Source organism: Pinus tabuliformis, chromosome 6 (genome assembly GCF_031772625.1).
Source record: "Pinus tabuliformis cultivar Carrire ecotype Pingquan chromosome 6, CPIR1, whole genome shotgun sequence".
In the NCBI taxonomy this organism is placed as follows: domain Eukaryota; kingdom Viridiplantae; phylum Streptophyta; class Pinopsida; order Pinales; family Pinaceae; genus Pinus; species Pinus tabuliformis.
This window is the reverse complement of record NC_142292.1, coordinates 2050393244-2050465332: the sequence shown is the minus strand read 5'-3', so window position 1 is coordinate 2050465332 and position 72089 is coordinate 2050393244.

Here is a 72089-nt window from a genome sequence, read left to right as displayed (position 1 = left end):
AGGAGGGCATAGGTGCTGGTTTCCTGTTGATTACCCCTAGAGGTAACATGATGCCATTTTATTTTAAATTAGACTTTGAAGCAACTAAAAATGTGGCAGAGTATGAATCCTTAATAATTTCTCTTCAAATAACAAAGAAAATGGGGGTTCAGTCTATCTCTGTTTTTGGAAATTCATAATTGATTATAAAGTAGATCAAAAATCACTGTCAAGCAAAACAACCTAGACTCGGGGCATATAGAAATGATGTTTGGGATATAGTTGAGAATTTCTTTGATGCTTTCAATATACAGTTCGTTCCAAGAGATGGGAATAGGTTAGCAGACTCATTGGCTATTGCAGCTAGCACTTCCAGGCCTCCTATAAATCCAAAACTGAGGTATGAGGTTGAAATGAAGTATAGACCATCTGTTCCAAATAACATAAAGCACTGGCAGGTTTTTAAGGATGACCAACAAATAAAGGAGTTCTTAATGATGATTGAAAACTTTCAAGGCACTGAAATTGATCAAGATGGGGATGAAGTAACAAAAAATACAGAAGTAAGTGATTATAAAAAGTCCATAGCTAATCAGAAGATCATTCAATTGAAGGATAATGTGTTGCCAAGAGGACTTGTCCCACTTGAAAGACTTTTTAGTTCTAATGATGTGATAGTTGGTTCAAAAAAGTTTCTCAGGATGAACAGGTCCAAGATTGCAACATTGGGACCCAGAAGGAGCCCAAGCTAGTCAAATTGTTTAAGGGAGTTCCATTTAATAATAAAGAAAGGTATATTGAACTTCTTAAGAAGTACACTGAATTTTTTTCTTGCTCATATGATGATCTCAAGACATATGATATGCACATAATTTAGCACAAGATTCCCCTGAAAGAAGGGATTAAACCCTTTAAGCAAAAACTTAGGAAGATCAATCCTTTGATTTTGCCATTAATTGAAAACTTTTGGATGCCAAGATAATAGTTCAACTCTGATACTCTAATTGGGTGGCCAATTTAGTACTAGTAAGGAAGAAAAATGGTGAAATAAGGTTATGTGTGGATTTTAGGAATTTGAACAAAGCCTCCTTAAAGGACAACTATCCATTACCTAAAGTGGACCATGTGTTGCAAAAGGTAACTGGATCATTTAGAATGTCAAGGGTTTATGGTTTTTCAGGGTATAATCAGGTGGTTGCTGATAAGGAGGATCAAAATAAGACTGTGTGTACAACCTGTTAGCACTCGAATTTGCCTCAGGCTGAGGAAGGCAGAATCCAAGGCAACATCAAACCACTTAGCCTCATAGCTAGCCCTACGAGAACAGGAGAGGGCTCTCTCCGAGTCTATCTCGGCAAAAGGTTTTCAAAGGGCTGAGATGACCAATAAAGAACACTGATTTTAGGCTAGTAAACTGATAGGGAAAGTTTGATTTCAAATTTTTAGGGTTTTTTTGGAAACCTAAGCACAACAGTTTTGGGTGCGGGGATGAGACACAGTTTTTGCAGAGGTCTTTTTGGGGCAAGGTAGGAGATTGTCCTGATGCCTTTGAAGGAAGTGAATGGATAGGTATGACTGGTGAGGAGCTAAGGAGAGCAAGAAACCATCACGAGTTCTCCTTAAACAGATGAAAACATAGATATTAAGCAAACTTAAAGGCAGAGCATAGAAACCATGAATTCTACCTTAACACTTCATTTACTTAATTTGCAGAAGAGAAGAGTAGGAAAATGATACACATAACAAACTTACAAGTACATGAGAGAAACACACCATCAACACAAATCACCACAGGAATCCCAAATAGTGCTGCAAAACCCTGGTCTTTCCTTTGCCAAAATTGCAGAGATACAAAGAGTAATACAGTCTAAGCTTATCCCTCAAGAGTCCAACCTCTCCAACCCCTGAAAATGACTAAGAAAATACATAATATAGGCAAGTCAACCCATTCCCTTGCCTCTAGGGGTCGAGCTCATCATCCTAGGAGCTGTTTCAACCAATTCTAAACTGAGCACTACAATCTAGGCAATCAAAACAACTTGCCTCTATAAGTTAGGAAACCAATTCATTCATTAATTTTTTGCTATTTTATGAATGAATCTTCTAGAATAGGTAACAAAGTGTCATGTCAACATAAAATTACATTAATTACATCAAGGAGGGTGAAAAATCCCACCAAAAGTCAAAACTGGTCAAATGCTGCGTTTTCCTGAGCTGAAGATGAAAAATTGAGAAAATGTCCTGATGCGTAGCGCGCCATTTCTCAACGCGTAGCGCGCCTTTGAGCCCAGTTTTGGGGCACTTCCCGGCATCCAAATGAGGCACAAGTGGGCTTTTTGGAAAGGTCTAGATGTCTACTCTCCCGCCCAAGTATAATTTATCAATTTGGTGGCCATTTGACCCTCCAAAAATGAAAGCTCCCAAGACTGCTTCCGGTGTTTCCAAAAAGTGGCAGAAGGTCATTTTTTGCTTGTTTTTTGACCTTTTGGGGGCTCAAATCTCCATGAAATGTCTTGGCACTAGCTGAGAAAGTGTAATTTGTCATGCCAAATCCAAAAATTCTGAGTTTTTGTGAAATGGACCTCCCCAACTTAAGGGTAGCGCGCGGCGCGCTACGCGTTGAGCCAAAACCCTGATGTGTAGCATGCCTGAGCCCTACGCGTATCACGACTTTAAGATGCTTTTTGGAGGCCTTCCTAGTGTCCAAATTGGGCACAGGATAGCTTGTTGGAAAGGCCGTTGAGTCGAATTTCCAAAAAGCCTAGAATTTTTCAATTTGGAGTTCATTTGCCCTGTCAAAAATCAAATCTCCCAAGACTGGTCAAAATGTGCCAAATGAGGCTGCGTCAAGGCAGAGTGCTGTTGCAATCAACGTTTGAATGCCTTCCGCAACTCCAAAGTGAGCTCATGATAGCTCATTGGAAAGCTCGTGGTGTCTAGTTATCATTTGACTCATCATGAAAGTCATTTGGCCAACCAAGGTAGGGGAAAACGTGATTTTCCCAAGGTCACTTTAGAGGTGCATTCGATTCTCCTGAGGCAACGATATTTTTAACATTTCTCTAAAACCATGACACCTGTGTAAAAAGTGAAGGAGGTTTTTCTTCCTTGGAATGTTTTGGACAAAAACGTCTCTCATTGTTCCAAAATTCATCTTTTATTACTCTGAAACATCTTTTGAGTGAAACTTATCCCGATGTGTGAAACACGGAACTTTGTGGAAATGAAGCGCAATGAAGAGGATAAGGGGCTTCTAAATTCTTGGGAAAATTTTTGGAAGTAGGGAGGGATGTTAGGAAGTAGGGAAAAGTGGAATCTTAGAGATTGAGTGAGGGGAAGGGGTCCAAAAGGGCAAAACACAGGCCTAGCCTAGAAAATTGCCAAGTTGTGGCAAGAAACTAGGGTTTTGTGGAAAAATGAGGAATTTGGGGAATCTCAGTGATGGGAAGTGTTTAATTAGGTACATTAAGGATAGGGGAAGGTGTATGAACATCAGGATACAAATTTTTTCGATAATTTGACCATCCAAGAGAAATTACCTCCAAAACCCTAGGAGAGGGAAATGGACCTTACCAAGGCACAACTGAAGCATGAACAAGGTGTAAAATGACTCATTAGACACTAACATGATAATGAAAACCCTATGAATGATGATAGACTCAGCTGAATGATGACATGGACCGACATTTGGACAACTTTAGAAGGAGTGAAAGAAAACCCTAGATCTAATGCCTAGTGACCAAATTTTCCTTGAAGACTCTTTGAAATGACAAAATTTGACCTTGACACTCTGAGACCACTTTGTAAGAGCATATTTGATCACTGGAGGAAGGCTGGCAAGACTGACACTAACATTGGCTCCAATGGGGATGGTAGCTCCTTGGAGGTGCCAAGAACGGCAGATCTTTGGGATAGAAGACCAGCGCCTTATCCATTGGGCAATGGAGTCAAAAACTCAAACTAAAATGCATGACTGAAAACCAACACAAACTAACTTAATAATAAGACTGAAAATTGACTCACAAAGGACTCATGACTCAACTAAAAACTGACTTGATACTTAAACACAATCGACCAATTGAAAATGATGCTCAAAGTGGAGCTTATTCATCAAAACCTACTCTAACAGTTTCATTCATCACCTGATCAAGTGAAATGAAACAACCAATGCAACCAAGTAAGTATTCCATCTGCTGTTCGAATTTTCTGAAAGTGCTCACTTATGAACAACAATAGAGAACTAATGAACGGCAACTCCCATGATAACTTAGAAACAAATCCGTTGAATGATATGAATTCTCTATCCGCCTTTAAAAACACTGCATAAGGATCTTGAAATTCAAACACATTGGAACTTAGCTCATCCAATGGATTACTTCTCTTCTCCTCATACCATGAATGCAAACTTTGATCTGAGCCTTGTGACGAGACCTCTACTGAAAATGAGAAAGAAACCGGCTGCCGGATCAAATTCATATCAGCACATATTTCAAGCTCACATGTAGTCAATGGAGAAAGACTTTGACTGCAAACCTCATCCAGAACATCAGCTATTGGATCATGAAAAACTTGAAAAGACTGTTGTAATGTATCCATTGGAAATGTATGACATCCTTCTAGCTGTTCATCTTTTTCTTGAGAGATTTTACGAAGATTCTGCCTTATAAACTGAAATGCTTCGAAACAAAAGGGTATAGAATCTTCCTGCATCATCAAATCATGTATTTCGTCTTCCACAACTTCATCTGTAATCTGCCCTTCAATTTCATTTGGTGGCTGAAAATCTGATGCTACAGGCTGCTCAAGATTTTTGTTATCTGTCTCATCCTCAACATTAACATTGAGAGATTGTTGATTTGTTATAGGCTGTTCATTTGAAGATTTACTATGCAATCTACCCTTCAAAAACTGAAATGATTCAAAACAGAATGGTACGGAGTCACCTTGAATCATTAAATCATGTGTGTGCACTTCCAAGTCTTCAGCTGCAACTTGACAATCAATGGCTTTCGGGGGTTGCAAATCTGAATATGAGAAGTCTTGAATAGAATTTTCATTGCTCTCAAGATGATTCAAATCAAGACTTGTTGACATTTGATTTCTGATTGCATGCAAGTTGTCTCTGATGAACTGATATGAATCAAAGCAAAAAGGCAAAGATCCTTCACTTACTTCAAACTTTGCTGCACTTTCCTCGTCAATGTCATATCTGATATGCATCATTTGATCATTGTACTCGAGCTGCTGTAAGTGAACCTCTTCCTCCCATAAACTTGCTGCTGATTTGTCTGCAAGATTAGCTTCTGTTTGGAGAACATAATCATCATCATACTGATCAAACTGAGGTAAATCATCAGTGTAAAACATATCATCAAGCATGCAGGTCATATCAATAGATCTTTCTTCTCCAAGGTGATCTACAAAACAATCATTATCAGATCTATGACAACTAGGATAAGAAACAAAATGTTTTGGATTAGCGACTTGTTCTTCTTCAATCAGCGAGACATGAGCTTGAACATCATAAACATTTCTTGCGGTGACCTTCTCCATCATCTTTTCCACTACACTTACCAAAATGTCAAGCTTAACCTCTAGATATGTTGATTCGGCCGGATCTATGTTTTTCATCTCTTCTTCTTTCAACCTTGCCCTTTGGATCAACAGATGAGCCTCTACATTTACTGCATTGTTTTGCATCTCGTGAAGTGTTGCAATATCCCTTTCTCTCAGCTGAAACTCCATCTCCGGATCAAAGGCACCCGGATACTGCAAGAGAGTAGATCTAGGAGAAGGTCTTATATCAACTGGCATTGAATAATAAACTTGATTAAATCTGGCAGAAAATTGTTGTACTGTCTCCCCTGGTAGTCTTTTTAGCTGGTTATACTCTTCTACAATTAAGAAAAGGTTCTGCCCGATCATCCACCTGTCAAGAAAGACTTTGACGAACTGCCAAAAATCCGAGATGCTTGCATCAGGCAAGGTTTTGAACCAACTCTTCACTTTGCCTTGCAAAGAAAGAGCAAAAAGCCTTATACTGACATCTTCTTCATCAACTTCAAAAAGGTATAGAAAATTCTCAACATTCTGCACATGTTGCTCAACGTTGACATTCTTACTTTCACCATCGAACCTCGGCAAGTATAGATCATAGTTTTTGGGGAAAGCATGGAGAACAGAAGGTAAAAAAAGAGGTTTATACCGATTTGGAATTTTACAAGGTGTAGGGGTATGTACAAGAGGTATAGAATTAGTCTTGGTCTCTTGAGGTTCATCAATTTGAAGATGGTCATCACAAAATTCGGGAAAAGGATCTTGATCAAGCTCAAAGGCATGCAAATCTTTGGTATTCACAATCTTCAAATGGAAAGAATCAACTGCAGGTCGAGGATCTCTTCTCAAATACAATATGCTTTGCAAAGCCTTCTTGACATTCCTGGGAAAAGAGAAGAAATAATTTATGACAAAGAACAAAATGTCTTGGATGAAATTCCAACTTGAATACCTAATCTTTCCATGTTGTCCTTTCATGTTTTTGCTGGTCGGGATCATCCTCCAGTGGAGTCTTTGGATCTGATCTCGAAACTGATTTAGAGTCGCCAGGTGAATGATTTCAACCTTGCCAATGTCTGATCGTTGTCCACCATCAACAATCAGATCTGAACTTGATACATGTACTGGGGTAATTAACAAGTTAGATGTCACGTTTACAAGCTAGACCAGAGATTGACTGAAGCAGCGTTTATCTACTTCCGCTAATGCAAAGAAAAAGCGTTTCGAAGGCTACCTGGCATAACTTCAGGCTCCGTCTGTAGCTTATAAAACAAATGAAATCAACAAGTAAACCATTTTTTCTTCCCCAGTATGGTCGCCAATATGTTAGCGCTCGAATTTGCCTTAGGTTGAGGAAGGCAGAATCCAAGGCAACATCAAACCACTTAGCCTCGTAGCTAGCCCTACGAGAACAGGAGAGGGCTCTCTCCGAGTCTATCACGAAAAAAGGTTTTCAAAGGGCTGAGATGACCAATAAAGAACATTGATTTTAGGCTAGTAAACTGATAGGGAAAGTTTGATTTCAAATTTTTAGGGTTATTTTGGAAACCTGAGCACAACAATTTTGGGTGCGGGGATGAGACACAGTTTTTGCAGAGGTCTTTTTGGGGCAAGGTAGGAGATTGTCTTGATGCCTTTGAAGGAAGTGAATGGATAGTTATGACTGGTGAGGAGCTAAGGAGTGAAAGAAACCATCAGGAGTTCTCCTTAAACAGATGAAAACATAGATATTAAGCAAACTTAAAGGCAGAGCATAGAAACCATGAATTCTACCTTAACACTTCATTTACTTAATTTGCAGAAGAGAAGAGTAGGAAAATGATACACATAGAAAACTTACAAGTACATGAGAGAAATACACCATCAACAAAAATCACCACAGGAATCCCAAATAGTGCTGCAAAACCCTGGTCTTTCCTTTGCCAAAATTGCAGAGATACAAAGAGTAATACAGTCTAAGCTTATCCCTCAAGAGTCCAACCCCTAAAAATGACTAAGAAAATACATAATATAGGCAATTCAACCCATTCCCTTGCCTCTAGGGGTCGAGCTCATCATCCTAGGAGCTGTTTCAACCAATTCTAAACTGAGCACTACAATCTAGGCAATCAAAACAACTTGCCTCTATAAGTTAGGAAACCAATTCATTCATTCATTTTTTGCTAGTTTATGAATGAATCTTCTAGAATAGGTAAAAAAGTGTCATGTCAACATAAAATTACATTAATTACGTCAAGGAGGGTGAAAAATCCCACCCAAAAGTCAAAACTGGTCAAATGCTGCGTTTTCCTGAGCTGAAGATGAAAAATTGAGAAAATGTCCTGATGCGTAGCGCGCCATTTCTCAACGCGTAGCACGCCTTTGAGCCCAGTTGTGGGGCACTTCCCGGCATCCAAATGAGGCACAAATGGGCTTTTTGGAAAGGTCTAGATGTCTACTCTCCAGCCCAAGTGGAATTTCTCAATTTGGTGGCCATTTGACCCTCCAAAAATGCAATATCCCAAGACTGCTTCCTGTGTGTCCAAAAAGTGGCAGAAGGTCATTTGTTGCTTGTTTTTTGACCTTTTGGGGGCTCAAATCTCCATGAAATGTCTTAGAAGTGGCTGAGAAAGTGTAATTTGTCAGTAAAAATCCAAAAATGCTGAGTTTTTTTGAAATGGACCCCCCCAAGTTAAGGGTAGAGCGCGGCGCGCTACGCGTTGAGCCAAAACCCTGATGCGTAGCGCGCCTGAGCCCTACGCGTTGCACGACTTTCAGATGATTTTTAGAGGCCTTCCGGGTGTCCAAATTGGGTGCAGGATAGCTCGTTGGAAAGGTATTTGAGTCTACATTCCAAAAAACTAAAATTTTTCAATTTGGAGTTCATTTTCCTTGCCAAAAATAAAATCTCCCAAGACTGGTCAAAATGTGCCAAATGAGGCTGCCTCAAGGCAGAGTGTTGTTGTAGTCAACTTTTGAATGTCTTCCTCAACTCCAAATTGAGCTCATGATAGCTCATTGGAAATCTATTTGTGTGTAGTTATCATTTTATGCATCTGGAAAGTCATTTGGCCAACCAAGCTAGGAGAAAACGTGATTTTCCCAAGGTCACTTCAGAGGTGCATTCGATTCTCCTGAGGCAACGATATTTTTGACATTTATCTAAAACCATGACACCTGTATAAAACGTGAAGGAGGTGTTTCTTCCTTGGAATGTTTTGGACAAAAATCTCTCTCATTTTTCCAAAATTCATCTTTGATTGATCTGAAACATCTTTTGAGTGAAACTTATCCCGATGTGTGAAACAAGGAACTTTGTGGAAATGATGCGCAATGAAGAGGAAGGGGCTTCTAAATTCTTGGGAAAATTTTTGGAAGTAGGGAAGGATGTTAGGAAGTAGGGGGAAGTAGAATATCAGAGATTGAGCAAGGGGAAGGGGTCGAAAAGGGAAACACACAGGCCTAGCCTAGAAAATTGCCAAGTTGTGGCAAGAAACTAGGGTTTTGTGGAAAAATGAGGAATTTGGGGAATCTCAGTGATGGGAAGTGTTTAATAAGGTACATTAAGGATAGGGGAAGGTGTATGAACATCAGGATACAAATGTTTTCAATAATTTGACCATCCAAGAGAAATTACCTCCAAAACCCTAGGAGAGGGAAATGGACCTTACCAAGGCACAACTGAAGCATGAACAAGGTGTAAAATGACTCATTAGACACTGACATGATAATTAAAACCCTATGAATGATGATAGACTCAGTTGAATGATGACATGGACCTACATTTGGACAACTTTAGAAGGAGTGAAAGCAAACCCTAGATCTAATGCCTAGTGACCAAATTTTCCTTGAAGACTCTTTGAAATGACAAAATTTGACCTTGACACTCTGAAACCACTTTGTAAGAGCATATTTGATCACTGGAGGAAGGTTGGAAAGACTGACACTAACACAACCCATTAGGGAACCTTCATGTATGCTTAGATGCCCTTTGGGCTGATGAATGTTGGTGCAACGTTCCAGAGAGCTATGGATATTGCATTTGTGGGTGATACATTTTTGGTGATATACTTGGATGATATCACTATCTTCTCCAAGTCAGATGAGGACCATTTGGAACATTTGAAAAAGACTTTTTAGAAGTGCAGGGGATATGGCCTATCTTTGAATCCTAAGAAGTCTATTTTTTCTCTAGAAGAAGGCAAGCTATTGGGACACATTGTTTCACGAGAGGGAGTAAAAATAGGTCTAGCAAGAGTATAGGTTGTAAAAAAGATACCTCTACCCAGAAGTAAGAAAGATATTCGAAAAAATTTGGTGAAAATAATTTTTCTAAGGAGATTTGTGTCAAACTATGCTGAAATTGTGAAAGAGATTACTAATATGTTGAAAAATTAGAATGAAGTACATTGGACTAAAGAAGCTAAAGAGTCATTTTCAAGAATCAAAGAAGCACTACAAGCAACTCCAGTTTTGATTAGTCCTGATTATCAAAAGCCCTTTCAAATATTCTCATTTGCATCACCTAGTTCAATAGTTGTTGTTTTTCTACAGAAAAATGATGAAGGTAAAGAGCAGCCAGTTGCTTTCTTTAGTAAGGTACCCAGGGATGTTGAACTCAAATACAATATTCTTGAGAATTAGGTGTACGCCTTAGTGAAGGCCTTAAAAGCTTTTCGAACTTATGTGTTACAGTCACAATTTATTTTTTATGTGCCAAATGCTGCAGTGAAGGATGTCCTAGTCCAGAGTGATGTGGAGGGTAAAAGAGGAAAATGGATAGCTAAGATCCAAGAATATGACCTACACATAAAGCCAACCAAACTAGTGAAAGGATAGGGGTTGGCAAAGATGTTGGCTGAGTCAAAATTTCAAGCTTTAGGAATCAAATTACTAACACCTATAAATGAGGAAACGAGTAAAGAAAATGAAGACAAGTCAAAGCTAGGTATGAAAATCCGATACAAATTTCTATGCTCAAATTGGTATAAGCACATAGTTCACTATTTATGTTTTATTTCTTGCCCTTAGTCATTAGATAGAGAAAGATATAGAGCATTAAAAGTCAAGGCTCAACCATATGTGATTGTAGAGGGTAGATTGTATTGGAAAGATCCTGCTAGAATTTTGTTGTTATGTTTGACAGAAGATAAGTCTACAAAGATAATTAAGGATTATCATGAAAGGTTGTGAGGAGGCCATTACAGTTGGAAAGTCACCCCACATAAAATTCTCCAGGCAGGCTTTTACTGGCCTACCTTATTTAGTGATATATATAGGTTTGTCAGAAGCTGTTAAAAGTGTCAATTTTTCACTGAGAAGAAGAACCTTTGCCATTGATTCCAGTCTTCATAGAACAACCATTCAGGAAATGGTGGTTAGACTTCGTTGGAGAAATTAATCCCCCTTCAAGTAGATAGTATAAATGGATTCTTACAGCAACTAATTATTTTACCAAGTGGGTAGAATCTATACCTACATGAAAGGTAAATGACCAAGTGGTGATGAAGTTTTTAGAAGAAAACATTTTTAGTCGATTTGGTTGCCTTGTTAAAATCATAACTGATAATGCTCAATTGTTCATTTCAGTAAGTTTTGTTGCTTTTTGTCAGAAATATAATGTTATTCTATCTCATTCAGCAACTTATCACCCTCAAGGGAATGGATTAGCTGAACCCACCAATAAAACATTGGTGAAAATTATTAAAAGGACCATTGAAGAGAATCAGAAGGACTGGGATTTAAAATTGAAGTTTTCTCTTTGGGCCATCCGAGTGACTATAAAAAGGTCTATAGGCAAATCACCTTTTGAGCTAGTGTATGGAACACAAGCTTTGTTTCCTAGTCAGCTTGTGAAACCTGTGATTGTAATGATTCAGGAAGCAAAGGAAGAACCCACTGCTTAGTGAGAAGGATGCATAAGGTAATGGAGTTGAATGCAATCAAAGATAAGATGAGGGATAATTTGGTTATGTATCAATAAAAAATGAAAGTTATTATGAAATAAAAGCTAAAGAAATTGATTTTAAAGCTAGAGACCTAGTGCTAAGGTGGGATACCGTGAGAGAAGACAAGGTGTTGAGGGACTAAGTTCCCTAGGGTTTTGGGTCAACACCCAGGCAGAGCGGGGGTTATCTACAGTAAAAGACAAGCATTCCACACAGACATGATACTTAAATAAGCAAACTACGCGAAGAGAGGTGCACCTGGGTGTCCTTCGTTCGGGTAGATCCAGCCAGGGTCCAAACCCTCTTGGAGTTCCTCTCGATCCTTGAACCTGCAAAAAAACAAATTCAAAGAAGCATAGCAATATATGGACAAAGTATCATATAGAAATCAACTTCATAACTTATTGAAAGATGATTAGTTATACATGGAAACAATTATTCATATGTAAACCATAACAATAACATCATATGCATAAATAAGATTGATTTCAGGAACAAGAAAAATGTTTTTTTATTGTAGATAACTAAAATAGAACAAGGAATGATATCACCTGAATCTTCCTCTTGTTGGCTCCAAGCGGAATCGTCCTCCGGGTCTGTCCAATCCCAAGTCTTCAAAAGGCTCCTTCCATGACTCACACAAGGATATCTCAACTAGTGAAATGACATCATGACTCAAGGAAACAAGGATTTCCTATAGTGGGGGAAGTGCTGGAAGCACAAGGATCTTCAAACTTGATCAGGGATAATCTCAGTGGAGTAATTCTCTCTCTTCTCTCCTCCCTTAGGCCTTCCCATTGAAGCCTTTTTATACTTCTCCCAAAGTAGTTTTTTAGTTGGGAATTCGTTAGGAACAGTTGGGTGCGGGCACTAATAGGTAATCAACAAGTAAAACCTGTGATATCCACCCAAAATTAGCGAGATTTAATTGTTTTAAGTGTTTTAAGACATATACATGGGTTGGGTATACACTCACCTGCATACACACGCGTTTAGCTCAAGGAAATGTCACGTACAGGGAGTAAAACACTGTTTTTTAAGTATTTGGACCAAGTCTGGAAAGAGGGGTTGCCCTAGGCCATAAATACAACATCACAAATATCAAGAGTGAGATTTGGAGCTATAACAAATTCCTCCTAATATATGAGGTCAGAAGGGGTACATGATGGCCAAAATATATTAAGTACATGGAAAGGAAACCTGTCGAAAACTGAGAAGGACTTCACCAGATTTCAGCCTGCCAAGCCACAAAAGGAGATCAGAAAGAAACACTGTCTAAGGTATGCATACCCATGCTCAGAGAAAGTAGAGCATGTTTGCATATCAAGTACAAGTAGATCCACTATGTATACAAGTATCAGGAACTGAAAGTACATAATGGATCATCTGATCACGATCGAACAAGTACATATATGAATATCACATATAAGATGATGATCAATGAAGCTGAAAGATAGAGCTAACCACTAATCTCAAAAACTGATCCCAATAGTAACAAGTGAACATGATGGAATAAGATGGTATTGCATCACAACTCGGATGCCAGCATATAAGATGTCACTGTGAAGGACTGCAACATATAATGTGGAATGGTATCAACTAGCAGTAACAGGAGCAACTGACAAGTGAACCAAAGAATGCTGATGCAACCCGAGGTATTCACTGATCACCATGGTACATTTCTACTGAATGGGAATAAATGATCTGAAGTCGACCATGTGAGAAATCATTTGATTGCCAGTCATTGATGTATACCGTTAACAAATGCGAGACTTCTCACCAATAATGATAATGAGAGTCAAGGTACCCAGTGCAATCTAACAAGTGTGAATAAATGAGTTGTAGTCGAACACCTGTAAGAATCTATCGATCAGGAGACAATGATGGTTTCCCACTGTCGATAGCGAAGGATCTGCCACTGATGACTGCAAACCCAAAGGTACTACCAAATGGACTCTAGACCTTTTCCCCAGAGCAATGAGTCATAGTTGATAGGGAACGATCTGATAGAAGGATGGCATTAAGTCATCCTTCATCAATCTAGCGTGAGTGTAACCTACAAGCCAATAATGTGGAAGGAATCAGATGAAAAAGATGTAGTAACCCAACCGAAGAACGTTTCCGGCATACACAAAATGTAGCTAGCACATGACTGAAACCCTCTAAACCAACCAATAATGAAAGCTAACACAGAGGCAAGGTATCCACCAATAGGGTCAAATGGAAACCAAGGTACTGCACAGATCCCAATGTGTGATAATGTAAGCTGGCTTTGAACACAAGGAAAACCACTCAGTCAAATACCCATGATATTGATTGATGTTGAGCACAAGGTGACCTATCAATAATGAAAATAGGGCCAAGGTGCAGCTCTAGGCCTGTCCTCAAAGCAAGATGTCGTTGTCGATAAGGACAAGGCCCGCTAGCAAGAAGTCAATGGGGACCTTCTCAAACCGGCACGAGTAAAGGACCGATATAACTGATGTGATGATAGAGAAGACACTAACAACCAGGGATGGCTGACTGAAAAATGAGTCAAGAGACACCGTAGAGGGGCCGATTTAGGCTTACTTCCCTTAAAAAAAGCCATGACTCAAATGATGACTTTGTGGCAGCATATGATAACTTTGTATAAGCTCGTCACACAGGAGGCATGAATGAACTCTCCATATGATTGGAAAAGATAACCAATCGGAGGAGGACTGACTCCATAACAAGGTTACCGCATACCTAAGCCAAGCTAAATTTCACCCAAATGGAGGAGACACTTTGTTTTAGTGCTTTGTTCAAGGGCGACATGACTCTAGCTGCCAACAATAAATGGAAATATTGTCCCATTCCCACTCTTTTTTGGAATATATAATTTTTTTGTCTTTTTCATTAAGATTGAAGAAGAATAAAAGAATTCTATAATACAGTGGAAAGAACGAGTGTCGATGAAGCGGATGATCTAGTTCCTACGATTGGAACAATCCTATGCTCAATGCAGGGAGGTGAAAACTGGTCAAAGACACTCAAAGGTATGTTCCCTCCACAGGTCATAGTGTGTCAAGTTGCAGAAGTTAAGGGATTGCAAGTTTGATTTTAGAAATGACTTGGTCAAAAGTTGGCTTAAACACGAGTCCAAGTGAAGCCGAATAAAGGCCAAAAGGTGCAAATAGTCAATATGCAATGCAATAGTACAACTAAACATGAAAGAGCCTCTAGGGTATAAGGCCAGAATGAAGCAAAGAAGAAAAGAGGAATGAGTCTTCAATGCACAAGCCATGGTGGGACTAAAGAGGACTCCCGAGCCTAAGGACAATGAATTAGCATGGGTGCCAAGTGACAACAAGGTACTATCTACGACACCCATGATAAGGTAGTCTCTACCACACAATTCATGATACTTCTAAGAAATAAGAAGGTTATGCACCATAACTTGGTGGGGTCGATCCTAAGGCCAAAATGGGAAAGGAAACTGATAAGTGCAAAATGTAAGTGAAAACCTAACTTACATGCCAGTTTCAAGAACCAATACCTGTTAGAACAGATCAACCATAAACTTCCAAAGGAGAAATCTTCCAAGTTCTGTAAACATAAATAGGAACACTAGAAAAGAATTTAATACATCCCACATATAAACTTCATATAAAATCCTATGTTATAGAATTCAAAACTTGAAAATGCGTACCTTATATATACAATATGGTACAGGGAACCATGCAACCTTGTGGCTTATGCATAATAGTTCTTCTGGACAAACCACTTACAGGGCTCAGGCCAAGGACTCCTTTGGTAGTCAAAACTCATGGCTTCAAAGAGTTCCTCCTATGAAGGAAAATCAAGTTATGATAAATCATGAGAACTACAAGGATTAAAAGAGAGAATTAATGGGTCCCATGTCCCTATAGGAAGAATCTCTTGGCAACTGTTGAGACCAAGTCCCAAGAAGGAGGATAATAAGTCAAAGGATCCTTCTCAGCAGTGATTGAACATTAAGGATTCAATTCCACATAATTCACTCGTGGTGGGGTACAGTCTACTTGAACACTTGGAACAAACCGAGGGGTATTATGTAGTAAAGTCGAATTAGGGTGGTGATTATCAGATGCAAGTTGATCAATAGTGACAATATTCCCTTTATGAGGAAAGCACATCACTCGAAAGAGTGAAGACACCACTGCAATCATAACATAGACATAATCATGCCCAAGTAGCATATTAAAGTCTAAAGGGCTATCAACCACCATCATATCGATTAAGACAATCTTCCCACCTAAAGTAATAGGCAATTGAGGAAGAACACCCATAGATTCACCAGGTCTTCTATCATAGGCTAACAACTAACCCTGAGCTGTTAACGACTTTGGGGAACCCAAATATTTCCAAGTCAAAGAGGATATAATACTTGCAGAGGATCCTTCATCCACCATACATCGATAGACATTTGTGGAATTAACTCTGAACTTTATTTGGAAAGGTGTAGCGGAAGGAAGACGAGGCTTAATAAGACTATCCCAATCAAAGGAGACACTCCTAGAACTTGGAGGGAGAACATTCGAAGAAACCGGAATGCCCCCTATACCAGAAGACTCTATACTAGAGATCAAGCAAACTCTTTTATTAGGAACTTCACCCCCAAAAAGAGGAGTGTAATCAGCCATAGATTGCACTGGCTCTACCACATTATCTACTAATGGTGGATGAGACTGATGAGAAACCATATCAGATCCAGGAGTAGAAGAACATTCAGACTCGGACCATATCCTTTGTACCTCTAGAATACCAGGGCATAAATGAGTAAGATGGTCTCCCTTGCATATCTTATAAGGGAACTTTGGTTTAAAACTTCTACGTCTAGGTTTCTTATCAATATCCATTCCACTGACATGACTAGCAGTGGTTTGCGAAGAGTCCTAAACATGACTTGCAGAGGTCGGTAACTCTTTTCTAGTATGACTTGCAGTGACTAGACTAGTGCCTCCAGCATGACTTGCAACGGCTGAAGGCTCATCTTCAACATGACTTGCAGAGGTTGATGATGAATTGCTAGTTTGACTCACAATGATTAGACTTGTGCCCCCAGATGACTTGTAGCGGCTGAAGGCTCATCTTCGATATGACTTGCAGAGGTTGATGATGAATGGATAGAATTATTCTTCTTCTTCCTCTTCCTCTTTCTCCTATTTTTAGATTTCTTATTACAAGAAGGAGGAGAAAAAGGAATCTTAGATTTCTGTTTGAAAGAAGATGAACAATTAACATCCATGTGATGCCCCTGAAATAAAGCATTCATCTGAGAAGCTTCAAGAGCATTTGGAACATTCAGAGTGGACTACAACCAAACAGGTAGTCCAACATTCAATCCAGGAATATTCAAAGTGGCCATCAAGGGAGTAACAACATTTCCAAAGAAAGGAAAAGCATAATGATCCCTTTTTGGGAGGATACCTTGGTTGGTTTCTACAGGAATATTGGCCATATCTAACTGTTTCATAGACCCTTCCCTTACAGGAATGTACAAATGACTTTTCAAGGAGGATATACACACAATCAAGACCTTTGCCCTCGAGGAGGCAACTCCACAACTTTAGAAAGAACGACCAGAAGCCTTTCAAGATCGGCAGAGTGGTAAGTCAGTCACTCAAAATACAAAGTCCAAAAAGTGACTAGAAAAAAATGCCTAAGGCCAACTATATAGAAGGAGCAAAGAGCACTCAACTATAAAGTCCCTAAAGATACAACCAATCAAGCAACTTCCAAGTATTTCTGCTCCGGGTGATTAGGACCGAACACCAAAATACAAGAAAGTGAAGTAGGGGCCTTCCGAAGATAGTTTGGGATAATGACAACCCAGGCCTACCAGCGAAGGTATCAGAGGAAGCTACGCTGACCTCCAAACAACAGCCTGTGTCAGTGCAAGCCCCCGAGCTTTGCAAGGGTGCCCTCCAGAAGAACTGTTGAGAGTGATACAATGTCAACCTCAGGTGCCAAGGGATTCCCTTCCACAGCCACCTATGTAGATCCCTAGGATAGGCAACTAAAGTTACCAACTCGTGTCAGAAGCCAGGCGGAACAGCCTTGAGGTAAGATCCGACAAGTAGGAGAGGGGGTATCTCTCTTCCTTATCTTCAAAAACCCTCATGCTTAACTCCCAGACCTAGAGATTTCCTGATCTCCCTAACGCTATTGGATTTGCACTCGTTATTCAGACTTCTATGTTTGACAGTTTAAAGTGGCCTTGGAGTGTTTTCTCTCCACTCACCTAATCCAAGGCCCTAAATATCCTCAAAATTGTTGGTGTGTCTAAGTTGACAATATAAAAAAGTTATAGTATATTTTATTTAGCGCTTGTTTTTAAATCGGTTGTTCTTAAGTCACAGGAATAAATGGAAGTGAAACTTGTGGTGTTTGTCAATGAAAAATAAATTAATAAAAACCAAACTATATGCAAATGCACTTGTTTCGTTCTTCGATGAAAAGAAATTTCTACTAGGTTCTAAGGAACTTCTAATAAAGCAATAAATTTCTCTTTTCTTTTCTTTCAACAAGCTTCACACTCACAAAAACTAACAAAACTATTGAATTCCCTAAAAGATGCACAAACTATCCTAATGCAATGAGTATATGCTGATGCAAAAACTTAAGATTACTCTAAAGCAAAGAATGAAAGCAAATTGTTTATTGCTTCTAATTAGCCACCTTAGATGTTTAGATAGAATATAAGTTCCTAATGCTCATTTTTGTCCAAACACTAAAAGCAAATCTTAAGACAAACAAAATGCACTTTCACTCACAAAAGAAACCAAATCAAAACAAGGCAAAATAAAGCAAAAACCAAGTTTTTCAAGAAGTTTTCTTTTTTGTAAAAGCAAAAAAAAAAACAACTTTTCAAAAGTGTTCCAAATACTATTAAACACTTTGAGACCAAAAAATAGGCAACAAAACACTTTGCAAGTTATCAACTCCAAATGGGAAAGAACTCAACAAAATAGGTGTTTCAAGATGCCCTAAACGACCAAAAGCAGCAAAAAAAAGCTTGGAGACAATGATCGAAATATCAAGAAAGACAAGTTTCAAAATCTTCAATCAGCCACTTTCAAAAAGTGAGAAACGAAAATGGCCACAAGATGCATTTTTGACACAAAGCAATAAGATCACACAGATAAAGTTTGTCACAAAGATTGAAACCAATCCTTCTACTTTGGAAGACCAGAATAGCCTAGATTCCGAGAAAGAAATCTTATGTGCTCAAACACAAATGATGACACTTGCAACAAAACAAAACAGAACCAAAACATTCCACAATAGGAGAGAATTTGAAACCGTAGAATTGCTACAAAACCAAAGACTGATACCAAAACTTGACTGCTTAGGAAACACTCAAACCAACAAACAAATCTTCTGAGACAAAAAGACTTTAAAAAAAAAATCTTGGAAAATTAGGGTATATGCGACTATGTCAATACACAGTTGCGTGTATACATGATTCAGCCTAAAGAAACTTGTGTGTACGCGGGTTCATATGGGGAAACTTGCATACATACACTACTGTAACCTAACAAAGATGTGTATATGACAGTTCACAAGAAAAAAAAAAAGAGGTCTAAATAAACTGCTCAGACTTAAAGTCTGAGTTCCTACAGGAACAGAAAAATCATTTATAGCAAGAAAATCAATGGTTGAGCCCTGATTGGCTTAAATTAACCCAAACTAGGAAGAACAATACCATTGTCCCTAGTAGAGTCACCAATTCTGTTGAGGGACTAAGTCCCCTAGGGTTTTGGGTCAACACCCTAGCAGAGTGGGGATTATATACAGTAAAAGACAAGCATTCCACACAAACATGACACTTAAATAAGCAAACTACGCGAAGAGAGGTGCAGTTGGGGGTCCTTCGTTCAGGTAGATCCAGCCAGGGTCCAAATCCTCTTGGAGTTCCTCTCGATCCTTGAACCTGCAAAACAGCCAATTCAAAGAAGCATAGCAATATATGGACAAAGTATCATATAGAAATAAACTTCATAACTTATTGAAATATGGTTAGTTATAAATTGAAACAATTATTCACATGTAAACCATAACAATAACATCATATGCATAAAGAAGATTGTTTTCGGGAACGAGACAAATGTTTCTTTATTGCAGATAACTAAAATAGAACAAGGAATGATATCACCTGAATCTTCCTCTTGCTAGCTCCAAGCGGAAGCATCCTCTGGGTCCGTCCAATCCCAAGTCTTCAAAAGGCTCCTTCCATGACTCTCACAAGGATATCTCAACTAGTGAAATGACATCATGACTCAAGGAAACAAGGGTTTCCTATAGTGGGGAAAGTGTTGGAAGCATAGGGATCTTCAGACTTGATCAGGGATAATCTCAGCAGAGTAATTCTCTCTCTTCTCTCCTCCCTTAGGCCTTCCCATTGAATCCTTTTTATACTTCTCCCAAAGTAGTTTTTTAGTTGGTAATTTGTTGGGAACAGTTGGGCCATGGGCACTAATAGGTAATAAATAGGTAAAACCCATGATCTCTGCCTGAAATTAAGAAGATTTAATTTTTTTAAGTGTTTTAAGACATATATGTAGGTTGGGTATACACTGACCCGCGTACACATGCATTTAGCTCATGGCAATGTCACGTATAGGGAGTAAAACACTATTTCTTAATTATTTGGACCAAGTCTAGAAGGAGGGGTTTCCCTAGGCCATCAATGTAGCATCACAAATATCAAAAGTGAGATTTGGAGCTATAACACAAGGGCAAACATGGGAAGTTTGACCCTCTCTGGTATGGGCCATTTAGGATTAAAGAGGTAAGGGAAAACAATACATTTCACTTGGAGAACCTTGATGGTGAAGCTTTACAACTCCCTATCAATGGGCAGTACCTCAAACATTATTTCCAGTTCTGAGTTTAGTACACCTTGCAATTGTAAATACTAGAGTGAATTCATTGTATATTTTCATAGAATTGAATTTGGTGAAGCAATACATGACTCCATGCCCGAGGTGAAGGCACTAATCTACGCTTCTTAGTGCTTTTGTGGCAAAAGCACTATCCCCAAGTGGAGCCAGGTGTTGTAGCTTACTCTGTCAATTTAGTTTTTAATATTATTCAAAATCCAAAAAAATGAAATATTATGTTTAAGTTTTGAAAAATAAAAAGAAGGTTTGAAATCTTAAAACATTAGTTCAAATTGAATTATCAATGGAATTTAAGGCATTATGAAAGTGGGCCTGATTCATCTGCTAATGTCCGAGCGTTTATGTGAAATACGATCAAATATCAGCAAAGGAGGTGAGTAAAGTACTCTGCGGGGAACAACGAGCGCAGGTTATAATTCATGGCTCAACCCCACAGTTGATCCTGAAATCAACACGGTTGGCAGAGATCGACGGCCCATGATCACTATTGGGGTTTAACTTTGATCAGCATCCCATACACCCCCTACCCCCGCAGTGGGCCACCCATCAACGTTTCACTCCACCTCATGTCCTCCATGCCATCCTCCGCTCCCATTCATTTCTTTCTAGATCACCCTCTGTACCCCGTCACCTCATCTTTGCCACTTGATTAATTCATTACATGATTCCCTTTTTACCTCTATTTTACTTACCTTTTACAAAAGAAAAAATGAAACCTCGTCATATTAGTTACTTGTTTTTGGTATGAGCAGTGCCAACGTATCAACTCTTACTTCCATTTCAGTATTCCAAGTCAGCAACTGTCATTCACAGACATCATGGCCAAACAAGTAAGTTCCTCTTCTGTCATCCATACCCCTCTAATGGACGTCGAGCATGATATTTCTGACACTTTATAAACAGTTAAGCATCTTCCTCTATATCAAGAATTTATTATGAACCATAAGAAGTCCCTTGTATTCATGGAATGGTCAAGTCAGGTGTTTTAGCAACTTTTGTCCCAAAAACCCACTTGTTTCTAGAATTCATTCAGTGGTTAGCTTCTTCCATGTACCCTAAGTAATGTTTTGTGATGAATCAGTTAGGAGGAAGTGTCTTCCAGGTAACCTCTCAGTTAATTCACCAAGATTTCCTGTCTCTAGAACTTATGTCACTTTTACTGAAGAGTCTTTAATCTCATATTATGACAATCTCTCGTCACAAGGGTCCTCTTATGCTTTATCCTTCTTAGATCCCAAACCTGGACAGTTCTCCCCACATGAAAATGTATTTTCTTTAGATATCTTTGCTGCAGACATAAGACCAATATTGCAGGTGATTTCTAAGATTCTGGGGAAGGAAGACTCTAGACAGGTTGATAAAGTAGTTTTGGGATTTTTCACTATGATGATGAAACCAGAGGTGATATTAGATATTCCAGCTTTTTGGGTGGACACCATTAACACTCAATTCATGACTCTGCCACTTACTGGTTCATTTAAATTTCCTTCAGTTATCACTTATTTGTTTTTATACTAGAATGCTGATCATTTTACAAGTTTGGGATTGAATATTATAGACATAAATGAAAAGAAATAGTCAGTGGTGTTCTGGACAGACCTGGTGGGGGGTGATCTAGAAGATGGCGGCCTATTTGAGTTTACTTCTTTAATTCTTCCAGTGGCTTACAAGATTTTGAATGGGACCTTGCCACCAACATTTCTTCCCAAATCTCAAGAATTTCTTCAATTGAGAAAAGGTGTAAGATGTGGAGACTAGTTTATATTTGAAGAGAATGCAGAAGTTGGGCTTTATGGGGCCCTAGTCAAACCATATGGACTACCAAAATTTGTGCCAATGCGACTCTTTGCTCTTGATTTTATTAGACAAAGCTTAAATGTGGATGTTTGGTCAATTTAGTGTGTTCTAAATTGCTAATTAAAATGTCAATCCGGGATTCGTAAACTGACGAAGTGAGATGTACTATATGTAAAAGATAACCATTTTCTTAGTCTTTTATCGTTTTATCGTTTTTTTTTTTGAGTTTGTTTTTGGGTTTGTCTTTTATGGATTCCCTAGTGTGTGATGGCGAAATTGAAAGTTAAGTATGGATGGTAATTGGTGATTTCTACAATGATTTTCCAAACTTAAAAGTCTTCAAAAAGAAAGCTCTAAACTGACTGTAATGAAATCGATTCTCAAGAGGAAGTAAATGTACCAAACAGTGAACTAGTGACAATGGCCCAGTATCCTTACTGCTGTATGAAAAAGAAAGTAAACACTGAACTTAAAGCAACTCAAAGACTGAAAGCAAAGCAACTAAATCACACTACTTCAACCCCTGTCCTGATCCTTTACCCTTCCTCTCAATCTGCCTATAGGAAGTAATCATAAACAAGTTGAGTAATATGATATCTAAACTGCAGGAAATTAAATTGCATAAAAGGAAAGTAAGATTTAACTACTCAATCATATTTCAACTCTTGAAAATGACATAAGTAATTCAATCTCTAACTTGCAAGAAAGCAACTAAATCATACTACAATAAGTAATATTCGGATTCCTTACTAATAGAGTCACTTGACTATAGAAAGAGAATCATAAACAGATGAGTAATATGATGTCTAAGTAGCAGAAAAGTAAATAAGCAAAATGCAATTTGAAAAATGACAGTGTTGGAATTAAACTCAAGAAATGAAAATCAACAGAAAGGACAAGATGATCTCATGTCAGTAGTTATCAAAATAAAATATGTAAATCTACCCGGGCTACCTACAACAAAACCTGTAAAAGAAGCACTGATAAGCTAACAGTTATAAGAGAAACATAAAGGAAATATAGACAGCAAATGAACATCAGAACAGCACAATATATATACAAACAATGATTTAAAAAACAGTAAATGAAAGCAAGTAAGAAACTATACAAAGCTCTGGTGTACAAAGGCCCTCTGCAACCTCGGCCAGTCAATCACTTAGTCACAAATCAGATTCAGAAAAATTGTCTTCTCATGTATTTAAAGTGCAGTAATAAAGCAAAGTGAAATGCAGTACAGTGGGCAACAACAGTCAAGATTACAATTCAAGGGCTAATCTATTCAGCGTATATCAACGCGTTATTTATAAGAAAAGGTGCTGCAACTAATTCCTAGATTTATGCTGCCAAGAGACACGTAAATCTCCTTGACCCGAGATCTAGCATGATGGTCATGAATTCATGGAGTGGTGGCTGCTTGGTTCCATTCACGGGTTGTTCTCCAGGTGTGCCAGTACCTCCGGAAACTAAGGATCGTGCCACACAAACCTTCACGTGGGCAAAACAGAGCCGTGCCACCGCAAAATTCCTCATTTGGCCCTTCCTTTGACCATCGTTGACCGCGACTGTTTATGAGTGATTTGGCTGATCTGAGGGGACACACTCCATGTACACGTCACTTGCAGCTTACCCATGTGGCCGGTTTCTCCATTGGACACCTGTAGCATAGCCTTTAACAAAATGGTTGCGGAAACTTGGGCTGGCTGCGGAAAGTGACAAGTTTCCGCAGCTGCTTGAACAAAAATCTAAATCAAACAACAGTCATAAACATAGTTAGGAAACCATTTCATAAGCTCTTTTTAGATTAATATGCAATGATTTGACAGCTTGGTGGATGAAGTAAATGGAAAAAGGAGGCTGAAAGGGTATATAGGGAAGTGCAGGTTTGGGACTCAACAGTGGATCAGGTTCATTTTGTCCCAATGAAAAAAGGTTATCTCTTTAAGTTGCCCAGAACAATGGGACCTTTCATTATGAACACAAAACAGGTTGCCCAGGAGGTTGAGAAGTTATTGGGTCATATGTGTCTTTTGTAGATTGTTGAGTGGGCTTATGACCCTCATTAGATCATTTCCAAAAGAAGGATAAAAAATGGATATTCGGCACTTGTGCATGAAAATAGGCCAGAAATGGAGAAAATGGCAAATGGAGGTCCCCTAAACACCAAAGGAGCAGAGATTGAAATCCCTAGTATTTCAGAAAAAGGTGCAAAAAGGGCGAGAGGGGAAGTCATTGATCTTGATGAAGAGGAGTCAGAAACCGAAAAAAAGAACAAAACTATTGGATGCAATGGCTTCAGCACAACCTAGTTTAATAATTCAATTGGGAGAAACAGAGGGTTCCCCAGCTTCTCCATCCTCTAGTGAGCTTGTTCATGAGCAAGTTCCTCTTATTCAGAGCATGTTTGCCCAGATAATATAAAAAAATCAGAAAATAAAGTTGAATATGGAGGCTCATGGTGAGTCTCAAATCGTTTATGAGAAAACTAGGTTATTGTCTACTATGGATTTAGAAAAGGGCCAACTTAAAATTGCACTCTCTCATCCCACAGAGATGTTAGTTGGATCCTCTAGTAAATTTAAAACTGTCAATTTGACAGTTGATACTCAAAAACTCCCCATGCTTGATAAAATAAATTTGCACATGCAGACTGGGGAAACGATTGTCAATGATTTACATAAAACAAATGCAGCTACTATTAAAGCAGAGAAAATGTTACACAAAGTGATCAGGCAATTGAAGTTGGAGAAAGATAATTCCAAAGCTCTAAATTCTCAGGTGGATGAATTAAAGAAGATTATTGTGAAGATAGGAGCCAATCTTGATGATCAACCTACAATACAAAAGTTATTGCAATCTGCTAAGTCTGATATTGGAATCTTGAGAAAGAAGTTGAATCTCCCTATAGGTGAGCACCCTATGGTTGCAAGAATAGTTGAAGTTGAAAATGAAAAGGAGAAGATTTTACAGGATGTTTTGTAGAAGACTGAAGATTTTTTTGTGCTTAAGGAATCATTGGCCAAGCTACAAAAACAAGTAGACACTCATGTCTGCACAGTAGTGATGCCAGCCAATATAGATGATCTAGTGGCATAGGTGATGCAGTTGGGTACAAAATTAAAGATGGCTTAGTATGATTTGAAAAAATCATAGAGGGATATGGAGACAATTTGTAAACTATTAAACTTGAGTGAGGAGGAAGCTATAATGGAGAAGGAAAATGCTAAGAAATAAAGGGAATACTTCCAAAGGGCTGAAGAGGAGATCAAAAGGTTGAAAGAGAAAATGAAAGGTAATATGTCTTTAATCCAAGCTAGGGAAATTCTCTGGGACAAGATTATTGAAGTTATCAGGAGCATCTAGGAATTCTTTGTCATTGTGTCTGATGAGAAAACAATTGTTAGAGACATGGAAAATTTGGTTATGCAGGATAAACAAAAATCGTTAGAGAGATCCAAGTTTGCAAAAAGAATGATAGATTTTATTAACACTAAGTTTGCTTCAGAGCTAAAGGAACATGACATTATAGACAGAACGTTGTGTGCAATGGATTTTAATAAGATGATTATCAGAATATCTACAGAAATACTCCTGAGAAGAAGATGAATGAAATAAAAGAATAAGTTTCCAAGTTCAATATATTGTTTGATAAAAGAGTTAGAGTTGGGCTTCCCTCTTGCTGGGATTTACAAGGAAATTTGCTGCCATGGAAAACAAATGAGACTTTACTGGTTGAAGCAAAAAGTAAGATTGATAACACCCATGAGAAAACAATGGTACTGAAAGGAGAAACTATTGTGAATTATCTTAATAAGGATTTTAAACTGATGTGGATGGAAAATGCTTTGTTTACAGATAAGTTTACTTATAATAGGATCACAACATTCAAAATGGAACTCAGCAAATTGGAAGAGGCAACAAAGTCAAATGTACCATTGTGGAGAAAATGAAAGGAGTGGATGATAGAACAGACCAAAGATGCACTAGAAAGGTCGTCTACTCAAGCCACCAGTTCGAAAAGTGACCAGCAATAACCAATCATGATCTAATTTCATTTCATTTTATGTTATTTAATTTCCTAAGAAAAGTGAGGTGTCTTTTACCCTCCAATGTAATATTTTAAAATGACTTTTTACTTTAGGCAGTTAGAAAGTAGTTATGTAATTCAATAGTTTTTGGTAGTTACCAACTGTCCCATGATGTATAAAAAAAGGGAAAATTAAAGAAAAAGGGTCTGAGCCTTGAGAATCTGAAGACTACACAATTTTGTACTTGATGAATTGATGATTAATGAAAGAATCATGAGTTTTTCATATGGTGCTGATTATGATTTGTAATCTATCTATTATGTGTCATTTTATCTCTTTCTCTCTTTGAATATGGTAATGAAGCTGTCAGTCTTTGTTTACTTCTATGAATAAAGTAAAATTTCCTTAAAATAGTGCTCCCATGTTTAAAGCTCCTTTCTCTATATTTCCTCTAGATTAAAGATAATAGTTTCTGTTAATTACAACATATTGTCTCTAATTTTCCTAAGTATTCTTCACACAACATTTGTATTTAGCATCACATGGCATCTTGGAATTTTCATGTCACCTATATGTCAAGGGTTTAAAAAGAATGTTCTTCATACTCAAGACAAAGGCACTTTATACAAATTAGTGACATGCATATTTAAACTTTAATGTCTTAGGCACAATTTCTCCATAGCCAAGAAATTGATTTCCTAAGGGACAACAAGTGCCATGCCACAACCCCATAGGGTTTTAGCCCACTAACTCAGGTTACTAACTTCAAACATGAATATCTCTCAAACCGTGAAGAATTACGTGGCATGCCATATATCAATGGAAACATCTCGACGAGTAGAATCCATATTGAAGATCCTTGGCTCAGAATAGAGTAATTTTTTAAGTCAAAATTCCCATGAAATATTGTGGTAGCCCCTAGTGTTGCTTGGGTTGACATCAATGAAAACCATTGATCAACATCATCAAACAGTTACCAAAATACAAGTGACAAGAACAAAATATGTTGGATCTCAACCAGGGCAAAACCTCTCTCTCTTAGAGAAGAAAACCCTTCTTGAAATTTTTCTTATTGAAGCTTCTTTTGATAAATGCCAAACCCTAGAGCCTTGACAAGAAGATCCTCCAAGCACAAGTCACGCCTTTGTCCTTCTTCTTCTGTCACTTCATCCTCCTTCTTCTAGCACTTCATTCTTCTTTCAGCAACTAATAGTAGCCCTATTTATTCTTGAACTAGAAGAGATATTTTTCTTTGTTCCTTATTAGACTCCTTCCCTTATGAAGAGTACCTTTTCCCTCTTACAATTGAGCTCTTCCTTGAGATATAGTTGCAGGTCTGATGTAACAGTAGTGTGGCCCTATTTCTTTGCACATGTGAGGGGATTCCTTCAAGAAACTGATGCTAGATTTCTCTCCTTCCTTCGCTTGTGTGTTCTTCTTCTTCGCTTGAGTGAGGGACCTAATAGGCACTCCTTTCTTAGCCCAACAAATGAAATTTCATGATTGTAATAGGAGGGTTATTATGACAGCAGAGAGAGAATCCTTTTCTTCACACGTGTGACTGTAATAGGCCCTAAGACAACCCTATTAACTTTGGTTTTCTTCCTTCCTTCTTCGTTGCACTAGAGGCTCCTTCTTCGTCCTTTTTCGTACCCTATACTTGTCATTTTACTTTGCTGATTTAAGAGGTGCATTATGTTTCTGTGGAGGGATGGAATGACCCTTATATAAAAAGGTCTACTCCTTTAGCTTGACTTGAGGCCAACTTGATGACTTGAGGTTGACTTGACTTCTATGCTTCAGATTGCTTCCTTTTATGATGGCGTTGCATGGAGGAGGCTTGTGACTTGGCTTGGAGGTATTTCTTGGACTCTCATACATAAATATACATGGTGTTACATGTCCATAAAGGTCTTCAACATTTCTTTTGACTCTTTGACATGTGCTAGACCTATGAAATGAGCAAGAAACTCATTTATAAATAACAAAATTAATATTTCTTTTCCTTTATAAATACAAAGATCAAAATTACATTTATGAAGACAAAACCTAGTTATAATTTCTTTAAAACTTAAGAGCTACCCATTCCATGATGGCTCTTATCTTCTCTGGATCTACTACAATGCCCTCCTTGGAGACAACATGCCCCAAGTAATGTACCTCACTCTGAAAGAATCTACACTTGCTGAGCTTATCATACAACTGATGCTCTCTTAACAACCTCAACGCTGCTACTAAATGCTCGACATGCTCTTCCTCATTTTTAGAATATATGAGTATATCATCAATGAACACAATAACAAACTTATCCAAATATGGGCAGAATACACTATTCATCAAACACATGAATTTAGATGGAGCATTAGTTAAGCCAAATGGAACAACAACAAACTCATAATGTCCATACTTCGTCTTGAACATATTCTTGTAAATTTCCTCCTCTTTGATGCACACCTGGTGGTATCTAGATCTCAAATCAATCTTCGAGAACATTTCTGCTCCCTTCAGCTAATTGAACAAGTCATCAGTCCTTGGAAAAGGGTACCTATTCTTGATAGTAACTTTTTTCAACTACCTATAATCAATGCATAATCTGAGAGTACCATATTTCTTCTTCACGAACAATACCGGTGAGCCCTAACATGATACACTTGGTATAATGTATCCCTTGTACAACATTTCCTTCAACTACAAATTCAGCTCAACCAAATCAGGTGTGCTCATCCTATAAGGTTCTTTTGATGTTGGAGTTTCCCCTAGTACTAACTCAATAAAAAAGTATACCTCCCCGTGAGGTGGAAACTCCGTAATGCCTTGAGAAAATACATCCTAAAACTACTGCAAAACTGGGTACTTGTTCAACACATCTACATCCTCGACCTGCTTACTCTTATCACTAGAAATGTGTACTACAAATAACATACACCCTTTCCTATGGCTATGCTTTGCTTGCATAATTGTCACCATCCTAACTGATGTGGTTTTCTTCTTACCTTGTAATACTCTTGGTTCCACATTGTCATCAACACACTCAATAGATTTATCATAGTAGTCTACCTTGGTTCCTTGAAGATACAACCAATCCATTCCCAACGACATATTGTATGATCCCAATGGTAATACATTTAGATGTGCTAAGGTAGGCATACCACTCAAATCAAATGCACAAGATCTCACCCAATGGTGAACTCGCTTCTTTGTACCTGTAGCCAAGTGCACTGACCAAGACTTTGCATGAAATTCCTTACTAAAACCACACTTATCCACCAAGTTAGGACTAACATAGTTATAATTAGATCCAAGGTCAATCAAATTAGAAATAGATTGATCACAAACCTTACCGTCCATCTCAATGATATAAGCATGGTGTTCTGCCTGCCTTTTGTCCACTGTTGCATAGATACGTGGAATACTCTCACCAACATCCCCAACAGCCTGCACCTGCTATGCACAATATCTCCTAAGGTACTCCTCACCACATGTCCAACACTCCAACTTCCCAGTGCCCTCACCTCTATGCTGTTTTTTTTCTAACCCATGTCCATGTCTAGTTGCATTAAACTTCTTTTGCAGTGCTATATTTTCTTTCCAATATGCATTCTGAGGCATTGTCCTCTTAGGATGCCATTTACCTCTACCTTTGTATTTTCCCTTCCATCCATGTTGAGAATCATTCTTATTCTTTGGCCGCCCATAGCAATGCTTCAATTTCCCAATGACTTCCTCAATTGAATGAGGATCATCATACTCAATCTGATCTATAAATGTTAATGGAAAACCACTAAAAAATCTCTAAACTTTACTCTTCATCAGTAAGATACGGTACATACCTCAATAGCTCCAGAAATTTGGTTGTGTGGTCTTCATCTGTCGTTAATCCCATCTTTATCTTATAGAATTATTTAGCCTTATTGTCATAGTACCTCTGTGAAAAGTAATTCTTCCCAAAAAGCCTCTTGAACTCGCGCCAACTCAAATCATCTGTACTGATGTCTCTAACCCGCTTAACATCTTCCCATTAGATGTCTTCTTTACCTTTCCAGTTGTAGATAACTATTTTTGAGTTCATGTTATCTGTGAATTCATGCAACTCAAATAATTTTTTCATCCCAAGTATCCAAGCCTTTGCCTCTTCTAGCTTCTTCACATCTCCATCAAAATTAGGTGATTTTTCTTTCTTGAATTCATCCAAAAAGTTTCCCCTATCATTCCTCCTGTAAGGATGATAGTAATGACAATCATGATGTCTACCAGAACTAGAATAGTACATGTACTCATCGCCCCTCCTATCTAGAGTTTCCATCAACCTTCTATCTCTTATTGTTTCATATATACCTGACCTGTGTCTACCAGGATACCTACTACCATATGCCCCGTTAGTTCCATCTCCATGTCCATGGCTGATCTAGAGTGGTCCTTGTCACTACAAGAATGAAAAATTCTGAAGAAGTATAACATTAACCTCTGCTTGCTTCTCTTGTGCCTATATGACCCGATCATTATCTGCCTTACAACTCCTTATCTCTTCCCTCAAACTTCTCAATGTAACTGCAAAATAGAAAGAGTTCCCAACACCATACTGCTCTTCAGATTCATAGGGAGAGTTTTTGTAGTCAACCATATTTCTATCCATTTGATCTCTTTACTGCAATCCAAAATATGTTAGATAAACCAAATCACAATAAATCAACATACCTTAGTATAGCTCGGGGAGGATACCTTGTTTGCAAGATCACTAAATCGACATGATACATGTATAATGTAAACATAATAGCATATATACATTCACAAATAAATGTATCAACATATAGACATCACTCTAGTTAGGGTCCATTCATCAATGCAAGGCCATATCAACAATGCATGTTATGACCTCATGCATGACAACAACCATTGCTCCATTGTACACATTCCCACATGCAACCAACAACAAGCATAAGCAATGGCTAATCAATTACACATATGCATAAACACATGTAGTCAAACATAAGCAATCAATTATTGTAATCAACCTACAAGACTGATATTTGTAATCAACATATTCAAGAATGTAACCTAACATACAAGGATGTAATTAGGCCACATAAAATCAACATGTGAGCAACATATAATCCATATGCAACCAGTCACATAGTCATGACAAATATATTTCATGAAATCAATATCAAATTCTCCATAACAACCATACTACATCCCTAATCAATCATCAAGCAAATGAAACAAGCACATGAAATGAAAGTGTAAGAGATAGACATGTAACTGATATGCATGCATGAACAACACATACCACGCATCTAGTCTGAGGGTTGAACCATGCTGTAATACCACTTTGTAACACCCTCCTCCCACATCCATCCAAGTAACCTTGCCAACCGAGGTAAACATGAGACAAGAGGATACTATGATCAGATTCGACCTCCTATGTGACCTTAAGGAAATGGAATTGATGGAAAATCACATACAGTAATCCAACATCATCAATAGAACCCTCAAGAGACAAGTCAGCCACTCAGACAGCTTGCCCCTAGATCCCACTGTTATTCTGGATCTCTTAAAACACAATCGCTCTCATGCTATGGGAAAGGGAGCAAGTAGAAACCCAAATTCGCTCTCACAGGCTTGCCTGCTAGTGACCATAGACTAAAATTTCTAGCTCTATGCCAACGACCCCAGAATTTAAGCCACTTTTTTAGGCCTAGAGCCCGGGCCACTGCCCTGAATGGAGTGATAACTTAGAATGAGGAAAAATACAGGAAAATAATGATGTAAAAGCAATAAAATGAACATGACCATAATCAGACCCCTACTAGCCATGACAAACATTTCATCAAACACATCATCAACATGTAACCTATAGGTGTAAACAACAAAATTAAGTGTAGGGATCTCATACTTATTTGAGAATCTCTATGAACCATTGTTCCCTCATCTCAATTTCCGCATTATCCTCTATTAGTTCATAGACACATTATTCATTACTATACACGTAAAAACATGCTGCGAGCCATACATAGCTATTGTCATAAAATGTAGATATAACTAGCATAATAGGAACATAAGTACCGTAAACATATCAGCCATCAAAATCCACATATACATCAATACATGTACACATTAAAATCAAGGGAATGAATTTCTCATTAATGAATGCAATGAACCAACCGGAGATGGGACTACCATGTTCCACCCGACCATAGATTAGCTGAGCCAAGTCTCTCTTTAGCCAATCACCCCCCTGCCATATTCTAGGCATGAATGTGGGACTCATAAAACACATAAAAAACACCAATCAACATGGATGCCACTAGAGTTCTCTGCCTACACCGTGAGGAATTTAAGTGCCTCCTACTCTCTCAGGCATTACGGTGCATCCACAGTTAGATCTAGGGATCACTAGGCCCTACACCAAGACATACTCTCTAGGCTTTACCATGCATCCCATCCCTGGATCACTAGGCCCAACTGAGAGAAAATCCACCTCTTGGCTTTACCATATATCCCGCCATTCACCGACAATGATTCCTAGGCCCACCGAGGCACACAATCTGGATTTACTGCAACCCACAGTCTGGTTCAGGGGTTACTAGGCCAGTGGCTTCGTGATCCTGATTTCGGTTTAGGTTCCATTAGACCATGTGTTTGTCAATTCGGAGATCCACCGCACTTAGTTTAGAATCCAAATTGGCCATCCCACATAAAATGTATGAGAGAACTCATCTCATCAAATCTATTAGGAAATGGAAAGGCTAGGCTGAAAATGCTGTCACACCTGACAAAACCCATGCCATGGTAGAAATGAAACGCATTCAATCCCATGCATACCAAATATAGAAAGGAAAATGCAAATGCAAGTTGATACTTGCAATGAAGCATGTTGTACCTGCTTGATCTTTCCTTTCCTTTCTTGATCTTTTCTTCCTCTTGCCTTCTTTTCCATTCCTGCTCCAATGCCAAAGTGCTCCAAGAAACTCTAAGTGTCCAAGAGTGAGAAAGAGAGAATAATGAGAGAGCTCATAAACTCAAGTGAGGAAAGGTTACCAACTGATCCTTAGAATCCCTTTTATGAATCAGGCCTCTTTTTTCTTTATTTTCCATTATTTTCCATCATTTTCTTCCTCACATGAAACTTGTGACCTTTCACCTCCTTTTTCTCCTAATTCCCATTATTTTCATAAATAATTGTGCCAAAAATGCCACTTTGCCTTTCCAAAGCCTTAGCCATTGCCTTTGGCAGTTTCCTTAGCCATAAACAACCAAATTAACACTCCCTAGGATGTCTTGCCCAATATTCATCTTGGAATAAGTGTCCCATTGACCGTGGTTATTGTTTTTTTTTTAACTTTTATTACATGGAATTTTCACCGGGGTTTTTACAATTTTACCTTCATCTTCTTTCAAATTACAAGAATGCCCCTCAAATTTACTAGAAGGACTGAGGTGTCTAATGGATGTATCTTGGAGACATCGTTCAGATCTTTTAGCCTTATCATGAATTTCAACACGAGCTGAAGTAAATGATTCTGCCACTCGAGGGGCAATAGCAGAGCCCTTCTGAGATATTGTTCAGGGTCCTACTGATGCTTGAGATTTAGATTTCCGGATGATTTCGTTTATGAAGGTTGATCTTCCAAGGCTAGAAGGACCTTGGCTTTTGGTGGTTCTTGAAATGGGTTTTGAATCTATAACTTCCTGATTTACAGTCCTATGATTTTTCCTAGTCATCCACATTGAACAATTCTAAAAAGTATCGGCTGAGGACGGGCGCTGGCACAAGCTTTTTACTTGGTTCATGCGTAGGTTCTTGCCTTCCGTCTTTAATACCCATTTCCACAAGGGTACATCTACACATTTATTTAACAACCTCCCTAGCAACGACGCCAAAATGTTGGGCACTAAGTCGTTCCGAAAGAATCAACTTAAGCCTTATGCATTAAATTGTCAACCTGGGATTTCATCTTTTTATTGCAAGGTTGTCTTCACAGTTGGTGCAAGGCTAGTCTTCAAATTACCTTGTTTTGAGTGTGACTAATAAGAAGAAAATACTGAGAAATGAAAGGAATAAAGAAGCTTTTACTGAAAGAATACTTTCTTTATATCTCTAATTCAGACCCAAGCTGGTAACAAAAGTAAATCTTTGTGTTCCTATGTAAAAATCATAAAGCAATTCAGGTTGTTTCTTAGGAAACGATGACTATAATAAAGGAATTGAAATGCATCTCTCAGGAAAGCATTAAATTCTTTAAAGCTAACAATCCTTACTTTGTTGCAAGGAACAATAACGAAATAGAATGTTGTAAAAAGAATTTTATCTAATCGCTATTCACTACAATTGCTGGTAAATACTAATAGTAAATCTTGCGAACAATAATTCAATTGAAGGAACAATAAATCATTCAAAAACTGAGAGTAAGAAGAAATAATGATACAAAAAAGACAGTAAGTGTTCCAGGACTGGGCCCACAGTCTTTGGAATCTAACCGTCTTGAAGTTAACTCAATACACTAGATTAAAACCAAATCGCCAAAATCTTCATTCATATGCAATAGTAAATTACAGGAAAGTCTGTGAAAACTTAAGATAGTCTGTTCTTCAGTCACCTTTTACAATTGAAAAGAGAAAATTAACCTTCTTTACTAGAGTTTAATCGTGATTTTATATTACAACATAATTCTAAATTTAAAATAGTAAAGTTATCCTGAGAATCTTTGATTCTCAGGATTGCTTAATTCAAGCTATAAAATCTTCAACATCTCTTTTAGAATAACAAATTATGCTCCTTTTCCTACTATCTCATGCATATAAGGCGTGAATCCTTGGTTAGTGGGCTGCAAATAGTCCAAATGGTTTCCTTATGGCTCAGGTTTTGTCAATGATTCAGGGAACAACAACCATTTCCCACGCATTAATCCAAATCGTGAGTTAATAACATCTTTAATATTCGAATTGATTCATCAGTAAGGTAAAATATCAGAACGGTTATTAACTCATTTCTAAAACTACTTAGCATCCAAATTATTATAGTCTAAGCTCAAAAAGCTTGAAAAACTAACTATCAACTAAGGAAATGAGATGAAGAATTATACAAATTCCAAGGACCAACAGTGGCAGATTATTTTGTGTTGTAACTAATTACATAGACTTTCCAAAAACGAGACTCTAGTGGATAGATGTGCATCCCAAGTATCCATGGAGATGTGGGACCACAAGAAAAAAGTTACTAGAGAGTGGCACCAAAGCAATCAATGTTGTTTCCAAAATGTATTGGGATAGTTGCGTGGTTTTGGGACAAACAATTCCACCTAAAATACTTACTAGAGAGCAATGACACAACAATTAGTTGGACCTAACAATTCTATTGAGGTGGTTCAAAAATAAGGGCACGGGTAAGACGGTGTTACCCCTATAGAGATAAATTGTCACTTGAATATTACTATGCTAACAAAATTTTGAATCCGAGAGCTTACGTAGGAATTTCATGGACTTGTAGCACAAAGTAGGATTCCAAATGATAAAAACCACAAATTCTTAGTATGGTAGTGTACATAGATATTTTTGTGTTCTACCAATAAGGAGCAGAGTTCCCAGGGTCTTGAGGGAAAGGGAGTGTTAAGTGCTATATCTCTTTGTTATACATCTAGGGTCCAATAGCAATAGTCAATCCAATTTCTCAAGACACCAAGTAGGCACAACCATACCATTAGTTGTACCACTGATTACCTAGGCACTACAACTTTACAAGTGTTGTTTCTAGTATAGTATAGCAACAAGACAATTCATCAACTTATCTAAAGCTAATTTCAAGTAATCTAGGGATTTCCAATATACTTGAGGGTATGCAGAACTGAAATTCTATGTATTAGTGTTATCTGACATAGTACTACTCAAAGTTATACCAACAAGTGTTACAAGGGTGTTTAACCAAGTGATACCTCTTATATTTCTTGCATGTATTCTTCCACCATTATAAATTACTCATTGAATAACAAATCATTGTGTTATTTAGAGATTCCAGAATGTGTCTCTAGCCTAAAAAAATGCTGTAAAATAATTGCTCATGAAATTAATCTAATGCCACTTATGATGTTCTTTCTTAACCAAGTGATACCTCTTATATTTCTTGCATGTATTCTTGCCCATTATAAATTACTTATTGAATAACAAATCATTGTATTATTTGTAGATTCCAGAATGTGTCTCTAGCCTAAAAAAATGTTGCAAAAGAATTGCTCATGAAATTAATCTAATGCCACTTATGATGTTTAACAAATTGAAAAATTCATAACTATAAATAATATATAATACTCATATTTATTACAGACAATAAACAAAAGAAGAACAAAAATGCCACAAATAATTGGACCTTTATTGTTGAGAAAAATGTTTGCTTATCTTTTAGAGAGGGCAACTTCCAAATGAGAAAAGCTCCATTTACAATATGCTTTCACAAGACATCTTATTAACTTCTCCCTATAATTTTATCTACCTCCTAATAACTTTCTAACATATTAAACCTTCTCATAAGTCTTCCTACGATATTTTTGGACATTAATACCTACCTCTTATTGGCTAAAAATAACGTCCATAAATAGCTATCTATCTATCAAATGGAACCCTAATATAATTAGAAATTATTTTTTCCTCCCACCTGCATAATGTTTTAAGAAAAACAGTAGCGCACCCTCCCATTTCTTTTATGAGATAACATGCCTTTATCTCTCCTCGTCAACTTGCAAAGGACAACTAGTGATTGTAGAGGAGGACAAATATGAAGGAGAGGCAATGGTTTTGTGGAGTCTTTTTTGGTTTGCATCTTTCCTTAGCATGGTCTCCATTTACATATATGGGGAATCACAGTTTATGATCAACCATGTCCGAGGCTTCACGTGCATGCATTCGTCATCGGCATCTATATGGCAGTGCTTCATGGACATTTCTATACAACACATTGGCAGGGAGTACAATCTTATACAACACATTGGCAGGGAGTACAATCTTAACCAGCAACCTGGACATGATGTCCCAACTTGGAATACATGTTCAGCAAGATGGGATGCATTTTGAGATTCTGGTGGGAGGCATTACACCGGACGCAATCTTTCTCCCTTTCTCCTGATATGATTTATTTGGCTGGTTGTTACTTCCTTATTACTGTTCCCTGTTTTGATGTCCGATTTGGTAGTGCTTATTTTATGGACTAATCCTTCCTTTTTTGGGCCATACTGTGGAGTTAATTATGGATGTTTTATACTGGAATAAAATGTGGTTTGGATTTCATGACAAAAATATGGCAAATGCAAACGGCCTCAGATATTATAGAATATGTACTAACTTTTGTTTTATAATACAAATTTCGACCTTTTTTCTTACTAAAAATAAAAATATAGAATCCCAAAATTACAACCCGTAGGCACAGGGTAACCATTGGCAGTAAATGATTCAAGTGATTATTGCAGCAGTGATAGACATCCCTATAGATGCGGGGCAGTAAGAAGAAAACAACATTGATGTGGGTTTCTTCTGAAATACTGTGTAGAATCGTGAAGTGTTCTAGATGACATCCCAGTAGTCAACAAATAGAACACACAGAAACGATAGCATGGCCGCCAAAATGGTGGGGTTGTCTCCGTCGTTTGTAGAACAACTGAAACTTTTACTATGAAAAGAAGAGCCCGTCTTTTTCAAATTTGACATAGAAAACAAACAAAGCGAGATGAAGGGATGAAGATCCAAATATCAGCAGAGGCCTTCACAAATGCGGAAGATCCGCATCCTTTGCCAGAGGTCGCTGATGGCATAGAGGTCGCTGCTTCAGTGTCTGACATGCTCGCGGATCGAATCTGTCATTGACATTTTTTTTTGTTAATATGGAAGAACTACAACTTCTTGACACCACCGCCCAATAACAGTGCAGCCATATCTCAAAAAATGATCCGCATTAGGTAGAGACAGTTACAGCTCAAGCAGGCAGTAGTTGAAGAACAACTTTCACCTATGTCATATGACACGAGGATAGGATAGGGAAATATGAATGTGTCCAGCACTGTGATTCATGTTATAAGCGTATCTTGTTGACTTTTTTTATTCCTATTTTCTGTGTTTTCTACCGGATCTATTACATTGATCATTTTTGTGCATCTGCATGTGGATTTTGTTTGAGAGTCGTGGGGATGGTTAAAAGTAGTTGAAGCTAACCAAAAAATTTTCAATTTTTATTTTGGAGTAACAAGTGTTTGAATTATGTTTTGGATAGTGGAAATAGATTTAGCACCATCAAAATTTTTCAGAGCATCTAAAATATTGAATTTTAACAGTGGTAACTTGGATTTAAAAAATTTCCTATGGAATTTTACCAAAATATAACTGGAATTTCCATAATTTTGAGAGTAAAAAATACTCGGGTTAAACAACAGCTTTTGGTTGAAATATAATAAAAAAAATTAATTAATGTATAATTTAAATATTTCTAAAAAAATTTATATTCATTAATTCATTTATATATTTAACTATATATTTTAAACCCACAATTTCACAATTTAATAAAATTTTAATGAAAAAAACAAAATATAAATGGGTATAATTATATATATGAAAAGAAATTTTATGTATTAAAAATGTATAAATTTAAATAATTATTAAATAAAATATAGATTCTATTTTATGTGATTTTTTAATAAAAATGTTGTTACAATTATTATGGATCATAAAAGTCTAAATTCAAAAGTAATAGAAGTTTACAATTTTATATGTGAATTGGGGATGGATTTATATTTTGTATATCTACTTACAATTTTAATATATACAATTCTATATGCGAATTAGGGATGAATTTATATTTACCATTGTAGAGTTGAGGCTTCTGTGATCCATAGGGATGAATTTATTTTTACCATTGTAGAGTTGAGGCTTCTGTGATCCATAACAAGTTTGCGAGAGATTTTTCGGCGAAAATCACATGAGAAACCATTTGTCAACGCGTTTTGAACCAAGTAGTGTGGTCCATCGTCAGGACAAGTTGAAGAAACAGTCTAAGCAAACGGTTAACGGCTAATTTTTGACCCGGTCAAATTTTCATTTATTAATTTAATAATATTATTATTATTTATTATTATATAAATAAAATAAATTAATGGTTAGTTTTTTAAAAATTAATTTATTTCTTTAAATTATTACTTTTATGATGATGATAGTTAACGTGCGCTGAGACCAAATAATGGTCTATCCGACCTAAAGAAATAAATTATCTATTTTTATTTAAGATTTTATTCCTATGCTCAAAAAGCTTGGAGAGAAGCCTCCTGAGCTCACTATAATTTTGACATTGTAAAAGGCTAGGAAGGTCAGTATTGTAACAAAGATTGTGAAACTGAGATCTAATGTGGTTATACACGGGGCACTCTAAGAGCAAGTGGTTTTCATCCTATTATCTCATATATGGCAGATCCTTTCCGTCCATGGCGTTTTAGGAACTGGCCAACCACCTCTTTCACTATTGAGCTCATGAGAATTCGTTCTAATCTTTGCTATATTAATTTTCTTCTTTGACCTAGTTAAAATAGAGAGATACTTTTGATCTTCTAGGGTGGGGTTGATGACCTTCTTATAATAACTTAATTTTCTTTTAGCCCCTAAATCTTTCTCACACCACATTTTTTCTTTGAACTTAGAAGTAACAATATCTTTAATGTTATTTATGTTTTGCAATGCATCATTTTGGTTGATCTCCCAATAGTTTAACCAGGCCCTTTGTCTTTATGCCACCTGAGCCTTAGGTGGTTTTGGCTAGAATTTAAAGCTAGGTTAGGAAGTCTATGATCGTCTATGTTACTGATTTTGTGCTTGTACAACAGAAACCTAAGAATACCTAGGCTCTCAATAGGGGAAAGACCTCCTTCTATAAGGAGAATGGGATAGGGTGTATTACTTTTAATTTTCAGGTTATGTGGAGATGCTGCAACCCCAAAGCTCACAGCGATATAAGATAACTGGAGTGACTAAAGTTTCAAAGAGGAACTTCTTTTTATCCCACATTACGAGGTTTGCTATTTTACAATTATTTTAATTAAAATAATAATATTTGATTGATAAGAAAAGATTAGGATTAATAAAATTATATAAATACCAGGTTAGTATAAAAAGTTAATTTATTTGTTTATTAAATTATTCATTAATTATTATTTACTAATTATTATTATTATTATTTACTATTTTATTTATGGAACTAAGTTAAATTAGGTACAAATAAATAAAATTAATGGTTAGTTTTTTAAAACAATTCTTTTATTTATTTAAATTATATATGTATATATATATTTTAATTAAAATAATATAAAATTATAAATAAATACTATACATTTAATGTATAAATTGACCAATGGCTAATATAAGGACCATGGTCAAATAAAAAAAAAAATTAATGTTATATAGATATTAGGATTTATGATATTAATATTAATATATATACTAGAATTTTTTAGATATTAATATAGATTTTAGGTTATATAATGATTTATGATATTAATATTATATATATATTAGTTTTTTAGATATTGGTATAGATATTAGGTTTTATTAATATTAATTCTATTATTTATATTAAGTTATAAAAAAAAAGTTAGGTTATATAAATATTAAGTTATATAGTTCAAAAAAAAAAAAGGTTATTTTAATATTAATTTATTTAGATATTGATATAGATATTAGGTTTTATTGATATTAATACTATTATATATATTAAGCTATATAGATTTTAGGTTTTATAAATATTAAGTTATATAGTGATCATGTTTTATAAATATTAAGTTATATAGTCATTAGGTTATAAAAATTTTAATGTTATATAGATATTAGGATCTATGATATTAATATTAATAAATAGATTAGATTTTTTAGATTTTAATATTAATATAGATTTTAGGTTATATAATGATTTATGATATTAATATTATATATATATATATTAGTTTTTAGATATTGATATAGATATTAGGTTTTATTAATATTAATTCTATTATTTATATTAAGTTATAAAAAAAATTTAGGTTATATAAATATTAAGTTATATAGTGATCTAGTTTCATAAATATTAAATTATATAGACTTAGGTTATATAAATATTAATGTTATATAGATATTAGGATTTATGATATTAATATTAATATTTATATTAGTTTTTTTTAGTTATTAATATTAATATAGATTTTAGGTTATATAAAGATTTATGATTTTAATATTAATATATATATTAGTTTTTTAGATATTAATATTAATATAGATTTTAGGTTATTTAAAGATTTTGTTTTATAGATAATTAAATAAATGATATTAATTTATAAAAATTAAAATTAAATTTAGGTTTCATTATAAATCTTTCTGGCCGACCTGTGCTGTTCCTTTAATATTCATTCCCTCATGAGTATTTATTTCTTCCTTCTGGCTCTTCTTTTATCATCTTTCTCTCAACCCTGATGATGGATCCCATTTGGGATTCGAAACGTTGGTGTAAAAATTCTATTACTGTGGATTCTTCGGTCAAAAATTCAAAAAGCACAAACCACAGATCTCTGAAATCCTATATATATATATATAGAGAGAGAGAGAGAGAGAGTAATTATAATTAGTATTAATAGTTAGTTAAAAGATATTATTTAATAATTAATTTATTAAGTTATTTAGTAATCAAAAGGAAAGTAGGACATCTCATGATATTATAAGACTAAATTACATTTATATAAAAATATACATAAATTAATGGGATGTTAAGATGAAAGTTAGTTACAAATAATAAATAAAACAGAACCAGAAAATTAAGTTAAAAAAAAATAATAATAATAATAAAAAATAATAAAAAAAAAATAAAAAAAATTAATTAATTAATTAAATTAAATAATAAGTGACAAAAAATAAAAATAAATCAAAAATCAATTAATTAATTAAATAAAAATAAATATAATAAGTGAGAAGAGAAAGAAAAGAGAAAATAATAATAATAATTAATTAATAAAATAAATAAATAAATAATGAAAATAAAAATGAAATAAAAAACAAGAGCCGAGAGAATAATATTCAGTAAAAAAAACAACACAAAAACGACTAAGAAGTGATAGCTGGGATCCAGCACCTATTGATTTTCTAGCCATCATCTCTATTGAGATTTCTCGGCCTCTTTTCAATCTCAAAAGCTTCCATAACCTTCCTGATAGAAGCGTGAAACCTTAGCAATAACACTAGCCTCCTCAAAGCAAACATATTTTTTTATTTTTTATTTTTTATTTTTTATTTTTATTTTTTAATTTTGTTTTATTTTATTTTATTTTATTTTATTTATTTATTTATTTTTAACTTAATTTTTTAGTTCTCTTTTATTTATTATTTGTAACTAACTTTCATCTTAACATCTCATTAATTTATGTATATTTTTATATAAATGTAATTTAATCTTATAATATCATGAGAGGTCCTACTTTCCTTTTGATTACTAAATAACTTATAATTTTAATTATAAAATAATATCTTTTAACTAACTATTAATACTAATTATAATTACTCTATATATATATATATATATTACACCCAATATAACTAATTTTGGCCATGGTACTTATATTAGCCATTGGTCAATTTATACTTATTTTTTAATATATATATATATATATATATATATATATATATATATATATATATATATATATATATAATTTAAATAAATAAAAGAATTATTTTAAAAAACTAACCATTAATTTGCTTTATTTATTTGTACCTAATTTAACTTAGTTCCATAAATAAAATAGTAAATAATAATAATAATAATACTAATTAGTAAATAATAATTAATGAATAATTTAATAAACAAATAAATTAACTTTTTATACTAACCTGGTATTTATATAATTTTATTAATCCTAACATTTTCTTATCAATCGAATATTATTATTTTAATTATTATATATATATATATATATATATATATATATATATATATATATAAAAGTAATATTTAAAGAAATAAATGAATTTTTAAAAAACTAACCATTAATTTATTTTATTTATCTTTACTTGGTTCCATAAATATAATAATAAATAATAATAATATTATTAAATTAATAAATGAAAATTTGACCGGGGTCCTAGAGTAAAAAATTAGTCGTTAATCTTTTGTAGTCGTTGGAGTCTCTGCTTAGACTATTTAACATGCTAGACTGGATCTGTTTCTTCAACTTGTCCTGACGATGAACCACACTAGTTGGTTCGAAACGCATCGACAAATGGTTTCTCATGTGATTTTTGCCGAAAAATCTCTCGCAAACTTATATTTACCATCTCTCTGCGGTAATAATTTAGGGTGATGTATTTACAATATCTCTCTGGTAATAATTTACGATCTCTCTGTGGTAATAATTTACGATTTCTGCAGTAACAATTCATGATCTCTCTACGGTAATAGAAAAACAATCTGGGGCAGGTGCGTCTGCGGTATGGCTTGCTGATATCACGTGCACACATTCCTTATATTTTTCTATTACATATCTGCTCATGTCTTTTCAAGTATGAATAATTCACCACAATTACCAAAGATTGCCAAAGGTAGACCTAGCACAGTTACTCCACAGAGCCTCTATGAGTATATAAAGTCTTTAGAGAAACGTAGAGAAGAAAGAGAAGTCAAGCTACAAAAGCAGTCATGCTGAAAAATAAATTCACATCTCTTGAAGACAAGATCCAAAAACAAATAGAAAATAAAATAGAACTATTGGAGAATAAGATGGAGGCAGTGGAGACTAGGTTGCAGGTTATAGAAAAACAAAACCAAGATATGAACCAAACATCTCAGCAAGTAGATGCTAATACTTTAGAGAGTCTTAAAATGAAGGACATGATTAAAGAGCTAGAAGAAAAAGTTAATAGTTGTCTCACCCTAAATAGTGTGGTAGGTAAATTAGATATCAAACCAATTAAAGATGAAACGAAAAAATTGATAGAATTAGACCATGAACATAACAAAAGGGCCTTGAACCTTATAATCTTTGGTTTGAAAGAGGAGGTAGACGATGACACTTTAGCCATAGCCTAGATAGAATTACATAACAGATTGGAAATTGAAACGTCGTGTCTCACATAAGCAACAAGGTTGGGGAAACTAACTGAGAATAACGGAAGACTGATCCAAATAAAGGTGAGTTCTACTGAGCATAAGTATGTCATACTTAGTAAAACCTCAAGTCTAAAAGGAACGGGAATATTTATAAATGAAGATCTCATTCCAGAAGATCAAGCAGAATTGAAAAAGGAGGTTCAAAAGGTAAAGCAAGTTAGGAAGGAAGGAAAATGGGCAATAATCAGAAATAGAAAAGTCGTTATTCGAGATAGAAACCAAAAAGATAATAATAAATAGCAATTCAACATGCTCCGGATTCTTTCTTAGAACTGTCGGGGCTTTTCATGGAATAAAGGCTCCAAGCTAAGTTGGATCTCGAATGATGTTGATATTATTTTGCTTGTTGAAACTTGGCAGAACGAAGAATCTAAGGTCCCTAACATAGATGGCTTTACATTATGGTCTACCTGGAATAAGTGATCTTCCCGTAGAGGCATTAGGGGTATAGCTTGTTACATTAAGAAGAACATCTCTCCCCATGATAGGATTTATAAAAACAACACTTACACCCAATATAGTTGGATAGAAATTACTGACATTTATCATAAAAAGACCTACATAGAAATATGTTATTCCCCCCCATTAATTCAAACTTATATAAGAAAAAGAATCTAGATAAAAATAGTCCTTACAATGGTTTAGAGAATGATATTTCTAGCCTAAGGAATGAAGGCAATATCCTTTTAATGGGTGACTTTAATGCTTGAACTTCAAGCAACCAAGCTATTCTTCTAAGCAATCATTCCAACGCTAATCCTCTTTGGTCAGACGAAGACCTTCCTCTGGCTAGCCGGTACAAAAGGAGCTCTGAATACCTCGGGAGGAATTTGTTTGGGTCGGTGCTAGTTAAGCTCTGTAGTGCTCAGGATCTCGTAATTTGCAACGGTCTAAAGAAGTGGCCCAATTCTAGCCAAATGACCTGCATCCATGGGCTTGGTAGTAGCGTGGTAGACTATGTTATCTCTGATCTCCCTCTATACAAGGAAATAACAAATTTTGACATCTTAAACAACCACGAGCCTGACTCTTATCATAGACCTTTACTTATAACTCTCAATTTTGTCATGCATAGAGATCCCATAGAAAATAATCCTTATAGCCAAAAGAAGTTAATCTTTGATAGAAATAAAAAAGATCTCTTTCTAAATGAATTAAAAACTAATTTGCTTCCTTTATCTAGTATAGACAACATAGAAAATCTCTATCATAATTTTACTACAACCCTCTCATATTCTATTAACAAGTTCTCAATTGAAGTTTCAAGTAATAAAAGAAATAGCAAAACCAACCCATGGTATGACAAAGATTGTAAAAGCGTGAGGAGAGAAATCAAGGAAGTTGTTGATGAATCTCTTAAAATTGGTAAGATAAAAATATACAAAGCCCTAACTAAAAAGAAAAAAAGGCAATATATTTGTAAGAGACGAGAATCCCTTACACCTCTCTAAGGTAGCTCCTAAGAAATTTTGGAGGCAGATTCTAACTAGGAAAACTAAAGATAATAATAAAATTGCTTTACACGATTGGAATTCTTATCTTAAAAAGTTTTATGAGTATCCAAATTTCATGGATAACTTTGAAACCCTGCTCACAACGAAAGAAGTTTTCTTATTTGAAGACAATGATTTTGGAGTTAATCTCTTGGCTAATGGGAAAGCTAAGGACATTGAAGGTTACCAAGTGGAAATTTTAAAAATTGGAGATCATGTCCTCATCCCCCACATTCACAAGCTTTTCAATCAAGTGGTCAAGCAAGGGTTCCCTAAACCATGGACCCAAAGCCTCATTATCCCTATTTTTAAAAGTGGGGATATGAATAACCCCACTAATTATTGGACAATTATGATCAGCCCTCTCCTAGGCAAGTTATATGGTATTATTTTGGAAAGGAAGTTGAGCATATGGCTTTGTTGGCTTAATGGGGCTTGACCTAGGTTCGGAAGTGAGTTAGCCAAGCAAATTCCATTACTACTGGCCCTTTCGGCAACAGTTCGTGGAGCGCGGACTGAGGTCTCACCCGAAGTAGTATGGGAGGGTGCTAGAACTAGGTTTCTGCACCCTGGGGATGTCTGACATGAGGTGAATGGTACGCGGTCCAACCTTCACACTTACTGCGCTACGCGCACCAGCGGGTACCCTGTGCCCTGCGATACTATCTTCGTGTGATTCTAGCCGTAGCGCGACCCGTGTTATTTGCCTAAGTATTTCTTAATTAGGCTCTATTAGATGGTTGCTTAGATTATTTGCATATATAAGCATTCATATAAATATTTATCAATTGTATGCATTAAATAAACAGAGTAAAAATAATGCATAACATCAAAATACAAACTTAATAACAGATGCACAGAGTAAACTTCTCTTTATTAACTTTCAATCCCAGTTACAGACTCGACTCTGCCCTGCGCACTCAACTGCAGGGGTCCGCGCACATAGCTACGGACTCTACTAGGCCTCTGCACACTCAACTGTAGAGCCTCTTCCTACTACTATGACCCAATACACTTCAGATCCAACTCTTAATCCTGAACCATGCCTTCACTATTCTATTTCTCATTACCTCTCTTTACACTTAGAGCCTCGCTCTATTTATACAATTCCATGGTCCATGGACCATGGGTAGGCTGACAAAACTTTACATTAAATTATAATATTTTAGGGCGGACAGCCGTATGACTCATTCTAGACTTTGCGCTCTACGCCCACAATTCGTGGAGTCTTACAATATGATTGACTAAAACTTGGGCTTTGAGCCCCAAAAACATGCTGCGAGGGATCCCATGCCCAACAGGCCCCCAACACAATCATCGTGAGTCATCTCGAGTCACTCTGTTGGTGCGGCGATCTTGGCACGAAGTCCCTCCAATTGTGTATGTACTGCACAAAAGTCCACAGTGCACTGTTCTGCTATCTGCTGAATTTTCTCTACTCGTTCAGCCAAATACTCATTGTCAGGGGAAAATCCTTATCTTAAGGCATGCATCACTTTCATCTGTGCAAGCTTTCCTTCGATGTCGACAGTGATGAGGAAGGCCTCATTAATCAAAGGTTAAACGCATGCTTTAAGTACTACCTCTTTTTGGCACGTGGCATCCACCTGTTCCTTCAATGCCTTTGTCTGCTGTAGCTTTTCTAGCCATTGGGTTAGGACAACTATCTACACCGTTCCACGCACACTATCATATTGCACTTGAAGCTCCTGCACCTCTGTTTCCAGGCGCTGTATGGTGCAGTCCTCCTGTAAGGGAGTGAGGACCATGAAGGATTCTTCCAACATAGTAATACAGTTCTACATTGCCTATCCGATTTCCTCCAACGATTTTTGGATAGCGCAAGCACGTTGTTCCCTAAATTTTGGGGGCATGGATGATTGTGCCTTTAATCGCAATTTGAAAATCTGAAGGTTGAGACCCAGCTGTATCCTCATTGCTTCCTCATTTTCCTCACGGAATCCACTGGCCAATTTGTGAATTCACACTCCTACTAGCAGATCTACCGAGACAGCCAATTCCGGGACAGTCCTATAAGCATCGTCCACTGCCTGTGCCATTCCCTGAGTCTGCACAATGAGTTCATCACGCTTCCGGCTGAGCTGTTCCATATTGATCTTTTGTTCGCTCAATACCTGTAGCGCACGGCCTTCTCTAGTGCAGATCTCAACTATGACCCCATCCTGTAACTGGTACAAGGTTTCTCGTGGAAGGGTAGCCAAGTTTAAGCTCAACCCCTTAATCTTTTCCACCGCAGCTTGGTCAACTTCGTTTGCTGCCGCTAATGTGCCCTCGAGGAACACGAAAGTGTTGGTCATGTGAGCACGCAACATCTGTTCCGCCTCTGATGTATCGGCTGCGACATATGGGGCCATCGTTCCTGTTTGAGGGGGTTGCACCTATAGTCCCTGTAATTGCGTTTGTAGCGCCCCCAACACAGTGTTCTGCTCCACCATCACCTCTTGGAGCACGTCCTTAGTGACATCGTGAACCGTTTTGCCAATGTAAAAAAGATCACCTTCTGTAAGTGTGATTAGGTCAATGGACGTCTTGGATGCCTTAGTATTCTTTCTAGGGACCGGTCTCTTAGGGACACATGACCATTTCAACTATTGCAGGGTAGTTTCCGGATCCGCGTGCTCTTCATCTAGGTCGATGTCCTCAGCCCCCTACCATGTGGACATTTCATAGCCCCCCTCGGCCTCTTTTATTGGCGTTATTGTTGTTTCTACCGTCTGCGCCGCTATTACTGCATCGTCCATCTTCTGTTGTGCGGCTGCTTCTGCTATTGCTTGTTCTTGGCGCCTCTTTTCGGCCAGCCACACATCGTCATTCTTCCTTTGTTGGGTTGTGGCCTTCTCCATTCCTGCCAATTTACGGGCGCGCCACTCTGGAGGCCATGTTTCCATTGTTGTGAAGATGGCGTAATCAGTAGCAATAAATGGAAGCTTTGTCCATTCCTTTGCTGGATCCTTCCATGCTCGGACATGAATGTTGTGCACGTCCGCTTTAAACTCTGCAAAGCTCTGTAGAGTGGTGTATACTGTGGAAGACAATCATGGTCTTTGATTGATCGACATTCGGATGGTTGCCGCCATCAGCACCCAAAAAACCTTGCTCACGTGAATCCGCTTTGTGTCCTTCGTGGCCCAGAGCGAAGCCTACTTCGTGGCCTCAGGTAGGTCCTGGTTGATAGGTGGGAATTGGCTATCTGCCGGTAGTTTTCCTGCTACCAGCAAGATGGATAAGAGCAACCATGCATAGTGGAAGGTCTTACCCTACTCTTGGGCCTCCTTGCAATTCATCAAAAATTCCTCATAGAGGAACTTAGCCTAGTTGAATTGGACCCCCTCCGTGCATTGTTCGGCTAGTGCAACCACAGGCACTGGTACTTCATCAGCACGACACTTCCACATTAATTTTCCAGCCAGGAGCTGGGTGGCTATGCACACACCTTTTTCCTTGATACTCGCAATTGCATAGTCGTGCTTCTTCTTTTCCAGCTTGTATTTGGTTTTCATTGCTTCTGCGAGAGCCAAATCATTTCTTTTACCAGCTATTTCCCCAGAATCCCTTCCCTTATAGGGAAGCTGAGAAATCTTGTGAATAAGTTCCGCTGTGATGGGAATAGGCTCCTCCAGCCATAGATACCCATCATGCACCAGGCACAGCAGCTGCCTAATGACGAAAATGGTGATGGGTGCATGGTGAAAGTGGGGTATCCATCGTAGATGAAGTAACCCGGCCTTCTCCACACCATGCAGCCATTTTCACGGCTCCAACGTGATCACTGGCCCCTCCAACTTATGTTTCATCAAGCTTTCCGTTGCCAGGTGCAGGAACTTCTCACTGTCTACGAGGTCCCAATCTTTGAATTTCAGGGTAGGCACCCGGCCGAGGGGTGGACCTTCAAAAGTAATTCCATCGAGAAGGAGCGGGGTCTGGAGTGCACTCTTCGTGGCCTCTAGGTCTTTGGCCACCCTAACTTTCCCTTTCCATAAAGGGACGTACGTGGGTAACTTTGCTGCAGAAAGCATTAGTGGTACCTCCTCCTCCTCATTGTCTTGTGCCTCTATTTGATCAACTAGAGCCTGTAAGTCTTCCTCCTCTTCGTCTGATTCAATGGTGACAGCTTTTCCTTTTTCTTCCATTAACAATTTACCGAACCGTGGGTTTCTTGGGGATACACGGACTGGTCCCATAGTCTGCTTATCTTTCTTTGGCCATGGCGTCTGTGGCGATTTTGGAACTTCTGGCGTAACCGCCACATCTTCGAGCTCCTCATGGACCATATGGGGCTTTGCGGCCTCACCAGCGGTATCTTAGGTGAATCGCACTCCTGGTCTGGTAACAGTCATCATGTTTATACATGATATGTTCTGTTGCATACTCAATGGTGGTAAGAGTGCTCGGCATTCAATTCTTTGTAATTGCTCAAATCACAAACAACCAAGTGTTGTCTTGTGGCTAGCCCTAGGGGTTTTATAGCATCTTTTGAATTTGAATTCGACCATTCTCCCCACTTCTGAGTCATTAATGCCTTCTTGGCGGTAGGTCATCCCAAATATAGCTCTTAATTCATGTCTTAATTTCCAGCTGCCCACTCCTCTTTGTCTTAAATTGGACATCTTGTCATGAATAGTGACACCAACGGTCACTTCCCAGCCTACCCACACGGCTGTGTAGCCCTCTCTGCGTGGGTGTGACCCTTGTGACATGTCGATATTGTGTGCAACCTTCTTATCACGCAGCTCCCCCATAGACTCTTTATAGTCCCGCACTGTCATTCAACTACTTGGAGTGTTGACACTGTGCTCCATAAGGCTAGTCGAGTGGTCGCACCACCTATGTGAGACTTCCATTCACCTTCCAGCCTATTCCATGGGCACTCCTCAACTACCATCACTATAGTCAGCACTGCGTGTTCTTCCTTATGCGGTGCGCTCACCCGATTACTTTGTTTGGTAAGGTGCAATTGTAGCCATGGTACCAGAGTCACAAATTCTTGGCGACAATCTTCTAATGCAGTAGTATGGTTGTTCGTATCTTTTATTGTCCTTCTTAGTTTATCGAAGAGACATGCTTGTGTGATTTGGTTTTCCGTTTTTGTGATCTCCACGTCCATTAACATGCTTTTCTTCCTCAGTCGTACCCGATCTTCTTCCAGTTCGCAAAGCTTAAGGTTCCCTTACCGAATGGCTTCCTGAATCCACTTATGTTCGCCCTTGCATAGTTTCATAACTCCTTCATCATGGTCCTCACGTACTATCCCATCTGTGGGAGCTATTGCATGAGGATTCCTTTCCTTTAAAATTTTGGGCTCAACGCTGCTCCTCAGTTTCAGAATCATCTCCGTGCTCAAATTTTTTCACATGGTCCTATAGGCCCATCGAACCACTAGCACGCATAGGTCCCAATCAGTTCGTCTCACCTGGTGAACCTTGTTCAAGACTCTGCATACCTTATTGAATGGTTTCACGTGGAGCATTTGTGGTGTATGTCGCCTTTCCTACTACTATGTCCTGTTCCGATTCTCGATCTTGAGTTTAGGGTGTGCTTGTGTGGGCTGCACAACACATGTATGTACCCATCGAGACAGGTGGGTGTGCAAGTTGCTCCGTCCTTGCTAACTAACTCTTGTTCAAATTTGGGGGCTTCCAAACCATAGGCGCATCATCCTTCTACATCCGCACCAGTTTTCAAAATTTCCTTGATGTGTACCCCACCATTGTGCAGGTGTTGCGTGTAGTGCCCACTTCAACGCATCGAACCGTTGTTATTCCGGTACTGTGCTTTCAAATTTACTCAAGAATTCATCCACCACTGTCAATCCATCATATGTCGGCAAATCTCTTCCCTCTGTTGTCACGCAATGCAGTGATCTAACCATCATGTTGCAATTTAGCGTCGTCACTTCGTGCAACTGATTCTACCATCGCTCTACTTCTTCATCTAAATCTGAAGTGCAGGAGCATTCCCGCTCCCACAAGATATTCACCCAATCCTAGTCTCGCGAAGTTATCTTGTAAATACAATCAAGATCATCGTTGCTATCATCGTCGTGCACTGGTTCAGTGTAGCGCACTCCTTCAGTTGGGTCCAATGGGACTACTACACGTAGTGACTTTTTCTTGAAGATCATTTTGCGCTTCTTTAGGTTGATGACTCCATTCATATCGGTGGCCTAGTCTATTCCTAACAACGCAGGATAGGGATTGTTGTCATCGAAAATCTCTATTACTTCAAAATCCACCTGTGCGCTCGCACCTTCAATATCAATTGTTACCCCTTGCAACCTCCCCATGGGCAAAATCTTCTGTTGGTTCGCCATTCATAATTGAATAGGGGACCATTGTAATGTGGGCCTGCCCATGCATTCCCATGTTTGTTTTGGTAATACATTCGCGTCTGAACCCAGATCTAGGATTACCTGATCCATTTCATACTCACTAATCTGTGCAGTCAACCTCATTTCCCTTCCGGTGTGCAATGCATGCTTCCCAAATTTCCGGACTACGCGCGGTTCTCCTAACCCCATGCACCTAGTGATCAGTTCTTGTAGTCCTTTAACTGCCTTGTTATCACACATCAGTTTCATGCATGTCTCTAGAAAGCTAGTGAGCATTGAAGGATCCATTCTTGACTCTGGTTGATCCTTACTACTAGAAGTGGAGGCCTCCATGAAGCTCTTCTTGGCTTCCATGAATGTCTCCTTTGCATGTTCTAAGTCAAACTCAGATTCCTTTGCAGGAGCCTTGCGAACCCATGTACTTTCCTCAGGCTGCTTCCCCGTATCCTCTCCTGTGGCCATACCGCTTCTGAGCATCATGTTTACATTCGGGTCCTATTCATGCTCAGACCTCATCATTTGTATATTTTGGGTCAAGGGAGGCTGGAATACCCCTTTTTCACGCATCCTTGTGATCAACGTAGGACAGTCTATTGTTTCATGATCGAATTGAGCACAATACAAATAGGATATCCTTGTCAGGTTGGTACAATCGCGGGCATAGTGCCTTGGTCCTCCGCAATTGTAACAAATTAATTGTTTGCGGCCACTTCTTGGACCCATTCCACCTCATCCTCGACCTCGCCCGTGAAATCCAGCGTGCGCAATCCCCGCATCTGGATCGAGGGCTCTCATTTCCATCTGCATCCTATAGGCAGGTGTCTGATCCATCATTAGCTCGTAACTATGGCAAGTGCACTCATTGTGGCCTACCAACCAACATAAATTACCAAACAATTGTTGGGGTGTTTGTGTATACTTCTGAAACAAATGAAAATTGTTCATCGTGTGTTTCCCTCCTATCTGACAGATTGTGCACCATAAAGTGGGTGTCACACTCGGCCCTGCCTGCGCCTCTGGTCTTAATGGCATTGGTCCTCCTCCTACCAAGTAGTTCGCGAACACTGGATAGTGGTCCTTGTCATGGCCCGGGCCTTTGCATTTTATGCACCACACTTCCTCGCATGCCTCTAACCACAGTGCCCTATCCTGCTTCAAACTTTGCATCTCCAAACACAGATTTTGTAGTTGTGCATCGATTTGTTGAACTCCCAACCCAGGGTCTTATGTCAGGGTCTCATGTTTCTCATTGCCATTTCCAATGCTTCAGCCTGTGTGGAAAGTTTCTGTTGTGATAGTGTCGTCCTCAAGTGCGGTATCAGAGATGCTACAAACCATGCGTGATGTTGTCCATCTGTCAATGTCATATTGGCTTCATGGATCGTACTCTTCAGTTGATCCAAATCCCAGGGAGTCTCACCTAGGAGCATTGTGACTTCTTTAAACCCGATGATAGATTGTGTTTTTGACTTTAGCTTGCTAAATTCCCTGTTCAACGCGTTTTGGATCTCTACTATCCCTGCGTTTGGGTGGTCGTTAGAGTGATTGATGTACCATGTTAATGCATGATCCTGCAGTGCGCTCACCAATGTAGCCTTCTTAATATTATCATCCGTGACCCCTTGTGCTTCCCATACTGCTCTTACCATGAACCAAAATTGGTCTGAGTCTTCATTCCCTTCTCCTTTGAATATTGGTAGTTTAATCACACTCGCCATACTAAACTATGGAGGTGGTGGAGGTGGAGTGGGTGGAGATGGAGGTGAGGGAGGTGAAGTGAGTGGTGATGTGGGTGGAGATGGTAGCCACAGAATGTGCTACCTTATCAAACTGGCCACACTTCTCAGAGAGACATTAGCGAAATCTTCCTCATTCTCTCGCGAGGGTGAAGTTAAGGGACTATTTTCTAATTCTTCACTACTTTTGTAGAAATTTCCGCTCCACGTAGTCCCAAACATTAATGTATTCGCATGACCCTTTTTTCACACAATAACATCTTAATCCAATTATTGAAAGATTTAATACACTTACCACGCGGTCCTTTGAGAAAGCAGAATTTTGCCTTGTTGTAGCTCATAGTCATGTCTACCGCAAACTCAGTGATAAATCCCCCTATTATCCGGTCGAGCTAATGGTACACAGCTTGCACGATCTTATCTTCTGATGCTTCTAGTCTGCGCACTAATGTTGGAGTCCACACTATTGGTTTGTCGAGCATACACCTTCCCTGGTTGTTGGCTAACTTTGCTATCCACTCATATAGCTCAGAAGGAAAGGATGCAAAGAAAATCTCGTGGGTTTTCATATACACGTAGTGCTCCAACGACTTTTCCTTAGATACTTGAGGAGTTCTGTTTTCCTATGTCGCAAACTCGTGAATCTTCTTGTCCAACCACTCTTCAATTTCATTCTTTGTTGGGTTCCAGTGGCACGACATGAGACATCCCTTATGCAGATCCCGGTCCTGACAACGTAACCATTTTTTGGCTTAATGGGGCCTGACCCAGGTTCAGAAGTGAGTTAGCCAAGCAAATCTCGGTACTACTAGCCCTTTAGCCAATAGTGCGTGAAGCGCAGAATGAGGTCTCACCTGAAGTAGTATGGGAGGGTGCTAGAACTAGGTTTCCGCACCTTGGGGATGTCTGATATGAGGTGATTGGCACATGGTGCAACCTTCACACTTACTATGCTACATTCACGAACGGGCACCTCGTGCCCTGCGATACTGTCTTCGTGCGGTTCTAGCCGTAGTGCAACCCATGTTATTTGCCCAAGTCTTTCTTAAGTAGGCTCTATTAGCTAATTGCTTAGATTATTTACATATATAAGAATTCATACAAGTATTTATCAATTGTGCACAGTAAATAAACAGAGTAAAAATAATGCATAACATCAAAATGCATATTCAATAACAGATGCACAGAGTAAACTTCTCTTTATTAACTTTCAATCCCAGTTAAAAAATCAACTCCGCCTTACGCACTCAGCTGCAGGGGTCCGCGCACTCAGTTGCAGACTCTACTAGGCCTCTACACATTCAGTTGCAGAGCCTCTTTCTACTGCTATGACCCAACACACTTCAGATCCAACTCTTAATCTTGAACCATTCCTTCACTATTCTATTTCTCATTACCTCTCTTTACACCTAGAGCCTCGCTCTATTTATACAATTCCATGGTCCGCGGACCATGGGTAGGCTGACACAACTTTACATTAAATTATAATATTTTAGGGTGGACAACACTATGACTCATTCTAGACTTCACGCTCCATGCTTGCAATTCGCGGAGTCTTAGAATATGATTGACCAAAACTTGGGATTTGAGCCCCAAAAACACATTGTGGGGGATCCCATGCCCAACAGGTTTGAAAGTGGAGGTAAGCGGGCTAAAGGCCAAGCAGATTTTAGAAAGCAACACTCAACAATAGACCACCTCAATACACTTAGGATCATTGTGGAGGAATGTCGCAATGATAAATCCAATCTCTTTTGTTGCTTTGTTGACTCTAGAAAGCCTTTCGATACGGTTCCTAGAAACAACCTTTGGAACATATTAGAAGAGCTAAAAGTTCCTCTTGAGTTGAGAGCTATCACCATAAGGTTATACAAGAATGTAATTGCCAAGTTAAAGAGAAATGAGGGGTGGTCGAAAGATATTAAGTGTAATATTGGAGTTAAACAAGGTTTCCCCCTTTCCCCTACCCTATTTGGCATTTACATCAACAAGCTAGAAGGTTGTTTAGAGGAAGCAGGATGTGTTGGCACGATCTTAGCTGGGATAGTCATTATCCTTCTTCTCTATGCTGACGATATTGTTCTTCTCACAAGGTGCCCATCTGATCTTGATAAGAAACTTATACTTCTTAAGGATTTATGCTCTACCATGGGTATGATTGTTAACACTGACAAAACAAAAGTTATGATTATCAAATCCAAGAAGGAAACTTACGCTAATTTTATGTATGACAATAGTAACTTGGAGGAAGTGTATTCCTACAAGTACCTAGGAATTGATATTCATCACAAGGTCAACTAGAATTATAGCATTGAGAAAAGGATTAATGGGGGATGGAAAGCTTATTTTGGTCTTGAAAATAATTGTAAAATGACAAACCTCGTAATGTGGGATAGAAAGAAGTTCCTCTTTGAAACTTTAGTCACTTCGGTTATCTTATATGGTTGTGAGGTTTGGGGTTGTAGCATATCTAGAGAATCTTAGAGAAATATTGTCAAATCCAGAAGCGTTTTATAATGTATAACCTCAAAATTAAAAGCAACACACCCTATCTTATTCTCCTTATAGAAGTGGGTCTTTCCCCTATTGAGAGCCTAGCTATGACTAGGCTTCTGTTGTACAAGCACAAACTCAATAAAATAGGAGACCATAGACTTCTTAAGCTAGCTTTAAATTCTAGCCAAAACCACCTAAGGCTCAAACTATTGGAAATAATACTGGGGGGGGTGAATCAGTATTATCAAATTCTTTTCAATATTACCTCTAGATTTATAATTTAATTTATTCTTCAGATGTTGACCATTAATTTGAATGTCAGTACCATATAATAATGAACAGGAACAAGAAAAACAAACATTCACACCAAAGAACACCAGATATAAGGTGGAAACACAATGTGGGTGAAAACCACCTGCTGCAATGTGTCTCTATCTTCTTTCAATTAGAAACTTCTTTTACAATGATTCTGTACTGGTGCAGTCCTTTACCAATACGCAGGCTACAACCTGCAGAGAGCTACAACCCTCTCTTGTTTTCCAGACTTTCCTGGAAGGGAGCTACAACCCCCTTTGATCTTGTACTAGCTGGGCTACTAGTACATAGGTGCTGACCTACTTCTTTTCTTCCAGGGACCACGTTTCATCAATTTTCAGACTGGATCCATGAACATCAAATCATCAAGTACATGTGAATCAACCAATCTCCTTTTACAATCCACTAATGAATCAACCAATAATCTAGTAACCTGACAAGAAATACCAGAAATATAAACCCAGAACTATGCAGCAATAGAAAAAAGGCAGCCAAAAAATATTTCAAGAAAAGTCTGAAACTTCACCAATAGAAATCTGCGAATATCCGCACTTCTGCTGTGTCTAGCCTGCATAGCTCCGCACCTGATCTATCTATTGGACTGCGCACCTTTGCACCTGCGCCTTCTACTGGACTGCGGACCTCCGCACCTGCTCCGTCTACTGGACTACGGACCTCCGTACTTGCACCGTCTACTGGACTGCAGACCTCCGCACCTGCTCCATCTACTAGACTGCGAACCTCCGCACCTACTCTGTCTACTGGACTGCGGACCTCCGCACCTGCTCCATCTACTAGACTGTGGACCTCCACACCTGCGCCGTATGTCGCCTGTGGACCTCCAGATATAAACACTTTATCAGTCCTCAATTGTACCCCAGACTTTCAGATCCACAGATTTGATCATGCGCCAAAGAGATCATGACCCCTCAATTGATCAGTCTTCTCATGCTCAAGTTTAATTTTATCTCATCAACCAATTACAAGTATTTCAGATGTTGTTCCTCTTAAGATATTAAGCAACATAAGTTTCTAACCAAATGATCTCCTTTTCCTTTTTATAGGCAAGCCCTTACACAAACCATGGATCAAAACCATAGAAAGCCAATACAAGGGACCCAAAACCGAGGTTCAATATTTTAGATGCTATACCATGAACCAAAACCATAGGATCAACCATGTCGGACTAAATACCATGGATCAATCATAAAAATTCCCACGTGCACATGCTTCTCTGCATGAAAGTGAGTGAATTTGATGTCCGCACCTTTTGTTCGGAGAACCTGCAGGTATGCCCGCACTTCTTGTTCGGGGCACCTGCGGGTCCACAGCTTTTGTTAGGCTCACCTGCGGGTATCTCATTTTCTATTATATGAGAGCCTGAACAGTGATTTTCCACTTGAGTGAGTTTCCATCAAGGAAAACACCTGTGCCATAGCACCAAACCTGAGTCATAATGCCAACAATCTCCCCCTTTGGACTTGATGGCAACCCGAAGATCCTCAAAGTCATTCTCCCCCTTTGTCATCAAGGGCAAAGGGTTATGCTCCCCCTGAGAACATGCTAAAAACTCTGCTCTGTTGTACTGATCATGCTCCCCCTGACTGTAGGCCAAATCTGCAAAAGAAATTTTCTTCAAGAAGAACCATAATCCACCATACACCATAAATGACCTTCCTATCACCAAAAGACTCTATACATACATTCATCACCCAACCAAGTGGGGATCATCCTCCCAACCAAGTGGGGTTACATCATAAATTTACATATGACAACCAAGTACATTATATCATTCATCCCAGACATAGGTCGTTACATGACCTTGACAAAAGAAATATAAGACATAGAGACAAAACATTAGCAACAATATTCAGATCAGCATCCATGTTCTCCTTCTGTACTTGCTCCTCCAAGATCTTCTACAATAATCCCAAAAATGCATTATTAGAAGAATATATGCTCCCCCTGAACCTGTGCCATTTGGTCTTTGACCAATCCATAAACCAGAAAATGTACGCGTATACCCCATATGAAACTCACATACAACCAACAATCTCTGAAACAGACAAGATTCAACAGCAAGATGATACATCAACTACCCCCAGCTTTTGCCTGAGGTATTCAAAGGTCTCCCTGGGCAGCGGTTTGGTGAGTATATCAGCAACTTGTTCCTTAGATGGAACATACTCCAACTTGATCTTTTGTTCAAGCACTTGTTCCCGAAGAAAATGATATTTGATTGGTATATGCTTGGTCTTTGAGTGCATGACTGGGTTCTTTGAAATACTGATTGCACTTGTATTATCACAGAAGATGGAGATAGGTGGAGTACAAGTGATTTGCATGTCTTGCAATGTTTGCATCATCCAAAGGAGTTGTGTGAAACAAGATGCAGTAGCCACATACTCTGCTTCAGCTATGGATAATTCTATTGAACTCTGTTTCTTGCTGAACCAAGATACTAATCTGGAACCCATGAAGAATGCACCACCACTAGTGCTTTTTCTGTTGTCCACGCTTCCGGCCCAATCTGCATCTGTATAAGCATGAAGTGTGAGATTTGTATCTCTGGGATACCATAATCCATAGTTTTGAGTTCCTTGAAGGTACTTGAAGATTCTCTTAACTGCCTGAAGATGAGTTTCCTTTGGATTTGCCTGAAATCTTCCAACAATTCCCACTGCATGCATGACGTCTAGTCGGGTACCTGTCAAATAAAGCAGACTTCTAATCATGGATCTATAGGTTGGTTGATGTATTGCTGCTGACTCATCATTCGTGCTGAGGCTGCATCCTGTCACCATAGGGGTACATACTGGTTTCGAATCCTCCATCCCATATTTCTTCAAGATCTGCTTGAGATACTTGGTTTGTGATAGAAAAATACCGTCTTTGTTTTGTTGGACTTGCAAACCAAGGAAATATGTGAGCTGGCCAAGCATGGACATTTCAAACTCCTTTTGCATCACCAAGGCAAAATTTTGACTCATGTATTCTTCATTGCTGCCAAAGATGATATCATCTACATACACAACAAGTATTAGAAACTTTTCATTATCAACCTTTATATATAGATTGTTGTTAATTGATCCTTTTATAAAACCTTGTTGATGAAGATATTTATCCAACCGATAATACCATTCCCAAGGAGCCTGTTTAAGACCATAGAGAGCCTTTTTGAGCCTGCATACAAGATTTGGATCATTTCCAAGGATGAACCCATCTGGTTGTTCAATGTATACTTCTTCATTCAAGTCTCCATTCAGAAAGGCAAATTTTACGTCCATCTGAAATACTTTGAACTTATGAAATCTGGAGAGAGCAAGGAACATTCTTATAGCCTCAAGTCTAACAACTGGTGCAAAGGTTTCTTCAAAGTCTATGCCCTCTTGTTGCGCATATCCTTTATAGGCAAGTCTGGCCTTATTTCTAGTTACTTCCCCATTTTCATTCAACTTGTTTTTGAAGATCCATTTTGTCCCTATGACATTCTTATCTTTTGGTCTAGGAACCAACTCCCAAGTGTTGTTTTTTCGATCTGCTCAAGTTCTTCATCCATTGCCTTGACCCAAAATTCATCTTTGCATGCCTCTCTTACATTTTGTGGTTCAGTGGAGGAGAGTAATGCCAAATAGATTGAAGCTTCTGCAATTGTTCTTCTTGTTTGTATGCCTGCCTCCTTTTGCCCCAAAATTTTAGATTCTAGATGATTCTTTTGAACATACCAGGATGGAGTCTTTTCTTCTATCCTTATCTATTCCTCTAGTACCTCATGGGTTTCTTCTTCATCATGAATCAGATTTGATGTTGATGGATAGTCCTCATCATCTTCGAAGTCTTCAGATCTTACCTGCCTGGGAGTGTTTTCTTTTTCATCCACCACTACATCAATGTTGTCGACAATTCTTCCAAGCCTTTTATTGCAACATTTGTATGCTTTGCTGTGAGGAGAATAACCAAGGAGAATGCCTTCATCTGATATAGGTTCAAACTTGCCAAGATTTTCATCATTATTTTTAATATAGAATTTGCTTCCAAAAATTTTGAAATGTTTCACCGAAGGAGTCTCACCATACCAGAGCTCATGATGAGTTTGAGTGTTGTTCACCCGGATATTTGTCTTGTTGATAATAACAACTGCAGCAAATGCGGCTTCACCCCAGAAGGTTGCGGGAGTTCCAGAATCATCAAGCATAGCACGGGCCATTTTTTGAACCGTTCTGTTCATCCTTTCCACTACTCCATTTTGTTGAGGAGTCCTAGCTGTAGAGAATTCCCTTCTTATTGCATGTTCTTCACAAAAGTCGAAAAATTCATTCGAGGTAAACTCCCCACCTCTATCAGATCTTAGGCATTTGATTTTGTGATTTGATTCATTCTCCACCAAGGCTTTGAATGATTTGAACTTTTCAAAGGCTTCGTCTTTGTGCTTCATAAGTCCTATCCAACATATCCTGGAAAAGTCGTCAATGAATAATATAAAATATTCTTCTCCTCGAGGTGACCTTTTCCTAGATGGACCACATACATCAGTATGGACCAATTCAAGTGGCCTGCTAGCTGATCCTTCCTTCTCAGGGAAGTTAGTTCTGGTTTGTTTACCAAACTGACATGATTTGCATATTGTATTGTCTGGAATTTTAATGTCCGGAAGACCACGAACTGCCTGGTATTTGCATGCTTTCCTTATTTGTGAGAAGCTTAGATGCCCCAATCTTCTATGCCATAACCAGTGTTCATTGTTCTTGCTTAGATAGCATTGATGTTGTCCTTCTTTGAATATGTATAAACTATTTGGAGTCCTTATGCCTTTGATCACAGTTTTTCCTGTATCAAGATCACGAACACTACATCCATTTGATCGAAATATTACCTCTGTTCCTTGATCACACATATGACTGACGCTCAATAGATTATGCTTTAACCCATCAACATACATAACATTTCCAGCTTTGACCTTTTCTTTCAACTGAATGGAACCTTTACCTTTTATGAGCGCAGGGGTGTCATTTCCAAATGAGACCTTCTTCTCCTTCTCTAAGGCACTATATGACTGAAGTTTTCCTTTATCACCCGTCATATGTTTCGAACATCCACTGTCGATGTACCATTGATTTTCTTGCCCTTCCGCATATAAGGCTATACCACATCTTTCTAGTTGCGGTTCTTTCATTCTCCATGTTTTGGCATTTGAGGCTTGTTCCTTTGTTTGCCGAAACCTGCTCCTGCATTCAGAATCTTCATGACCGAAGTTGTTACAAATAGAACATTCAATTTCATTCTCAAGGGCAGAAAAGTTATTGTAGGTTCTTTTCGTGATCCTAGTCATACTTCTTTGTTTTTGAGCTTCTCTAGTCATGATTGTCTTATAGGCAACACATTGAGCTACTTTGTGACCAAAGTTATGACAAGAAAAACATTGGCCATTGAAGAAACTCATGTGATTATCAAATCTACCAGCCAAATGATTGTAGTTTCTATTGACATCCATTCTTGAGGCAAATTGAGAAGGTTTTACCTGAGGCTGATTGTAGCTTCTGTATGTCCTTAAAGTAGATTGCCCCCGATTTACCTGATTGTCTTTGTTCATTCTTGAGGTAAACTGTCCCTGATTTACCTGATGATTTTTATTAGGCCTTTGCTCGCTCCTCCTTGCTGCATCAAGATAACTTTTGGAGGTGGATGCTTGAGCTCCTTCTTCATTATATCCTAGACCTGGCTTGATTAGTGGAGAATGTTGCACATTGATAATCTCATCCAGAGTTTCAGATCCTTTAACAAAGCTAAGATTAAGAGCTTTTGTTTTCTCAATCTCTTTTCTAAGACCAAAAATTTCACATTCTAACTTTTCATGAAGTTTTTCTTTTTCAGCCAGTTGGAATCGTAGAGTATCAATAATCATATTTTTCTCTTCTAAACAAATTTTGAGTTTAGAAATCTCTTCATACAGACCTTCTTCATCTATAGCATCCATGAAATCATCATCTTCAAAAGCCATTAAAATTTTATAATTGTTACCTTGTTCATCTTCATCACTATTCGAAAGTCCATCACTGTCTTCATGAGTGTAATAGCTTTTCTTATTTACATTCTGTTTCTTGTTCCATCTGACAGGTTCCTTACCATTATCAAGCTTATCTTTATGAGGACACTTTGCAGCATAGTGACTGACTCTTCCACAAGCAAAGCATTTGAAAGGTAACTTACCTCTGAATCTTCCAGCACCTTGTTGAAGGCTCTTGACAAAATTTGATTCTTCTTCTTCTTCTGATAGATGTCCTGACTCATAGTAATCTCCTTTGCCTGAAGCCTTGAATGCAGCTTCTCTCCTGTCTGATGGTCCTCCTTTCCTCATTTTGTAAGCAGTTAGAATTCTGTGTAGCTGTGACATGGTAAGGTTATGTAGATTCTCCTTTTCTTCTATTGCGGAAACTTTTGATTCAAACTTAGGGGACAAAGATCTTAGAACTTTTTCAACCACAACAGCCTCTTTTATTTCTTCACCGAAGATTTTCATACAATTAACAATCTCATCTACACGAAGGAAATAGTTAGCCACACTTTCATCATTGTGCATTCTGAGATTTTCATACTGAATTATGAGGGTTTGAAGTTTTGCTTGTTTTACCTGTTCATCTCCTTCATAGCTCAGAACAATCTTGTCCCATATTTCTTTTGCGGATTTATACTGCATAACCTTGACGAATTCTGATTGAGATAGAAATCCTAATAGAGTATTGACAGCCTTTTCTTTTGTTTCATATTGTTTCTTACCAGTAGGATATGTAGGTGTTGCTGATGAAAAAGTGTACCCTGTATCTATGATATCCTAGACTTCTGTACCAAGAGATTGAAGATAGGCAGTGACTCTTACCTTCCAATATACGAAGTTTGTCCCATCAAAAATTGGTGGCATGATCGATGCTTCTCTCTCATAGTTGCTCATGATGATAGATCTTCCTTCAAGCGATCAAGCTTCTTCTGAAGGACCTGCTTTGATGCCAATTGTTGGAAATAATACTAAGAGGGGGGTGAATCAGTATTATCAAATTCTTTTCAATATTCCCTCTAGATTTATAATTTAATTTATTCTTCATATGTTGACCATTAATTTGAATGTCAGTACCATATAATAATGAACAGGAACAAGAAAAACAGACAGTCACACCAAAGAACACTAGATATAAGGTGGAAACCCAATGCGGGTGAAAACCACCTGCTGCAATGTGTCTCTATCTTCTTTCAATTAGAAACTTCTTTTACAATGATTCTGTACTAGTGCAGTCCTTTACCAGTACGCAGGCTGCAACCTGCAGAGAACTACAACCCTCTCTCATTTTCCAGACTTTCCTAGAAGGGAGATACAACCCCCTTTGCTCTTGTACTAGTTGAGCTACTAGTACGTAGGTGCTGACCTACTTCTTTCCTTCCAGGGACCATGTTTCATCAATTTTCAGACTAGATCCATGAACATCAAATCATCAAGTACATGTGAATCAACCAATCTCCTTTTACAATCCACTAATGAATCAACCAATAATGCAGTAACCAGACAAGCAATACCGGTAATCTAAACCCAGAACTCTGCAGCAATAGACAAAAGGCAGCCAACAAATATTTCAAGAAAAGTCCGCAACTTCAGCAATAGAAATCTGCGAATATCCGTACTTTTTCTATGTCTAGCCTGCGCAGCTCCACACCTGATCTTTCTACTAGACTGCGCACCTCCACACCTGCGCCTTCTACTGGACTACGGACCTCCGCACCTGCTCCATCTACTATACTGCGGACCTTCGCACCTACGCCATCTACTGGACTGTAGACCTCTGCACCTGCTCTATCTACTGGACTGCGGACCTCCGCACCTGCTTGTCTACTGGACTGGGGACTTCCGCACCTGCTCCATCTACTGGACTGCAAACCTCCGCACCTACGCTGTATCTCGCCTGTGGACCTCCGGATATAAACACTTTATTAGTCCTCAATTGTACCACAGACTGTCAGATCCACAGATCTGATCATGCGCCAAAGAGATCACGACCCCTCAATTGATCAGTCTTCTCATGCTCAGGTTTAATTTTATCTCATCAACCGATTACAAGTATTTTAGATCTTGTTCCTCTTAAGATATTCAACAACATAAGTGTCTAGCCAAATGATCTCCTTTCCTTTTTATAGGTAAGACCTTACACAAACCATGGATCAAAACCATAGAAAGCCAATACAAGGGACCCAAAATCGGGGTTCAATATTTTAGATGCTATACCACGAACCAAAACCATAGGATCAACCATGTCGAACTAAATACCATGGATCAATCATAAAAATTTCCACGTGCGCGCACTTCTCTGCATGAAGGTGAGTGAATTTGACGTTCGCACCTTTTGTTCGGAGAACCTGCGAGTATGCCCGCACTTCTTGTTCGGGGCACCTGCAGGTCCACAACTTTTGTTAGGCTCACCTACGGGTATCTCATTTTCTATTATATGAGAGTCTGAACAGTGATTTTCCACTTGAGTGAGTTGCCATCAAGGACAACACCTGTGCCATAGCGCCAAACCTGAGTCATAATGCCAACACAAATGACGTTGGTACACCAGGGCCTTGTTCAAGCATTGGGAGATCGCAGAGAATGTTACATTGCAAAACATTAATAACATTAAAAATATTGTTACTTCTAAGTTTAAAGAAAAAATGTGGTGTAAGAAAGATTTAGCAGCTAAAATAAAATTAAGATATTATAAGGAGGTCATCAACCCCACCCTAGAAGATCAAACATATCTCTCTGTTTTAACTAGCTCAAAGAAGAAAATTAATATAGCCAAGATTAGAATGAACTCTCATGAGCTCCATAGTGAAACAGGTCGTTGGGCAGTTCCTAAAACACCATGGATGGAAAGATTCTGCCATCTCTGTGAGAATACAAACATCGAGGATGAAAATTACTTCCTCTTAGAGTGCCTCATCTACAACCACATTATATATCAGTTTCATAATCTTTGTTGCAATACTAACCTTCCTAGCCTTTTACGTTGTCAAAATTACAGTGAGCTCAGGAGTTTTCTTTCCAAGCTTTTTGAGCATAGGAATAAAATCTTAAATCAAACTAAATATTCTGTTTCTTTAGGTCCAATAGGCCAAATTTTGGTCTCAGTGGACGTTAACCACCACCATCATCATCATCATCAAAAGACTAAATTACTTAAATATTAATATAATTAATTATTATATAAAATAATTTTTTTATTGCATCATTTAAATTAGAGTAAAAAGCGAATGGGAAATTTTTATAAAGTTATGATTTAGATCAAATGAATTGGAAAAATCATTATTATTGAAAAAATAATTTGATTAATGAATTTGTTTTCAAAATATTTAATCACTTTAAAGCTACCTCACTATAAATCGCATAAGTTTATTTTATGGTAAAAATAAAAGATAAAATAAAAAATTACTTTACAAATTTTTTTGTTCTAATTTCCAACAAATATAAATATACAACACACATTTAATAAATGTTTTATTGAGCGGAGGCTCATTCTAAAGTCCAGTATGAGTGCATTTTTTTTGTTTTAGACAAAGTTCGGTTGCTATGTATTAAACTGAAAAAAAGAAGGCAGTTTGCCATACATAAGATGCTTCCTGAGCATTCTGAATCCAAGGAATTACAAAAAAATTACTTTCCTTGATTCTTACTTTTGTTTTACTGCCCCTAAGACTGCTTGTACTACTGTAGATTCTTACAAACTGCAAGCCCCAAAATTTACATCTACAACCCATGACTAATCTATGTCTATATGACTTATCTTCCTTGCAGTAGATCCTTCTGGGTCCATGTCTGGTTCGTTCGGCTTTGCACTAGAAGAGGATGATGCATCTTTGAATTTTTTATCCATCATAAACTTGAGGATGGATATCTTTTCTTCAGCATGGGCGCATCTGTTGCTCAAATTGTTAAACTGTTCATGCAGGGAGTGAACTCTATGCAAGAAGAGATTCATCTCAGCCCTGTATTTCTCATGGAGAATTTTACATTGTTCTTCAAGCCTAGTTTCCAAACTGCGCACCTGATCCTCCAGAGCTTGCTGTTGTGCACGCACCTCGTCGAATTCTGCTTGTAAGTCCCTGCAATGAAAGCACTATTCTGGGCATTCCATTGGGTCTGAAAAATGGCTGTAGGCGCTAATCAGTTTCTTATCTCGGTGCCTCTGAGAACTTTCCTTACTACTGGTGAGAGCCTCCTTTCGCGCAGTGGCAGCACCGCTCTTGAAAATGCAGAAGCCGCTTGAGGGTATAACCTCGAACTTGAAGAGATTATCGCAGACTGCTTGGAGAGGAGCAGCGGCTATTCCGCTCTTGAGACTGTGAATACAAGTTTCTCCTGTGGGGAGATGAGTCTGGACACCAGGGGCATATAAAGACTTTTTCAGAGTGTTGTGATGGGAGGAAGATCTGCGCTTCCCAATGTTCCACCGCACCTTCCAACGCATATCTTGGCCAGGATCTGGTATCTGATGGTTAGGAAGATTTCCTTCTGTGTGATGTCTGATTCCCATACTCCGAGTAGATTTCCTAATCTGGATTCTGATGCAAGTCCTTTCTACCTTACCTACGCTGTCCCTTGCACTGTTGATTTTCCTGCAGTAATGGATTATGTTGGTTACGGTTCCCTTAACGTTGACTGGCTGCGGAGTTCTCATGGTAACGGTTGGAAGGATGAGACATTATTACAACTGAGGATGCCTTTGGAACGTTCACAAGCCTTGTTGTCGTACTTGTCAGCATCTTTATTTAGTCCACGTAATATATGGTAATATCAGACCTCCTCCAGTAAGTCGTGAAGGATCTGGTTCCTACAGTTGATTTGCTGCAATAGGGTGTTTGGCATGCTCTGCCTTTGCACCATGAGTTTGATGATGATTGCTGAATCCCCGAAGACAATCACCTTCTTAATTCCTAGCTTGAGCAGTTGGGTGAGTCCTTGGTACAAAGCCAATCCCTCTACCCTGTTATTGGATAGTTCTCCCAACCCCCATTCAAAATGAAGAATAGTCTCACCATTGGCATTGCATATAAGACCCCCTGCACCTACTAGGCCGGGATTTGATTTTGAGGTGCCGTCAAAGAACATGTAGAACCTATTGCAATTGTTCAGCCAGAGTGCGAATTCCTCTTCCTTGAGCCTCAATTTCCAAACGCCGCTTGTCTCCTTCGATCGTAGATTTCCTTGCCTTGGTGCCTGGATGCTGGTGTTATTTCCTTGTACACAGTTGATCAAATTTCTTTCTTCAACACTGTAATTGGTGGTCTCGATCTTGCCTTGAGTGTGAACTATAATTGCTTCCACCGCTAAATTCTTAGCTTTGTGACACATGACTCTAGTATTGCAACCTTTGTCTTGAAATACCTTTCTGTTTCTTGCCAGCCAGATGCGCCAAACAAGGGTTAAAGGTATAGTATTCCATATCCTTTGCATTAATTTGCTCTTCGTTTCTTTCCAAGGACAATTTTTCCTCCAATTGTAGACAGTTTCTGCAATGGTTGCCTTTGGTTCCCATGTGACTTCCCCGATTGAGGCCATCTGTCTCCAGCAATCATCTGCTACCTGGCAGTCTATGAACAGGTGTTGTATTGTTTCTTCAGCTTGACAGCAGTTTGGGCACCTGGACGGACCCATAATGCCCCTTTTATTTAAGTTTTCTGCTGTTAGAATCTTCCCTTTCAGGAGAAGCCAGAAAAAGAATTTGACTTTAGGGGGTGCTTCAGCTCTCCAAACCAATTTCCATTGACTCCATATGGCCTGTGGGAAGGTGCTGTTGCAAAGATGTTGATACCCTGCCTTGGCTGTGTATTGAGTTCCCGTGGGGTCCCAGCGATAGCCATCTTGCTTGCCTCTTTGGATCGGAGCTTTACTTTGCAGAAGGTTCTTGAAAGCTACGACACTTGTTTCTAGCTCTCTAGGGTAATCTGGAAGTTTCCAATCTGCCCAAGCTTGAGAATGATTTCCCCATTGCGTTATTTGAGCTAAGCACCATATACCTCTGTCATTAAGCCAACTAATGGCAGGAGTTGCTTCTATGTTGGATCCCATAGGTTGTTGTCCTAATATTATGTCAGTGGAAAAATTAATGCTGCTCCCCCCTCCTGGAACCTTTGATATGTTTTGGGACATAAATGGTATGACTTTCTTGCAGAGCTTCCAGATTTTTGTGCTGTCTCTATTGGGAATATTGGTGTCCAAGAGTTGATGCCTTGTGCTGTTCAGATACTTGGCCTCTAGGACCGTTTTCCACTATGCTGTGGCCCCTGAAATCAGTCTCCAAATTATTTTAGCTCCAAGAGCTAGATTCAGCAGTTTTGGAGATCTTATTCCAAGCCCTCCTTTCTCATGAGGCTGAATGACATTCTTCCAGCTAACCAGATTGAACTTTTTTCTTTCCGTTTTTCCTCCTTTCCAGAGAAAGTGTCTAAGAGCTCTTTCCATTTTTTGATGGAAGGCCATTGGAGCTTGGTACAAAGAAAAACGATAAATGGGCAGAGAGGACAGACCAGATTTTAGAAGTACAAGGCGTCCTGCTGGATTTAGCCACATAGATCCCCATTGTTGGATTTTTCTCTTTATTTTCTCAAGGATTTCATTCCATGTATCGGCTTTCATAGGTCCCATACTCACCGGCATCCCTAGGTATGTGAAGTGGCTCCAGTTTAGCTTGTATGAGACTCCTAGAGTATTTGCAATGTTGTGGATGGTTTGAGTTGTTGCGTTCCATCCATAGATGCAACTTTTTACCTGATTAACTTTCCCTCCTGAATAATCCATGAATTGATCTAGAATCTTTTTGAAGCGCCTTGCTATGGTTATGGACGCTCCTCCCATCAAGAGGGTATCATCTGCAAATTGGGAATGATTGATATTCTTTGTACCTTGCTCAAATTGGATGCCAGTGATTAGGCAAATTCTTCGGTTGTAATCCAAGGCTTTGCTAAGAGACTCAGCCATAAGAATAAATAAGTAGGGGGACAGGGGACAGCCTTGTCTTAGGCCTCGAGAGGATTGGAAAGCAACACAAGGTCGACCATTGATCAGAGGGGAGATCCAAGGATTCGAAATGCAGGCTTTGATCATATTAATGAAGGAGAAGTTGAATCCCATTTTATGAAGCACTGCAAACAGAAAGGAGTGTCTAACCCTATCAAAGGCATTGGCAAGATCTAGCTTTAGGACAAATCCTTTCTCCTTTCGGCTTATGCTTGAATGTATGGCCTCTTGCACGAGAAGGATGGAATCAGAGATGTGTCTATTGGGCAGAAAGCCTCCTTGGTTTTCTGAGATCAAAGAGGAGAGAAGGGGCTTGAGTCTTGCTGACAGAATTTTTGTAATTATTTTGTATGCTGAATTGCATAAGGATATGGGTCGAAATCTTGAGAAGGTGGAGGGTCTGTTTTCTTTTGGGATTAAGGCTAGATGGGTTGAGTTGGTGTATCCCCCCAGTTTGCCTTTCCGTAGAGCCCAGCGTATCATCTTTAGGAGGTCTTTTTTTATCAGCTGCCAGTACTCTCTGTAAAAACTAATTGGAAACCCATCAGGTCCTGGAGCTTTGTCTGGGTGAAGACTCCAGATTGCTTTTTGAACTTCTTCTTCTTCTACATCTTGAGTGAGCTTGCTGTTCGTTTCTTGAGTGACTTCTGTAGTCATGTATTGAAGTATACTTGAGTAGTCCTCCTCACTTTTGTCCTCTGTAAGGAGATTTTTGAAATGGTTGGTGGCTGCTTCTTTTATAGAGTCCTGGGTGTCGTAGTTGTTTCCTTCACTATCTCTAATTGTACTCACAGTGTTCCTGGTCTTTCTAATTGTAGCCTGCTTATGGAAATAAGATGTATTTTTATCTCCCTCGTGCAGCCATAACTGTCTTGACTTTAGTCTCCATTTGGTCTCTTCGTCCCTTATTGTTTGTCTCAGCTGGGAGTACAGTCTTATCTCAGTTTCTTTGGCTTGCTGGGAGAGACCAACAACTTCGATGTTTTGCTGCACTTCCTCAAGATTTTTCTTGATGTCCTTTTTAATCAACTCGGGCTCCTGGTAATTAGTCTTTTCCCAAGCTTTAAGAGCCTGTCTAGTTTGCTTCAATTTTGTTTCCCAGACATATGTCGGGGAGCCTTCCACATGCTGGGTCCAAGCCTGCCCCACCAAGTCTCTAGCTACAGGGATTCGATTCCAAAGGGAGCAATATTTGAAAGGAAGAGGTCCAAGCTGGCAATGACTGTGCAAAGTGAGCGTTATTGGATAATGGTCTAAGGCGGAGATGTTGAGGATGTTTGACTGGCCGGTAGAGAAGGAGGACAGGTATGCAATATTTATGAGGAACCGGTCAAGCCTCTCCATGATATTGCCTGCTCCTAGTCGCCTATTGCTCCAGGTGTACCTGCGGTTCTTGGGTTTTATATCAACCAAGTCTTGCTCATGCATAATGTGCTCAAGTCGGTTTCTGAATGGGTCTGGGCTGAAGTTTCCCCCTCTTTTCTCATTGGCATGCAAAACCAGATTTAAATCCCCTGCAAGAATGAGATTGTTGTCTTGGTCTTCTTCTATATTTGTTTCCAAAGTGTTCCAGCACACTTCTTTTTCCCTATATTGATTCGGTGAATAGATATTGTATATTTTTACAGTTGTTCCGTTTTCCTTGCTTTCTAGTTTAACACTGATCCAGTTCTAATGTATTTTGGCAAAGTTGCAGCTCCATTTACTGTTGTCCCACATTGTTAGGATGCCACCCGAGGCTCCTCTTGCTTCACTGGCACAACCGCTGTAATGCTTTTGCTGATTGATGATGCTGTTGGTTTCGAAGTGATCTTGCTTTGTCTCTTGGATGAGGATGATTTCAGGTTTTTCACTTTGGATTAATTCCTTAAGGGCTGCTATCTTGGAGGGGTGCCCTAATCCAGGATAGCATTTTCATCATGATTTACCGTTAGCATGGAGAGGTGCTCGCCTCTCTTTGCCTTTGTTATTGTTTTCTTTATCTGAATGTCCAACAATGAAGGATTCTATAGGAGTCTGAGATCCCATGGCAATATCTTTCTGTGCACTTTCTTCTCTATGCTGTTTAGCCGATTTTCTGCCTGGCCCGTGTTTTTTGGGTATATCGCTGGGTGCTCCATGATCCTTCGATGAACTTCTGGTAATCCTTGCGGAGGGGGTGTCAGGGGAGGGTTGTGAGGTATGAGGGGGAGAGGGATGAAGATGTGGATCTGATGGGGAAGTATCCTGCTCGGTTTCTTCCTCAGAGAGGGCCGCAAAAGGGTTAGAAGAAGGAGAAATGAAAGGATCTGAGGGTCGAGGGGGGGAGGAGGGATGATGA